At 42.8% G+C, this 72,089-nt stretch overlaps 1 protein-coding gene and 1 non-coding gene across 16 annotated transcripts; one reads left to right on the top strand and one right to left on the bottom strand.

The window, feature by feature from the left end:
- Positions 1–18,173: 18,173 nt before the first annotated feature.
- On the bottom strand, positions 18,174–18,272 carry LOC129012015 (small nucleolar RNA U13). The gene has a single exon (XR_008493523.1). It is a non-coding gene; the product is annotated as a small nucleolar RNA U13 (small nucleolar RNA).
- Positions 18,273–28,624: 10,352 nt separating this feature from the next.
- On the top strand, positions 28,625–69,823 carry ZMYM5 (zinc finger MYM-type containing 5). Of its 15 annotated transcripts, none has more exons than XM_054447217.2 (8): positions 28,625–29,814; positions 30,876–30,943; positions 40,863–41,361; positions 41,602–41,695; positions 54,114–54,399; positions 55,273–55,438; positions 57,390–57,602; positions 67,862–69,823. In XM_054447217.2, the coding sequence occupies exons 1-8, from the start codon at positions 29,599–29,601 to the stop codon at positions 68,618–68,620; spliced, it is 2,301 nt and encodes a 766-aa protein (XP_054303192.2). In that variant the 5' UTR covers positions 28,625–29,598; the 3' UTR covers positions 68,621–69,823. The 15 variants fall into 15 exon arrangements, 12 of the variants coding, with proteins under 12 accessions (XP_054303192.2, XP_063506625.1, XP_063506624.1 ...); XM_054447214.2 differs by having other exon boundaries at positions 29,671–29,783; XM_054447213.2 differs by having other exon boundaries at positions 29,716–29,910.
- The last annotated feature ends 2,266 nt before the right edge of the window (positions 69,824–72,089 follow it).

Genomic DNA, 72,089 nt, shown 5'->3' with positions numbered 1-72,089 from the left:
GATTACAGGCGTGAGCCACCGTGCCTGGACTATATTTGTGTGTTAAATGTTACGAAAGAATTTAAAGTCATAAACCCAAATTACAGTAATACAAGTTTTTGTTTGTCCATATATTTAACTCTACCAGAGAACTTTGTATTTTCATATGTCTTCAAATTACTCTTTCTTTTCTTTTTTTTTTATTAGTTTATGTTTCTTATTAGTCTACTGATATGAGCTATCAAGAACAGGCAAATTCAGAGTCAGAAGTTACCAAGAGCTCCTGACCTCATGATCAGCCCACCTCGGCCTCCCAAAGTGCTGGGATTACAGGCGTGAGCCACCATGCGGGGCCCTATTTTAACCATTTTTAAGTGTACAGTTCAGTGGCATTAATTACATCTACATTATTATGTAGAAACAAACACTATACAACTATAAATATTTTTATTATCCCAAACAGAAACTTCATTCTCATTTAAAAATAACTCCTGGCCAGGCACGGTGGCTCACACCTGTAATCCCAGCACTTTGTGGCGTGTTCCGAAGTGACCGGAACACGAGGTCATGAGTTCGAGACCAGCCTGGCCAACATGGTGAAACCCTGTCTCTACTAAAAATACAAAAATTAGCTGGGTGCAGTGGCGTGTGCCTGTAGTCCCAGCTACTTGGGAGGCTGAGGCAGGAGAATTGCTTGAACCCGGGACGCAGAGGCTGCAGTGAGCTGACATTGCACCACTGCAGCCCAGCCTGGGTGACACAGCGAAATTCTGACAAAAAAAAAAAAGGTTAAAGTAAAAAATTTTTATGTTAAATATATTTTACTATGATTCCTTAAAGGACAAAAAAAATCCCTCTATTTCTCCAATTGGTAAAAATGTAATTCCCACACAAACAGTCCAGAACACAGTCCAGAACAACAGAAATGATTTTATTTAAATCATTAGTGGTACAGGTGCGGTGGCTCATGCCTGTAATCCCAGCATTTTGGGAGGCCAAGGCAGGTGGATCATGAGGTCAGGAGATGGAGACCATCCTGTCTAACATGGTGAAACCTCATCTCTACTAAAAATTCAAAAAAAAAAATTAGCTGGGCGTGGCGGTGGGCACCTGTAGTCCCAGCTACTCTGGAGGCTGAGGCAGGAGAATAGCGTGAACCCAGGAGGTGGAGCTTGCAGTGAGCCAAGATTGCACCACTGCACTCCAGCCTGGGCGACAGAGCGAGACTCCGTCTCAATAAATAAATAAATAAATAAATAAATAAATAAATAAATATCATTAATGAAGTCTGAGAGTGGTGGCTCACACTTGTAATCCCAGCACTTTGGGAAACCAAGGTGGGAGGATCACTTGAGCCCAGGAGTTTGAGACCTGCCTGGAAAACACAGGGAGACTTCATTTCTACAAAAAAATTTAAAAATTAGCTGGGTGTGGTAGCTCACGCTTGTGGTCCCAGCAATTCAGGAGGCTAAGGTGGGAGGACTGCTTGAGCCTGGGAGGTCAAGGCTGCAGTGAGTCATGATCATGCCACTGCACTCCAGCCTGAGTGATACAGCGAGACCCTGCCTTAATGAGGAAACCAGCAGAATGACAACAGTGATTCAATAGCATATGAGGAACCTGGATTTATACAAAGTGATAAAATAAATATGGTAATAAACCTGTTATTTTAAATATAAAATCAGTCAGTGTCCTACAGGGAAATAAAATCATAACCTTAGGGTTATATTATTATTTTTTTTTTTTTTAGAGAGAGGATCTTGAGCTGTTGCCCAGGCTAGAGTACAGTGGTGCAATCACAGCTCATTGCAGCCTCAAACTCCTGGGCTCAAGTGATCCTCCACCTCAGCCTCTCCAGTAAGTAGGAGTACAGGTACATGCCACCATGCCTAGCTAATTTTTTTTTTTTTTTTTGTAAAGGTGATCTTCCTTTGTTGCCCGGGCTGGTCTCAAACTCCTGGGCTCAAGTGATCCTCCTCCCTTGGCCTCTCAAACTGCTGGGATTACAGGCATGCGCCACTATACCTGGCTGGGGTTATATCCTTTTCTAAACAGAAAAAAAAAAACAAAAAACCTATCACACGGTATTAGCTCTGGGTGCCATATTAGAATACCACAGACTGGGTGGCTTTAACAATAGAAATTTGTTTTCTCATAGCTCTGGAAGCTGGAAAGTTTAAGATCAAGGTGCCATCAAGGTTGGTATCTGGTGAGGCCGTTCTTCGTGGTTTACAGATGGTCACACTCTCACTGTGTCCTCACGCGGCCTCTTCTCCATGTGCATGCAAAGAAAGGGAAAGCTCTCTTATATGTCTTCCTGTTCTTAGTAGGACACCAGTCCTAGTCTAGTCCTATTAGAGTGAAGACCACCCTTATGACTTCACTTAACCTTAATTACCTCTTTATGTAGGCCCCATCCCCATATAAAGTTACATTGGGTGTTAGGGCTTCAACATAAGTATTTTGGGGGGAGATACAATCCATAAATGCACATCTTACATCATGTTTCCTACAATTCAATCTCCAGTTTTACAAAGTAGTAAAATGCCTAGGCTCTAACCACTTATAAACAGTAAATCAAGTTATAGTCCCAAGAGAACCAGAAGACCTTCAGCCTAATTTACTAAAAAATGCTGTAGCAGAATTTTTTGTTTTGTTTTGTTTTTTTGAAATGGAGTCTTGCTCTGTCGCCCAGGCTGGAGTAAAATGGCATAATCTCGGTCTACCGCAAGCTCCGCCTCTCGGGTCCACATTATCCTGCCTCAGCCTCCCAAGTAGCTGGGACTACAGGCACCTGCCACCATGCCTGGCTAATTTTTTTTGTATTTTTAGTAGAGACGGGGTTTTACCATATTAGCCAGGATGGTCTCGATCTCCTGACCTCGTGATCCACCCGCCTCAGCCTCCCAAAGTGTCTAATGCATTTTAGTAACTACGTAATCAACCCAGAGATACGTGTTCTACAAATAATCTAATCGTTCCCCAATTATGAACAGACAGGGTTTTTTACCAACTTTTTTTTTTTTTTTTTTTTTTTTTTACAAAAGCACTACAAACAATGTTGCTTTAATATCTTTGGGCTGTGAACCATGGTTCATGCCCTTAATCCTAACACTTTAGGAGGCCGAGGCAGGAGGATTGCTTGAGCCCAGGAGTTCAAGACCAGCCTGGGCAAAAAAGTGAGACCCTGTCTCTACAAAAAAATTTTTAAAAAGTTAGCCAGGCGTGGTGGTCTCAAGTAGTCCCAGCTACTCAAGAGCTTGAGGTGGGAGGATCACTTGAGCCTGGGAGGTGGAGACTGCATGAGCTGAGCTCACACCACTGCATTCCAGCCTGGGTAACAGAGCAAGACTCTGTCTCAAAAACAAACGAACAAAACAAAACAACTCTTTGGATATATGTTTCTCGATACAAATGCTTCTATTCCTATAAGATGGAGTCTCAAAAACAGGGATATCTAAATCAAAGGAATAGATATCCTAATCTACCATGCCCTTTTATGAGTTTTGGTAGTTTGAGGTGTAGTCCTGTGTGTATTTCCAATCTAGTTAGGTCAAAACAATCCTACCAAGATTGAAAATACTAATACCCTTGAGCTATCAGCATCCCATAAGAAGATGAGAAGTGTATTTTATGCCAGAAACTTAATGACAATGACTGCTCAATAGCTGAATACAAAAAAAAAATCTTTATTGGTTCAAAAATATTATTTTTCAGTTAAAAAACAAAACTGACACACAACAGCTAGGATGGAAAAAACAAAAATCCTTGAATGATATTTACAACCAAACTAGATGGTACAGCAATCCCTGGAACTCCAAAACACCAGCAGGTACCACCAAAGCACTAAAAGGCACAAGAGATAAATGGTATCAGCATCTGTGCAGGAGGAAACAGAAGGAAGAAACAGGGCACCAGACATGTAAAAATTCCAAAACAAGCCAGGCACAGTGGCTCACTTTGGGAGGCTGAGGCAGGCGGATCTCCTGAGGTCGGGAGTTTGAGACCAGCCTGGCCAACATGGTGAAACCCTGTCTCTACTAAAAATACAAAAATTAGCCAGGTGTGGTGGCGGGAACCTGTAACCCCAGCTACTTGGGAGGCTGAGGCAGGAGAATTCGCTTGAACCCAGGAGGCAGAGGTTGCAGTGAGCCAAGATTGCACCATTGGGCTCCAGCCTGGGTGACAAGAACGAAACTCTGTCTAAAAGCAAAATAAAATAAAATAAAATAAAATAAATTCCAAAACAACCAACAGGCACTCACTGGGACACTCAGATGGCCAATTTGAAAATAATATCGGAAACCTCAAGGGTTTCAGCGCAAGGTATCTCCAGTAAGATATGAATAGGCTGGGAGAGATCTCCCTATAAGCTCTCAAAACTAACCAGCTAAATCTCTTCCCAGGAGTGTTGAGGATTTAAGCAGTTTTTGAACAAAGGGCACAAAGGAAAGATAAGGGTTCCAGTAAAACAGAGGGGCCAACAGAGATGCAGTCAGATCTCAGAAAGTAGGATGCCCTATATTTAAACTCCTCATAAAAACAACAGAAGGTGGCACTACAGATCTGCAAAATTAGAAGGACAATATTAAATTACACCTTCCTTCTTAAAGTTTGAGAAGCTAATTTAAAGTCAAAATAAATAATACACCAGGCACAGTGGCTCACGCCTGTAATCCCAGCACTTTGGGAGGCCGTGGCAGGTGGATCACTCCAGGTCAGGAGTTTGAGACCAGCCTGTCCAAAATGCTGAAACCCCATCTCTACTAAAAATACAAAATTAGCTGAGTGTGGTGGCATGCGCCTGTAATCCCAGCGACTCAAGAGGCCAAGGCAGGAGAATCTCTTGAAATCAGGAGACAGAGGTTGCAACGAGCTGAAATCACACCATTACACTGCAGCCTGGGGAACAAGAGGCAAACTCTGTCCCAAAAATAAATAAATAAATAAATAAATAAATAGATAAAATAAACAAACAAATAAATAAATGAAGAGGATCCACATTAAATCTCATACAAAGTTAATATTTTTTAAAAGGAAACATAAAATAAAAAAACAGATCAGTTTCCTATAGAAAATAAAAGGACAGCTGAGCAAGGTGGCTCATGCCTGTAATGCCAGCACTTTGGGATGCCAAGGCGGGAGGATCATTTGAGCCTAGGAGTTTGAGACCAGCCTGGGCAACAGGGCAAGAACCAGTCTCTATCAGAAGTTTTAAAAATTAGCCCGACATGGTGGTGCATACCTGTAGTCCTAGCTACTCGGGGGCTGACATGGGAAAACTGCGTGAGCCCAGGAGGTCGAGACTGCGGTGAGTTGTGATCACATCACTGCACTCCAGCTTGGGCAACAGAGTGAGACACTGTCTCAAAAAAAGCAAAAACAAAACTATAATTTAGCCAGGCGCGATGGAGCATGCCTGTAATCCCAGCACTTTGGGAGGTCAAGGTAGGAGCATCACTTGAGCCCAGGAGTTTGGGACCAAGCTGGGAAACATGGAGAAATTCCATCTCTACATAAAAGACAACAATTAGCCAAGCACAGTGGCACACCTGTAGTCCTAGCTACTCGGGAGGCTGAGGCAGGAGAATCGCTTGAACCCGGGAGGCAGAGGTTGCAGTGAGCTAGAGATCACACCACTGCACTCCAGCCTGGGTGACAAAGTGAGACTCCATCTCAAAAAAAAAAAAAAAAAAAAAATTACTTGAAGGCCAATTGAAGAGTTTCCCACTAAATAAAGATGAGGCGGTTCGAGCAAGAAATAAAGAAAATAATTGCATTAGACTAAAACACATCAGATATGTTTAAAACCATGAGCTAATAAATGATGTTGCTTGCAAAAAGAATTGGTCGCCTTTGGTGAAAACAAGAAAATAATCTCTTCATTTCAATAACTTAAAGAGAAAAATGTGTGTATTTATCTTGCCTTTCCTAACAACTCTACCACTGAGTAACCAGATCAAAAATCACGAGGTTTCTTATTAAATAAGTATTCCAACAAATAAATGAAGAAAATAATGATTATATATTATATTGTTTTATTTATTTATTTTTTTATACCGAGTCTCATTCTATCTCCCAGGCTGGAGTACAGTGGCACCATCTCGGCTCACTGCAACCTCCGCCTCCTGGGTTTGAATGATTCTCCTGTCTCAGCCTCCCATGTAGCTGGGATTACAGGCACCCGCCACCACGCCCAGCTAATTTTTATATTTTTAATAGAGACGAGGTTTCACCATGTTGGCCAGGCTGGTCTGGAACTCCTGACCTTGGGTGATCCACCCGCTTCGGCCTCCCAAAGTGCTGGGATTACATACGTGAGCCACCACTCCCAGCTATGATATAATTTGAATATTACCATTTTGCAACCTCTAATGAATAAATAATCTAAGCATTGAGTATCGATGGCTACTAATAATGAGAAAAGAAAGACAATCTGATGTTATATGCCACATAATGAAAAAACAAGCCACCACTCTTTAAGTAGTCTTCCCCCTAAATTACATCGTAATATGATTAAACCTCTAGATGCAATTACCAATTTGCAGGAAATTCAGAGGACAGAGGAAAATGTTAATTTACACCAGGGGAATGCAGTCAGCAAAATTAAAACTGAGTGAAATTTTGGCCGGGCATGATGGCTCACATCTGTAATCCCATCACTTTGGGAGGCGAAGGCGGGCAGATCACATGAGGCCAGGAGTTGGAGACCAGCCATGGTCAACACAGTGAAACCCTGTCTCTGCTAAAAATACAAAAAAAAAAAAAAAAAAAAAAATTAGCTGGGCATGGTGGTGAATGTCTGTAATCCCAGCTACTCAAGAGGCTGAGGCAGGAGAATCACTTGAACCTGGCAGGGAGAGGTTGCAGTGAGCTGAGATCTCACCTGGGCAACTCCAGCCTGGGTGACAGAATGAGACCCTGTCTCAAAAACAAACAAAACAAAACAACAACAAAAATACCTGAGTGAAATTCTATAGACAAATTGTCCAGCTTCTTCAATAAATCGTGAAAAACAAGGCTGGCTTCATGAGTGTATGACAGGGCAGTGGTACAGGGCTCCACGCTTAGAAGACCTGTACTATGTTTAATGCTCTGCTGTCACTATCTTGAAAATATTAATCGTTTTGGCAACCCAGCACTTTGGGAGGCTGAGGCAGGCAGATCACCTGAGGTAGGGAGTTTGAGACCAGCCTGACCAACATGGAGAAACCCCACCTCTACTAAAAATACAAACTTAGCCGGGTGTGGTGGTGCATGTTTGTAATCCCAGCTACTTCGGAGGCTGAGGCAGGAGAATCGCTTGAACCCAGGAGGCGGAAGTTGCGATGAGCCGAGATCGCACCATTGCACTCCAGCCTGGGCAACAAGAGTGAAACTCTGTCTCAAAAAAAAAAAAAAAAAAAAGAAAGAAAGAAAGAAAAGAAAAAAGAAGATATTAGCAGTTTTTGAACAGGGTCATAAATTATGCAGCTTCTTTTGCTGCAGGTAGATAAAAGATGGATATAGAACCTAGAGATTCCTATAGATTAAAAATACCGGGCCGGTATTTTTAATCTAAAACATATATATATATATATATAAATTTTTTTTTTTTTTGAGACAGAGTTTCACTCTTGTTGCCCAGGCTGGAGTGCAGTATTGCTATCTCTTCTCACTACAACTTCTGCCTCCCGGGTTCAAGCGATTCTCCTGCCTCAGCCTCCTGAGTAGCTGGGATTAAAGCAAGCGAAAATATGCCCAGCTAAATTTTGTAAATTTTGTATTTTTAGTAGAGAGCGGTTTCACCATGTTGACCAGGACTCTTTCGAACTCCTGAACTCAATTGATCCACCCGCCTCGGCCTCCCAAAGTGCTGGGATTATAGGCGTGAGCCACTGCACCTAGCCTAAAATACATATTTTTAAGACAAATAAATAAAACAGTACTCAAAGCCCACTTTCTGTAAACATTGTTGTAATACTGAATGGCAAATAGGCAGCTATTATAAGTTCCTTATCTCAGTAATGGAGAGAAAAATAATGCACACTAGAACCAATCTTCAGTAAAGAAAGATGGGACAGTGCACAATCCTCTGGCATGGATCCTCTTATCCTAGTTTAAGAAACCCAAACAAGCAACACTGCTTAAGCACCTTTCAGGCATCAAATAAAGACTTGTTTCTTTAAACTTTTTTTTAAGACAGGCTCTCACTCCGTGGCCCAGGATGGAATGCAGTGGCACAATCATGGCTCACTACAGCCTCGACCTCCTGGGCTGCAGCGATTCTCCCACGTCAGCCTTCTGAGTTTCTGGGACTACAGGTACACACTGACAGGTGAAGCCAGCTGGGCCCTCTGGGTCGGGTGGGGACTTGGAGAACTTTTCTGTCTAGCTAGAGGATTGTAAATGCACCAATCAGCACTCTGTGTCTACCTAGAGGATTGTAAATGTACCAATCAGCATTCTGTAAAAATAGACCAATCAGCACTCTGTAAAATGTATCAATCAGCACTCCGCAAAATGGGCCAATCAGCACTCTGTAAAATGGACCAATCGGCAGGACATGGGCCGGGACAAATAAGGGAATAAAAGCCGGCCACCCGCGCCCGGTGCAGTGACGTGCTCAGGTTTCGTTTCACCGGTGGGAAGTTTGTTGTTTAGCTTGTTGCAGATCTTTTTTTTTTTTTTGGGGGGGGGGGGGGGGTCGGCACCATATTGAAGAGCTGTAACACTTATCGCGAGGGTCTATGCTTTCTTTACTGGACCAGGAACCCGCCGCAAGGAACAAACTCCGGATATGCTACTTTTAAGAACTGTGACACGCCAGAAAGAACAAACTAACTCAGGACGTGTCATCTTTAAGAGCTGTAACACTCACCGTGAGGGCCACCGCTTTTTTTTTTTTTTTTTGAGATACAGGGTTTGGCTTTGTTGCCCAGGCTGGAGTGCAGTGGCGCGATCTGGCTCACTGCAAGCCTTTCGGGTTCACGCTATTCTCCTGCCTCAGTCTCCCGAGTAGCTGGGACCAGGGCCGCCCGCCGCCACGCCTGACTAATTTTTTGTATTGTTAGTATAGATGGGGGTTATACTGTGTTATCCCGGGTGGTCTCGATCTACTGACGTCGTGCTCTGTCTGCCAGGGCCTTTCAAAGTGCTGCGATTACAGGCGGGAGCCACAGCACCCCGCCACTGGCGTCAGCGAGACCAAGAACCCACCAGAAGGAATAAATACTGGACACAACCCTACTGTGCTTGGCTAATTTTTAAGTTTTTTTCAGAGCTGGGGATCTCGATGTGGTTCCCTGGCTGGTGTCAAACTCATAAGCTCAAGCAATCCTGCCTCAGCCGCCCAAGGTGCTAGGATTACAGGCTTGTGCCAGCTTACCCTGCAGAAACTTAACTTTTAAAGAATTTTATATATAGGCCACGCCCGGGGGCTGATGCCTGTGATCCCAGCGCTTTTGGAGGTCGAGTCGGGCGGATCACTTGGAGGTGAAGAGTTTGAGACCATTGTGCGCAACATGATGAAACCAAAATACAAAAATTAGACAGATGTGGGGGTGGTCCCTTGTAATCCCAGCTACTCGGGAGGCGGAGGTAGGAGAGTCACTTAAACCCGGGAGGTGGGGGTTGCCGTGAGCCGAGATGGTGCCCCTGTGCTCCAGCCTGGGCAACAGAATTAAGATTCCAGCTCAAAAAAAAAAAAAAAAATATATATATATATACCATGAGAATATTACAAACATCTTGAAGTAAGAAGAGTCTGTCTTATACATGTTTAATTCATAGGGCCTAATATACTGCTTCAGCACATAGTAAAGCACTCAGAAATTGAAAAGACAAGAAGGAAAGATTTTTAAAGCTGGCTTTAACCCAAACAACTAAATAAACATAGCCTGGGCTTAGAATTTGTTAGGAATGCCCAAAATTCACTATCGGGGCAATTAAATAATCATCTCACAACTATGACTGTGCTAAGCTCAGCCTTTTATTTTACACGTTGTCTAATTCTCTGTCAGATATCCCAAAGTTTTTGCGTCAAAGATGTGCTTCATTCTTTTTTAAAAAAATTAAGGTGAAATTCACATAAAATTAGACATTTCAAAGTGTACAATTCAGTGACATTTAGTATATTCACAATTTTGTGCAACCACCACCTTTATCAAGTTCTAAAACATTTTCATCATCCCAAAAGAAAATCCAGTACCCATTAAATAGTCAATACCCATTCTTCACTTTTCCAGCCCCTGGAAACCACCTATCTGGTTCCTGTCTCTATAGGTTTACTTATTTGAGATACTTTATATAAATGAAGCCATACAGTATAAGATCTATTGTGTCTGGCTTCTTTCACTCACCATATTTTTGAGGTTCATTCATGTTGTAGCATACATAAATACTTCATTACTTTTTAACAATAATATTCCATTGTATTTATAGACCACATTTTGTTTTATCCTTTTGTCCATTAATGGATATTCAGGTTGTTTCCGTCTTTTGTCTACTGTGAATAGTACCGTATAAAAACTGATGTATAAGTATTTATTTGAACATCTGTTTTCAATTATTTTGAGCATAAACCCAGGAATGAATTGCTGGGTCAAATGATAATTAATCTTTATCTTTTGAAGAACCACTCGTTTTCCACAGTAGCTGCTCCATTTTATATTCCCACTGGCAATTTGGATGTGAAGTGGCACGTCATTGTGGTTTTCGTGTTCTTTTGTTTTTGTTTTTGAGACAGGGTCTTAACCCTGTCGCTTAGGCTGGAATACAGTGGTACAATCACAGCTCACCACAGTTTTGACCTCCTGGGCTCAGGTGATCCTCCCACCTCAGGCTCCTGAGTAGTTGGGATGACAGGCGCATGACACCATGCCCTGCTAATTTTTGTATTTTTGGTAGAGACTGGGTCTCACCTTGTTGCCCAGGCTGGTCTCAAACTCCTGGGCTCAAGTGATCCACCCACCTTAGTCTCCCAAAGTGCTAGGATTACAGGTGTGAGCTACCACGCCCAGCCAATTGTGGTTTTAACACTCATTTTTCTAATGACTAATGACGTTGAACATCTTTTTATGTGCTAGTTGGCCATGTTTTGGAGACATGTCTATTCAAGTCCTTAATCCATTTTTAATTGAGTTGTTTGCCTTTTTGTCACTGAGTTGTAAGAGTTCTCTATACATTCTGGATACTAAACTTTATCAGATACACTATTTGCAAATATATTCTCCCATTATGAAGGTTGTCTTTTCACTTTCTTAGTAATTCCCTGGGATGCACAAAAGTTTTTAACATTGATGAAGTCTAATTTATTATTTCACTGCTCGGCTTTTGTATCTAAGAAAACATAGGCACATCCAAGGTCATGAAGATTTGCCTCTATGTTTTCATCTAAGAATTGATTTTAGCCTTTATATCTAAGTCCTTAATCGACTTTGAGTTCATTTTTGTATATATAATTTTTGTAAAAATATACAAATTTTTTTTTTTTTTTTTGGATACAGAGTCTCACTCTTGCCCAGGCTGGGGTGCAGTGGTGCAATCTTGGCTCACTGCAGCCGCTGCCTCCCAGGTTCAAGCAATTCTCTTGCCTCAGCCTACCAAGTAGCTGGGATTACAGGCGTGCAACCACACCCAGCTGATTTTTTATTTAGAATAGAGATGGGGTTTCACTGTGATGGCCAGTGTGGTCTTGAACTCCTGAACTCAAAGTGATCCACCTCCCTTGGCCATCAAAGTGCTGGGGTTACAGGCATGAGCCACCACGCCTGACCAAATTTCATTTTTTTTCTACTTGGATATTCATTGTTCTACTCTCATTTATTTTATTTTATTTTTTATTTTTTATTGAGACTGAGTTTCACTCTGTCGCCCAGGCTGGAGTGCAGTGGCAACATCTCAGCTCACTGCAACCTCCGCCTCCTGGATTCAAGGAATTCTGCCACCTCAGTCTCCTGAATAGCTGGGATTACAGGCGCATGCCACCACACCCAGCTAATTTTTTAATTTTTGGTAGAGATGGGGTTTTGCCATGTTGGCTAGGCTGTTCTCAAACTCCTGACCTCAAGCGATTTGCCCACCTCAGCCTCCCAGAGTGCTGGGATTACAGATGTGAGCCACCGCACCTGGCCCCCACCTCATTTGTTGAAGATACTTTTTTCCCCCAATTTGCCAGAGCAATTAAACAAGAAAAAGTAATAAAGGGCATTCAAGTTGTAAAGGTACAAATAAATTATCATTTTCCATAGATGACAATTTATATGTACAAAACTTTAAGATTCCTGGCCAGGCACAGTGGCTCACGCCTTTAATCCCAGCACTTTGGGAGGCCAAGGAGGGCAGATCACGAGGTCAGGAGTTCGAGACCAGCCTGACCAACATGGTGAAACGCCCCCTCTACTAAAAATACAAAAATTAGCTGGGCATGGTGGCGCGTGCCTGTAATCCCAGCTACTAGGGAGGCTGAGGCAGGAGAATCACTTGAAACTGGGAGGCGGACGTTGCAGTGAGCGGAGATCATGCCATTGCACTCCAGCCTGGGCGACAAAGCGAGACTCTGTCTCAAAAAAAACAAAAAACAAAAAACAAACAAACAAAAAAAACTTTAAGATTCCTTGAAAAACTGTTACAACTAATAAGTAAATTCAGCAAAGAAGCAGGACGAAAAGTCAACATGCAAAAGTTAGTTGCATTTCTACACACTAACAGTGAACAATCCAAAAAGAAAATTAAGAAAACAATTCCAACAGCTGGGTGCGGTGGCTCATGCCTGTAATCCCAGGACTTTGGGAGTCCAAGGTGGGTGGATCGCCTGAGCTCAGGAGTTCAAGACCAGCCTGGGCAACATGGTGAAACCCCATCTCTATTAAAATACAAAAAATTAGCCAGGCGTGGCAGCATGTACCTGTAATCCCAGCTACTTGGGAGGCTGAGGCAGAAGAATTGCTTGAACCCAGGAGGCGGAGGTTGTGGTGAGCCGAGATCGCAGCACTGCACTTCTGCCTGGGTGACAGAGTGAGACTCCATCTCAAAAAAAAAAAAAAAAAAAAATCCAGTTACAAGAGCATCAAAAAGAATAAGTATATAGGAATTAAATTAACCAAGAAGGTGGAAGATTTGCACAATCAAAACTACAAAAACCTTGCTGAAAGAAATAAAAGAAAACACAAATGAATGGAAAGACATTCCGTGTTCATGAACTGAAAGACTTAATATTGCAAGATGTCCATATTAGCCAGAGAAATAGAGCCAATAGGATATACATAGATATATGAGTGTCTTTATTATAGGAATTAGTTCACCTGCTTATGGGGGCCAAGAAGTCCCACAATATGCTGTCTGAAAGCTGGGGAACTAGGAAAGCTGATGGTGTAATTCAGTCGTGGTAGGAAGTCCTGTGAACTGGAGGTGGTGGAGAGGGTACCCTGCTGGTCCTAGAGTCTAAAGGCCCAAGAACCAAGAGCTCCAATTTCTATGGGCAGGAGATTATGGTTGTCCTAGACCCAGGAGGGAAAAGAAAGAGAGGAAATATGCCTTTCCTTAATCATTTTGTTCTATTCAGGCCCCCAACAGATTGCAGGATGCTTATGCACATTAGTGAGGGCCGATAATCTTTACTCAATCTCCTGACTCAAATGCTAATCTCTTCTGGAAAGACCCTCACAGACCCATCTGGAAATAATGTTTTACCAGCTATCTGGGCATCCTTTAGCCCAAAGTGGCACAAAAAGTTGGCCGTCACAATATCGATACTACCCAAAGGAATCTGCAGATTTTATGCAATGTCTCTCAAAATCCCAATTACGTCTTTTGCAGAAATAGAAAAGCCCACCCTAAAATTTATATGAAATCTCAAGGGATCCTGAATAGCCAAAACAATCTTTAAAAGGAACAAAATTGAAAGACTTGCTTCCTGCTTTCAAACTTACTATAGAGCTACAATAATCAAAGAAGTATGGTTGACATAACAGACACATAGATCAATGGAACAGAATAGAGAGCCCACAAGTAAACGTTTGTGGCTATGGTCAAATTATTTTCTTTTTTCTTAAATTTTGTATTTTTTGTAGAAAAATACAAAATGGTTTTGCCATGTTGCCCACGCTGGTCTCAAATTCCTGAGTTCAAGCAATTTGCCCACCGAAGCCTCCAAAAGTGTTGGGATTACAAGCATGAGCCACCATGCCCACCCTCAAATGATTTTCAACAAGAGTACTATACCATTCAAAGAGGAAAGGACAGTCTTTTCAACGAATGATACTGGGAAAACTGGATATTCACATGCAAAAGAATGAAGTTGGGACTCTTACCTTATAATATACACAAAAATTAACTCAAAATGAATCAAAGACTTAAATATAAGTGCTAAGCTATAAAACTCTTAGAAGAAAACAAAAGAAAATATTCATTACATTGGATTTGGTAATGATCTCTTAGATCTGACAGTAAAGGTACAGTCAACAGGAGAAAAAATTGACAAACTGGACTTTGCAAAAATTAAAAATTTTTTTGCATAGAAAGATGCTGTCAGCAGAGTAAAAAGGCAACCCACAGAATAGGAGAAAATATTTGTAAAACACATATCTGATAAGAGATTGATTTCCAGTCTATATATAAACTCCTAAAATTCAACAACAAAGAAACGAATAACCTGATTCAAAAATGGGCGAAGGGCTGGGATCAGTGCCTCATGCCTGCACTTTGGGAGTCCGAGGTAGGTGGATCACCCGAGGTCAGGAGTTCAAGACCAGCCTGACCAATATGGTGAAACCCCATCTCTACTAAAAATACAAAAATTAGCCGGGCATGGTGGTGAGTGCCTGTAATCCCAGCTACTTGGGAGGCTGAGGCAGGAGAATCACTTGAACCCGGGAGGCAGAGGTTGCAGTGAGCCGAGATGGTGCCACTGTACTCCAGCCTGAGTGACAAGAGCGAAACTCCATCTCAAAAAAAAAAAAAAAAAAATGGGCAAAGGAATTGAATAGACATTTCTCCAAACAAGATATATGAATGCCAATAAGCACATGAAAAGATGCTCGACATCTCTAATAAATAATCAGAGAAATGCAAATCAAAACCACAATTGGATACCACCTTACATCAATTAGAATAACTACTATCAAAAAGCTACTACTGGCCAGGTGCAGGTGGCTTGCACCTGTAATCCCAGTACCTTGGGAGGCTGAGGCAGGCAGATCACTTGAGGTCAGGAGTTCGAGACCAGCCTGGCCAACATGGTGAAACCCTGTATCTACTAAGAAATACAAAAATTAGCTGGTTGTGGTGGTGCATGCCTGTAGTCCCAGCTACTTGGGCAGCTGACGCAGGAGAATCGATTGAACCCAGGAGGCTGAGGTTGCACTGAGCTGAGATCATGCCATTGCGCTCCAGCCTGGGCAACAGAGCAAGACTCCATCTCAAAAGAAAAAAAAGTAATCAAAAAGTAATCAGTGTTGGCAAGAATGTGAAGAAATTGGAACCCCTGTGCACTGTTGGTGGGAATGTAAAACGGTACAGATGCTGTGGAAAATATCCAAAAATTTAAAATGTAATTACTATATAACCCAGTGATTTCACTTCGGTGTATATAGTCAAAAAAATGAAAACAGGGTCTTCAAGATATCTTTGTATACCCACATTTATAGCAGCATCATTCACAATAGCTAAAATGTGGAAGCAACCTTAGTGTCCTTCGGCAGGAGTGGATAAGCAAGATGTGGTACATACATACAATGGAATATTGTTTAGTCTTAAAAAGGAAGGAAATTTGGACATATGCTGCCACATGGATGAACCTTAAGGATATTACACTAAGTGAAATAAGGCAGTCACAAAATGAAAAATAGATAATATTCCACTTACATAATGCTATGGTTTGGATATTGTTTGTCTCCAACCAAAACTCATGTTGAAATCTGTTCCCCAATGTAGTAGTGATGAAAGACAGAGCCTAGTGGGAAGTGTTTGGGTCATGGGGATGGATCCCTCGTGAATAGCTGAATGCCTTCCGAAGGAGGCAGATTCTTACTCTCACAGGAATGGGTTGGTTCCCATGAGAGTAGGTAGTTAAAAGGAGTCTGGCTTCATTGGGTTTTTCTCTCTTGCTTTCTCTTTCTTTGTGATCTCTTTACACATGCCTACTCCCTTTCCACTTTCTGCCATGAGTGCAGCATGAGGTTCTCACCAGAAGTGAAGCAGATGCCGGCACCATGCCCCTTCAACTTCCCAGCTTGCAGAACCGTAAGCTAAATAAACTTCTTTTTTTTTTTTTTTTGAGACGGAGTCTCACTCTGTCGTCCAGGCTGGAGTGCAGTGGCACAATCTCGGCTTACTGCAAGCTCTGCCTCCCGGGTTCACGCCATTCTCCTGACTCAGCCTCCTGAGTAGCTGGGATTACAGGCGCCCGCCACTGCGCCCAGCTAATTTTTTGTATTTTCAGTAGAGACGGGGTTTCACTGTGGTCTCGATCTCCTGACCTCGTGATCCACCCGCTTCGGCCTCCCAAAGTGCTGGGATTACGGGCGTGAGCCACCGCCCGGCCAATAAACTTCTTTTTAAAAGAAATTATCCAGTCCCAGGTATTCTGTTTAGCAACATGAAATAGACTAAGACACATAAGGTACCTTGAGCAGTCAAATTCATACATACAGAAAGTAGAATGCTGGTTGTCAGGGGAAATGGGGAGTTATTGTCTAATAGGTATAGAGCTTCACTTTTTGCAAGATAAGAAAAGTTCTGAAAATGGGTGATGGTGATGGTTACACAACAATATGAATGAAGTTAGTACCATTGAACTGTACACTTAAAAAGTTAATAAATTTTATATGTATTTTATCACACTTTTTGAAAAATTTTAGGCCAAGCGATGTGGCTCACACCTGTAATCCTAGCACTTTGGGAGGTCGGGGCAGGCAGATCACTTGACGTCAGGAGTTTGGGACCAGCCTGACCAAAATGGTGAAACCCCGTCTCTACCAAAAATATAAAAACTTAGCCAGTGTAGTGGCATGTGCCTGTAGTCGCAGCTACTCAGGAGGTTGAGGCAGGAGAATCACTTGAACCTGGGAGGCGGAGGTTGCAGTGAGCCGAGATCGTGCCACTGCACTCCAGCCTGGGTGACAGAGGGAGACTCCATCTCAAAAAAAAAGAAAAAAAAAGAGTCAGGCATAGTGGCTCACACATGTAATCCCAGCACTTTGGGAGGCCAAAGGCGGGCAGATCACCGGAGGTCAGGAGTTCGAGACCAGCCTGGCCAACATGGTGAAACCTCGTCTCCACTAAAAATACAAAAATTAGTGGGGCATGGTGGTGGGTGCCTGTGATCCCAGCTACTCGGGAGGCTGAGGCAGGAGAATGGCGTGAACCCGGGAGGCAGAGATTGCAGTGAGCCGAGATCGCACCATTGCACTCCAGCCTGGGCGACAAGAGCAAGACTCCGTCTCAAAAAAATAAAAAAAAAAAAAATAATAAGAAAAAAGGACACTGGAGCCAACTTTATTTATTTATTTTTAATTTCAGATTCAGTGGGTACATGTTTAGGTTTGTTTCGTGGATATTTTGTGTGATGCTGAAGTTTTGAGCTTCTATTGAACCTTCATGTCACCCAAATAGTGAACATAGTGAGCAATAGGTAGTTTTTCAACCCTTTTCCCCTCTTTTCCTCCCGGCTTTTTAGAGTCCCCAGAGTCTATTGTTCCCATCTTTATATCCATGTGTACTCAGTGTTTAGCTCTCATTTGTAAGTGAGAACACCCAGTATTTGGTTTTCTGTGTTGGTGTTAATTCATCTAGGATAATGGCCTCCAGCTGCTTCCATGTTGCTGCGAAGGAAACAATAACATAATTTTTTTTTTTTTTTTTTTTTTTTTTGCGATGGAGTCTTGCTCTGTCGCCAGGCTGGTGTGCAGTGGCGTGATCTCGGCTCACTGCAAGCTCCACCTCCCGGGTTCAAGCGATTCTCCTGCCTCAGCCTCCCGAATAGCTGGCACTACAGGAGCGCACCTCCACACCCAGCTAATTTTTGTATTTTTAGTAGAGACAGGGTTTCACCATGTTGGCCAGGATGGTCTCCATCTCTTGACCTTGTGATCTGCCCACCTTGGCCTCCCAAAGTGCTGGGATTACAGGTGTGAGCCGCTGCGCCCGGCAATAGTGTCATTATTTTTTATGGCTGCATAATATTCCATGGTGCATATGTACCAGATTTTCTTTTTTTTCGGTAATGTGCCAATGTCATAACAAGGTTTGCGGGTGGCACATCTCACACATGCGGGTGAACACCCAGTTCTCACACTCATGAACTTCAAAAGGATCCCAGATTTTCTCTATCCAATCTGCTGGTAGAGCGCACCTAGGCTAATAACTTTGCTTTGATGAACATACTAGTGCAGATGTCTTTTTGGTAGAACAATTTATTTTCCTTTGGGTATATACCCAGTAATGGGACTGCTGGCTCAGGTGGCAATTCTATTTTTAGTTCTTTGAGAAATGTCCAAACTACTTTCCACAAGGGCTGAACTAATTTACATTCCCACCAACAGTGTATGAGTGTTCTCTTTTTTCCATAGCCTCACCCACATCTGTTATATTTTGACTTTTTAATAATAGCCATTCTGACTGGTATCTCATTATGATGTTAATTTGTGTTTCTCTGATTATTAGTGATGATGAGTATTTTTCCATATGTTTATTTGGAGCCAACTTTAATAGCTCTCACTAGCTGTAGTAGGCTTAATAATGGACCCCAAAGCTATCAGGTCCTAATCCCTAAAATGTTTTCTTACATGGCAAACATTTGCAAATATGATTAAATTAAGGAGTATGAGTTAGGGAAAGTGTGGAATAATCAGGATGGGCTCTAAAAGCAATCACATATATTCCTACAAGAGGGATGCCAAGGGAAAGTTGACATCCAGAAGAGGAGAAAGCAATGTGACCATGGAAGTGAAGATTGGAATGAGCCAGGCAATGTGGATCACATCTCTAATCCCAGCTACTTGAAAAGCTGAAGTGGGAGGATCTCCTGAGCCCAGGAGTTAGAGACCAGCCTGGGCAACATAGTGAGACCCTCCATCTCTAAAGATAAATAAATACATAAATAAATATTAGCTGGGTGTGGTGGTGCACACCTGAAGTCCCAGCCACTTAGAAGACTGAGGTGGGAGGATCCCTTGAGTTCAGGAGTTTGAGGTTGCAGTGAACTGTGATCACGCTACTGCACTCCACCCTTGGCGACAGAGCAAGACTCCGTCTCAAAAAGAAAAAGAAAAAGAAATAAAGAAAATCAAGTCCCAGGTTCCACCTCATAGGTGATTCATAAGTATTTGATGAATGAGTCACTGACTTGGGAGACCTAAGACACTTACTCCAGCTCCTGGAGTGGGAGGAAAGAGGTCCTTTTGAGAGGCAACAACCAAAGTTGCAAGAGCCTTTAAAGATCACCTAGTCCCACCCACTCTCCACCCCCAAACCAAGATTTACAGATGGGAGAAGTGATCCTGGAGAGGTGAAGTCCTTGCCCAACGCACTCTGTGGCACAGATGGGCTGGAACCCTGGTCTACATAACAACCAAGTCAAGTTTTTATTGAGTACCTACTGGGTGCCAGGCATGGGGTTGGGTGTGGGAGGCCCAGATGAGTATGGGGTGAGCCCAGCTGTACCTTTCTGCCTTCCTGAGAGCAACAGGAAAGAATGGTTCAGACAGGAAGATGCCTCTGACGTGGTGGTTCTCAAACTGGAGAGGACAACAGCATCACCAGAGGAACATGTTTAAAATAGACTCTGGGCTGGGTATGGTGGCTCACGCCTGTAATCCCAACACTTTGGGAGGCCAAGATGGGTGGACCACAAGGTCAGGAGTTCGAGACTAGCCTGACCAACATGGCAAAACCCCGTCTCTACTAAAAATACAAAAATTAGCTGGGCGTGCTGACACGTGCCTGTAATCACAGCTATTCAGGAGGCTGAGGCAGCAGAATCGCTTGAACCTGGGAGGTGGAGGTTGCAGTGAGCCAAGATCACACCACTGCACTCCAGCCTGGGCGACAGAGCAAGACTCTGCCTCAATAAATAAATAAATAAATAAAACTGACTCTGTCTGGAAACCACTGGCCTGGGCTCTTCAAAACTGTCAGTGTCATGAGAGAGGGAAAGGCCGAGGGGCCATTCCAGATTGAAGGAGACCTAAGAGACACGGCAAGTAAATGCAACACCTGTTCCTGGACCAGATCCTGGTCAGGGGAGGAGGATCGTCCACAGTGGAAAATATTGGGACCATAGATACAATCTGAATACTAGATAATATTATTCTATCAGTATGAGTGATACTTGCTCTGTCATTATGGCTGCAATGCTCTTGTTCTTCAATACATGCTGAAGATTTAAAGATAAAGAGATATTATGCCTGAAACTATCTCCAAAATTAAGTATGGGCCTATAAAAGGGATTTTATTTATTTATTTTTTGAGGTAGAGTCTTACTCTGTCACCCAGGCTGGAGTGCAGTGGTGTGATCTTGGCTCACTGCAACCTCTGGCCTTCTGGGTTCAAGTGATTCTTGTGCCTCAGCCTCCCAAATAGCTGGGATTGCAGGCACGCACCACCATGCCCAGCTACTTTTTGTATTTTAGGTAGAGAGGGGGTTTCGTCATATTGACCAGGCTGGTCTAAAACTCCTGGCTTCAACTGATCTACCCGACTCAGCCTCCCAAAGTGCTGGGATTACAGTCATGAGCAACCGCGCCTGGTCTATAAAAGGGATTTTAAAGCAGATGTAACAAAACATTAACAATCAGAGAATCTGAATGAAAGGGTAGACATAATTATTCGTATTGTCTTAAATACAACTCCGTAAGTTTGAAATTTCTCCTTTGACCTTGAATTGTTTTGAAGTCCACTTTTTTATTTTTTATTTTTAGATGGGGTCTCACTCTGTTGCCCAGGCTGGAGTGCAGTGGCCCGATCTCGGCTCACTGCAAACTCCACCTCCTGGGTTCAAGCAATTCTCTTCCCTCAGCCTCCCAAGTACCTAGGATTACAGGCATCCGCCACCATGCCTGGCTAAGTTTTGTATTTTTGGTAGAGACAGAGTTTCACATGTTGGTCAGGCTGGTCTTGAACTCCTGGCCTCAACTGATCCGCCCGCCTCAGCTTCCCAAGTGCTGGGATTACAGGCATGAGTCACCGTGCCTAGCCATGGAGTCCACTTTTAAAATTAATAAACAAATCAGAGGATGGGCACTGTGGATCACTTGAGTTCAGGAGTTCACAGCCAGCCTGGGCAACATGGCAAAACCTCATTTTTATTAAAAAAAAAAAATTAGCCAGACATGGTGGCTTACACCTGTAATCCCAGCTACTCTAGAGGCTGAGGTGGGAGGATCACCTGAACCCAGGAGGTCAAGGATGCAATGAGCTGTGATTATACCATTGCACCCCAGCCAGGGTAACAGCGTGAGACCATCTCAAAAAATAAAAATAAAATAATAATAATAATAAATCTATGAGTCTGCTTAAAATTTTCTACACATGTGCATTTTAAAATTTCTCTAAATATTACTCTCTTATTTTTTATTATTAACTTTCCTTTGTGCATTGCAGTCAGGGAATGCCATGTGTACATGATCCATTCTTTAATATTTGTTGAGAAATCCCTTATGATCCAGTTAGTATTCAGTTTGTGTAAATGTTTCACATATTGAAAAATTAGTCATTTCCTCATTATTGGGTGCAGATCAATTTTTTACATTTAGTATAAATTAAAGCCATATATGTACTAAACAGATTTTTTTCTGTGTGACTTTATGAAAGTGTAGCATAATTATGGATTTTTCAATTTCACCATATAGTTATGAATGATTCCATATGTAAGGTGCATACAGTTTCTAAACTGAGCTGGGCATGGTGGCACATGCTTGTAGTCCCAGCTACTCAGGAGGCTGAGGTGGGAAGATTGCTTGAGCCCAGGAGTTGGCTACTGCACTCCAGCCTGGGCGATAGAGCATGACCCCATGCTCTATCAATGAAAATAAAAATAAAAATAAAAATAAAATAAAAACAAAACCCTTAGAATTTTCTAGTTAATTGTTCTTTTTTATCAATAAGTAATCTTTCTTTTGCCTAGTAATGCATTTTGCAAAAATGTCTACTTTATATATTATTGTTGTTTCACTTTCTTTTGCTTAATATTTCTCCAGTATACATTTTTTATCTCTTTACTGTTATTATAATTTGCAGCATATCATAAACCGTACATTGCTATCATTTTAAAAAATCCAGTCTTCAAGTATTTCTCTTTCAATAGGCAAGCATAATGTCTATTCATATTCGTTTTTAGCATTTTATTTTGTTTTCTATTTTTGTTTTGCTTATTTTTTTTCTCCTTTCTGCCTGTGACAGTTTAAACATGTGTCCACATATTCTCTGGTACTTTTCCATTTAATTTTTACTGCCCAATTCCCCTCTGCTTGTCTTTGGGAAGCACTTAGTAACTTGCTTCTAAGGAGTTCAATAGAAATGACAGTGTAAGGCCGGGCACAGTGGTTCAAGCCTGTAATCCCAGCACTTTGGGAGGCCGAAGCGGGTGGATCACCTGAGGTCGGGAGTCGGAGACCAGCCTGGCCAACCTGGTGAAACCCCGTCTCTACTAAAAATACAAAAATTAGCCAGGTGTGGTGGCTCATGCCTGTAATCCCAGCTACTAGGGAGGCTGAGGCACAAGAGTCGCTTGAACCTGGGAGGCAGAGGCTGCAGTGAGCCGAGATCGCACTACTGTGATCTGTGCACTGTGCCACTGCACACCAGCCTGGGCAACAGAGCGAGACTCTGTCTCGAAAAAGAAAAGAAAAGAAAAAGAAAGAAAAGAAAGAAAAAAAGAAAGAAAGAAAGAAAAAGAGGGAGGGAGGGAAGGAAGGAAGGAAGGAAAGAAGGAAGGAAAGGAAGGAAGGAAGGAAAGAAAGAAAGAGAAAGAAAGAAAGAGAAAGAAAGAAAAAGAGAGAAGTAACAGTGTATGGTCAGGCGCAGTGGTGCACACCTGTAATCCCAGCACTTTGGGAAGCTAAGGCAGGTGGATTGCTTGAGCTCAGGAGTTTGAGACCAGCCTGGGCAACTACAAAAAATACAAAAATTAGCTGGGTATGGTGGTACATACCTGTAGTCTCAGCTACTTGGGAGGCTGAGGCAAGAGGATTGCTGGAGCCCAGGAGGCGGAAGCTGCAGTGAGCTGTGACTGCACCACTGCACTCCAGCCTGGGAGACAGAGAAAGACCCTGTCTCGAAAATAAATAAATAAAAAAGGCAGTGTACCACTTTGGAGACAACCAGAGAAGAACTGAAGCCTCGTGCTAATAGCCACATGAGTGGGCTTATAAGCAGATCCATCAGCCCCTGTCAGGCCTTCATATGACTGCAGCCCTGGCCTACATGTGGACTGCAACCTCATGAGAGACCCTGAGTCAGGGCCACCCAGGTGAGCTTCTTCCCAGTTCTTGACCTACAATAACAGACATAATAAATATTTGTTATTTTAAGCCACTAAGTTTTTAGGTAATTTGTTAGGCAGTAATAGACTATTATCCTGCCTCCTGTGTGATTGTTCAAGTATTCTTTTTCCCATCACTACTAATTTTATTTTATTTTTTTTTTGAGACAGCATCTCCCTTTGTTGCCCAGGCTGGAATGCAGTGGCACAATCACGGCTCACTGCAGCCTCAACCTTCCGGGATCAAGTGATCCTCAGCCCCTCACTCCTGAATAGCTGGGAATACAGACATGCACCACCAAGCCCAGGTAATTTTGTTGTTTTTTTGTAGAGACAGGATTTTGCCATGTTGCCCAGGCTGGTCTGAAACTTCTGGGCTCAAGTGATCCACCTGCCTCGGCCTCCCAAAGTGCTAGGATTATAGGCATGAGCCACCACGCCCGGCCAGTACTAATTTTTTATTCTTTTAGTAGCTATGGTTACATAGCTAATATATATTTGATTTTAAAATACCTACTTACATACATGCTCTTCTCTTACAAAATATAAGAACTTCAGAATATCTTAACACTGATTTCTTTTTCCTATACTCCATGTTAATATTTTATATACTTATAGAACATAACTTAAGTTAAAAAAAGAAATCAATAAAAATAGAAAGTAAAATGAAACAAGTAAAACTTGTGTATCCAGTTGGCAGCATAACCATCTAGCAAGAAACGCCATCTGACTTTACACACTTCAATTTACTGTGCATAGTTAAGTTGGAATTTCTCTAAGGAAAAAAGTAACTGTAAACTAAGTTTAAATTATTTTTATTAATTGTATTGTGGGTGGTATTTGTGTGTATTTTTATTCTGTGATAGTGGCATCTATGTGTAGGATAAAGCAAATAAGATTTATGGTCCGGGTGCGGTGGCTCACGCCTGTAATCCCAGCACTTAGGGAGGCTGAGGAGGGTGGATCATTTGAGGTCAGGAGTTCCAGACCAGCCTGGGCAACGTGGTGAAACCCCATCTCTACTAAAAATACAAAAATCAGCCACGCATGGTGGCAGGCGCCTGTAATCCCAGCTACTCCAGAGGCTGAGGCCCGAGAATCGCTGAAACCCAGGAGGTGGAGGTTGCAGTGAGCCGATATTGCACCACTGCACTCCAGCCTGGGCAACAGAATAAGATTCTGTCTCAAAAATAATAATAATAATAATAATTTGGTTCTATTTTTGAGAACTGGACTATTTGGCATGAGACAAAAGAAATGCAAATGTAAGATCAGTGAGTTTCAGAAAAAACCCTGTGGTTCAGTATGAATTCATGTTATAATGCTAATATAACATATTCGTTCCTAGTTCTGTTCCCTGAAAAGCCTATAAACAATGACCATGTAGAGCAATAAATACTCCTAGCTTCTAGATTTTGCTCCTTAACTACTATGTCCCACTAAAAGAAAACAATGGTTTGAAAAAATGACAGATTCAGGTGTGGGTCAAGAAATGTAGGCAACGATGGAACATCTCATTATAACAGAAAGCAAGGAAATACGAAAGATGACTCAGATCATATCAAAAGGGCTCAGAAGCAAAGTTGAAATGACCAAAGTTGAAACATTATGACTACCAATAGAATACCTAGGATAGATTAAAAGCAAAAGCTATTATATAAGCTTTAATCTCTGACTGTGCTCATCATAGTAAAATAATTGATCCCTTTGAAGGGTATTTGTAAAACAACTGTTGATATAAAAATAAAAATGTAGAGATGAATCTCTAACATTTTATTTGGGGAGAAAGAATTGCAGCTGGGGGCATATACACAGATCAGGTGGTTTTCTTCATGTCTGAGGAACAAAGAGAAGGTTGGGGGTTTTATGAAAAAGAGAAATGTTACCTATTGCTTGTTGGGAAAGCTCTCTGGCACTAGTAAGGTTCTGGGGAGCTGGCAAGCTCCAAATGGTGAGCGACGGCGGTGGCCAAAATTAATCCTAAAGTTGCAGCAAGTCATCTCAGCAGTCTTAGATAAAACTGGTTTCAGGCTGGGTGCACTCTGGGAGGCTGAAGTCGGCAGATCACTTGAGGTCAGGAGTTCGAGACCAGCCTGGCCAACATGGTGAAACCGCATCTCTACTAAAAATACAAAAATTAGCTGGATGTGGTGGCGCATGCCTGTAATGCCAGCTACTCCAGAGTCTGAGGTAGGAGAATCATTCGAACCCGGGAGGCGGAGGTTGCAGTGATCCAAGATTGCGCCACTGCACTCCAGCCTGGGCAACAGAGCAAGACTCCATCTCAAAGAAAAAAAAAAAGCATCCTACTGATTCTAGAGATGTTTTTTTAAAATATAGCAACCAGTCATCTCATGCTTTTTCAATCTTAGATTCTGTTCCTTCTCTTCTAATAAACTTTCATTATTTATTGCTTAAAATAGCTTTTCACTGGTTTGTCCAAGATAAGCATTAATTCCCTCAGTCTCTTTTCTCTTTTCCCCACCTCAGTTGTTTTTGATCTATGTTTCTAATATCCCTATGAATTACTTGGGATGACAATTTAAGAATATTGTACTACAACACTTTTTTTTTTTTTTTTTGAGATGGAGTTTCACTCCTGTCGCCCAGGCTGGAGTGCGATGGCACGATCTCGGCTCACGGCAACCTCCGCCTCCCAAGTTCAAGCAATTCTCCTGCCTCAGCCTCCCAAGTAGCTGGGATTACAGGCATGTGCCACCACGCCCAGCTAATTTTTGTATTTTTAGTAGAGACGGGGTTTCTCCATGTTGGTCAGGCTGGTCTCGAACTCCCGACCTCAGGTGACACACCAGCCTCAGCTTCCCAAAGCGCTGGGGTTACAGGCGTGAGCCACCGCGCCTGGCTGTACTAAGCCACTTTCAAAGAATAAATAAATTTTGGCTCCAATTACATTTCCTCTACGGTTTATTTTACATATTAACTCCAAGAATTAAATATTTTCTTTTCATATTACAATAGTAAGAAAGTGCTGATATTACTTTAATAAGTCATTAAATTATTATAAACAAATTTTTTTTTTGTTTTTGAGACAGGGTCTCACTCAGCACCCAGATGCTGCAGTGCAGTGGCACAATCATGGCTCACTGCAGCTTTGACCTCCTGGGCTCAAGTGATCCTCCCACCTCGGCCTCCTGAGTAGCTGGGACTACAGGCATGCACCACTTCTGGCTAATTTTTAAAATTTTTTGTAGAGACTGGGTCCTACTATGTTACCCAGGCTGGAAGAATTTTTTTCCTATTTATTTATTTATTTAGTTTTTGAGAGGGAGTTTTGCCCTTGTTGCCTAGTCTGGGGTGCAACGGCACAATCTCGGCTCACCGCAACCCCCACCTCCCAGGTTCAAGCGATTCTCCTGCTTCAGCCTCCCGAGTATCTGGAATTACAGGCATGCGCTACCACGCCCGGCTACTTTTGTACTTTTAGTAGAGACGGGGTTTCGCCATGTTGGTCAAGCTGGTCTCAAACTCCCGACCTCAGGTGATCCGCCCGTCTCGGCCTTCCAAAGTGCTGGGATTACATGCGTGAGCCACCGCGCCGGGCCAGAATTTTTTTTCTTAGTATACCACTGTGCTGATTGGGAATTAACAATGACAGGCAAAATTTACAAACTTTTATTAATTAATGTGCCAGGTGAAATTCTAAGTGTCATACGTGTGATAATTTATTTAATTCTTTTTTTGCTTGTTTTTTGTTTTTCTTTTTTTGAGATACAGTCTTGCTCTGTTGCCCGGACTGGAGTGCAGTGGTGCAGTCTCGGCTCACTGCAACCTCCACCTCCTGGGTTCAAGCGAATGATTCTCCTGCCTCAGCCTCCCAAATAGCTGGGATTACAGGCGTGGGCCATTGTGCCCGGCCAATTCATTTAATTCTCAAAAAAAGAAAAAAAATCTTCTTAGGTATTTGTTACATTTTTAAAATGATAAAAGTGAGGCTGAGAGAGTTTAAGTAACTTATCTGTTAAGATGATCACACAACTACTAGTAATAAAGTTACAATTCAAAGGCAGGCTATCCGGCCCCTTTGCATAGACTTGGTCATAATGCTGTGACTTTATATTAGGCGGGAGTCCTGAATTATCAAAAGATTTACAATAAATGACACTATCTTGTTGAACAATGAAGACTTTTTTTTCCTAAATTTTCGACAACCCTCGAAATCATGGCAGCATACTGAGGTGAGCGTTTTCATTGGGACATGAACCTGTTATTCCTGCCATTATCAGGAAAAAGAAATGTTACCCAATTTTAATCTTTGAACAGTATCAATGCCAAAAAATTGTGAAAAAGATAATCAGAAAATAGATGAGAAGTGGCTACTGAGCTTACCATTTAAAGTTTCTGTCAGACCTTTAAATTTTCTCTATGGAGCCCTTCTCCACGAACTCAGTGTAGTCAGTGCTTGTAATTTACAGCAGTCATTAAAATGATGATACTACATGTAATTCATTTATTTCCAAAGAGTAATTGAGGACCTAAAAAATGTAGGTGATATTAGGCATATCCATGACATACAGCACTGTGCAGTATGCAAAGACTTACACAGAACTCTCATCAATCCGTGAACATGCTTTTGTCTTAGATCAAGCTTGTCCAACCTGCAGCCCTTGGGGGTTGCATGCAGCCCAACACATATTTCTAAATTTTCTTAAAACGTTGAGTTTTTTTGGCGTTTTGGTTTTTTTGTTTGTTTCAGCTCATCAGCTATTGTTACTGTTAGCGTATTTTATGTGTGGCCCAAGCCAATTCTTCCAATGTGGCCCCGGGAAGCCAAAAGATTGGCCACCCCTGCATTAGACGGTTAATGTCTGATTTTCATTGAATAAACCTGTGCCTTTACCATACCACAGAAGTAAAACGGGGCTCAATGTGTTTTTTAAAAATCACATTATCTGTATTTCCAGACATAAGGTAAGTATTTCACCAACTTTCATCAAAACTAACATCCTCAACTGTAATCCCACTAAGAACCGCCAGGGCGAGACGAAAGCGGAATCGCTTCCATCTTTACGCGCAGTCTGGGAAATGGTTCAGCACCATGACATCCGCCGGAGACGTAGGTGTAGACGAGGAACAAAAGAGAAGACCCCTCGTGGAGGTGGCCTGTGGGGCCCGCCCTCACCGGGCGCCATCTGCCCCTGACTCTGCTCCCCCCAGGGGCAGCAGCGGGTGCGCCCCGCGATGGAGCGGGCTGTGGTGGGAGCCTCCATGGAGTCTCCCTCAACCATTCCGGACCAGGAGACGGTGGCAGGCGGTAGAAAGGCCTGGGCAGTGCCAGCGCCCCGGGCTGCTAGCACAGGACGGCGGCGCCCAGGGACGCCCCAGGGCAGGCCTCCGCCCCTCCAACCGGCGGGAGCCCAGCTCCCTCCATCTTGGTTGATGGAGGCGGGGAGCTGTGTCTGGGTGTCTCCACCGTCGCGCCCGACCAGTACTGCCCCGCGGACGCAGACGCCGGCAGCTGGGGCTGTTCCCTTGGCCGAATGGCAGAGCCCAGTCAGGGCTTCCGGGGACAAGTCCTAGCCCCACGGCGTTCGGTTTTGAGGGGTCCCAAGTTCCCACAGTCGTCCCGACAAAATGGAGGACGTCGTCTCCTCCTGCTGCAGCCACGGCGGGAGGTGGGGGACTATTCCCCAGGGGCGCGGCGAGGGTGGAAGGGCCTCCACTGACCGCAGCGCACTCAAGATTCCAGTTCAACCGCGGCCCCGAAAGCTCACTTGGCCCCACTCCAGCACCTCCCCGGCCTCGGCCCTCTTGGGGTCCTTCAAGGAACTGGACACGGAGGGCGCTGGGGCATCCAGGCCGCCGCTCTCCTCGAGCAGGGCGCTGCAGCAGCCTGGGCGCCGGGGCTCGGGCGAGGGCAGGCGACCCCGCCGGAGTCTCCCGGGCTCTGTAGGTCCCGGAGAGCCCCGGCCCCCAAGGGGCCGAAGCGGGCCGCTGCGACGGGCGGCGAATCTCGGGCTCCTGACTCTGGCGGACCCGGTGGGTGGGGGCGGGAGACCAGCGGAGAGAGAACTCGGCCGGAAGCTGAGGGCTGGCAGAGGCGGGAGTGGAACTGCAGGGCCGCGGGTGTGGCCCGCACCTGACGGACGGCCCTTCGGACTACCCCACCGAGGGGGGGCCCTGAAGGACGGCCGTCGGAGCCAATGGGCGTGCCCGAGGCACCCAGGCCCGCCTCCCCCGCCAGCCAACGAGCGCACGGAAGGTGGGGCCTCCTCGGGCTCTGCAGCGCCGCTGCCTGCTTCTCCGCCTCCTCACCAGCGCGAAAGCCGGGACTGGACCGAGCGGAGTTGTGCTTGTCGCCGAAGCGGGGTGGGCCGAAGGAGGGGAGGTTCGTTCCGCGGAGCCGCAGCCAGAACCGGGTGACGCTTATCCCCGCTGTCTTTCCAGTCTAGGGTCGCCGAGAGTGGGGGTGGCTGGGAGCAGCGCAGCCTCCTGAGGAGGAGGCGGAGGCCGAGGTGACTGGGGAGGCGGAGATGGGTGAGGGCAGCCTCCGGAGCTTACCACCGACCCGGGATTAATACTCCGCGGCGCGGCCGCTGTCGCCGTTGCCGCTTCGGGGCCTCGGGGGTAGCTCGGGGCTGCGCTCCTGTCACCGGCGCTTTTGCGTACGGCCCGAGGGGCTGGGAGAGTGCGGGCGAGGCCGGGAGGGTTGGGTGAGGCGGTCGCCAGCGGCGGGGGTCGCGGGGCCGGCGGGGCGGGGTGCCGGCCGCCCGGGGAGGTCGCGGGGCATTTTCCTTTCTCTCCTGCCGGTGGTGGGGGGGGGGGGGTTGGGCGAGGGAGGGGCGCCCTGGCCGGGTCTTCGCTCTCAGGACCGCGCTGCCACCCTGCCGCCGGAGCCGAGGTCCCTAGGTTTTTTGGGCGAGGGCTGCTGCCTCTGCCCCGCGGGGTCTTCTCCTTCGCTCATCTTTTCCCTGGCGCTGCGCGGCATTTACTCTTTGCTGCTTATCTGGGCGAGTTTAATGGCGGATCTGGGGCCCTGTCGTCGACTGCTGGGGCCCCAGGGCAACTTCTTGAGTCAGCTGTGGGCCCAGAGGTGACGCACGCCGCCCGTTACCTCTGAAATGGTGCTTAGAGTGACAGAGATGACGCTGGGTGGGCAAATTTAGGAGGGAATACAAATCCTTTGCTGGCGTCGAGGCGACGTTTATCCTTCCGTCTCCCGTCCTGGGAGCGGGCCTCGGATCCCGGAGCCCACTGCATCCCCAGTACTGCAGTTGGACGAAGCACTTTTAGCTTTGTCTCGTCGTTGCGGTTCCTATAGTTCTTTTTTTCAACTTAGTTTCTCGGTAACGTTAGGGTGGGGGAGGGTAGCAGAGCCCAGGAACTCCTTGGCCTCTTACCCCATTGCCCCCTCACGGTGTTGAGTTGGTTGTGCATCCAGGTTGGTTGTACCGAAATTGGTTTTCAATTCTCATTCTAGGACCAGGAATCATCTTCAAGCGTATGTCGTGAGGCTTTGGCAGAAATTAAGAAGGAAATATCTCCATTGTGAGTTTTTGGGTTTTTTTACCCCGCTTTGCTGTCTAATATAATTAGTGCAGTAGTAGGGTGTTCTTCCTGAGGGATTTGCCTTTGTGTTATCTTGAAGGCCTTGGCCTTCAGGCTAATTGCTTGGGTGCCCTCGTCCCCAGAGCCAAGCCATGGTAGTCCCTGGGAAGGCACGAGGAGTGCTGACATTTATACCACTGGAACTCTCTCAAGTTCCAGAACAAGATTTAAAGTTAGCTCTCTTTTAAGTGCCTTGCATTTAACAATTTTTTTTCCAGTAGATTGGAAAAACTTTTTTACTGTTGGATTAAAAAGAAACACTACTGAATAATCTGTTGTTTTGACGTTGATATTTGCCTTGTATTTGAGGAAGACTGTTATTTATGTACCCTGACAGTCCTCCAGCTAGCATCACACGAGGAGATAACGTAAACTAGTTGTCAAACTATTCCTAATTCTAAGATTGACCACCGAATCTGAGTGGCCTGATCTCTCTCTGTTAGGAAGTTAGTTTGTTTTTGTTTTTTCGGGTTTTTTTTTTTTGCTACTAGACAGTGATATATGTGTTCATTTTGGTACAGTACAAATGCCCTTTCTCTGTCAGCTATTCACTTAATGCTTTTAACACCAATCCTTGTGTGAATAATTTCATTAGGAGTGACAAAATTATTATTTTTTTCTTTAACAAGCTTTACTTCTATTTTTATTATCTGGGATTCAGTTCTTGCCAATTTTGTCCTTTCAACCCTGATCAAACAGTTTTCCATTGCTCATCAAAAACAAACTTGTGATTAGTTTATCTCCCATAGTAGGATTCCTGCCTTCTTTTTACCCTGGTTGCTTTCTACTAACTTATTTGCTCTTATTTTCTTACATTTCACAGCACATCTCTTTAATTAGTTAAACTTAGGACTGTGGCAGGATGTGGTAGGTAGGTAAAGTGGCTGGGCACAGTGGCTCATGCCTGTCATCCAACCACTTTGGGAGGATGAGGTGGGTGGATAGCTGAGAGCTTGAGCCCAGGAGTTCGAGTGTGGACAACATGGCAAAACTCTGTCTCTACAAAAAATACAAAAATTAGCTGAGCGTGGTGGCACACGCCTGTAGTCCCAGCTACTGAGAAAGCTGAGGTGGGAGGATCGCTTGAGTTCCGGTGGTTGAAGCTGCAGTGAGCAGTGATCACACCGCTGTACTCCAGCCTAGGCAACAAAGAGAGAGTCTGTCTCAAAAAAAATGGGTAAAGTGGCCCTGGGCACTGTGACTCCTGTAATCCCAGCACTCTGAGAGGCCAAGGTGGGAGGATTGTTTGAGCCCAGGGGGTCGAGTCTGCAGTGAACTGTGTTTGTGCCATAGCATTCCAGGCTGGGCGACAGAGCCAGACCCTGTCTTAAGAAAAAAAAAAAGCCTGGTCCATAAGGTTTGAGACACATACACACACACGCGCGCGCGTGCATATACATGCATATAGTTAGTGGGAGATACAATTCTCCACACCCCCACCTTAGATATAATCCTTATCCTCTTAATTTTTTCCTTTATTTCTTGAGATTTTCTCAGCTTTATCTTTCAATTCTTATTGCTGAATTTTTCCTTTTTGCCACTAAGCTTTTAATTTCCAGCAGTTCTTTTTATATTAGAAGTGTTGGCTGGGCATGGTGGCTCATGCCTGTAATCCCAGCACTTTGGGAGGCCGAGGTGGGTGGATCACCTGAGGTCAGAAGTTCGAGACTAGCCTGGTCAACATGGTGAAACCCCGTCTCTACTAAGAATACAAAAATGGGCTGGGCATGGTGGCTCACACCTGGAATCTCAGTACTTTGGGAGGCCAAGGCAGGCAGATCACCTGAGGTCGAGAGTTCAAGACCAGTGTGACCAACATGGAGAAACCCCGTCGCTACAAAAAAATATATATATATATATACGTGTGTGTGTGTGTGTGTATATATATATACACACACACACACACACACATAAAATTAGCTGGGCCCGGTGGCACATGCCTGTAATCCCAGCTACTTGGGAGGCAGAGGTTATGGTGAGCCGAGATCGTGACACTACACTCCAGTCTGGGCAACAAGAGCAAAACTCCTCTCAAAAAAAAAAAAAAATTAGACGGGTGTGGTGGTGGGTGCCTGTCATTCCAACTACTCAGGTGGCTGAGCCAGGAGAATCACTTGAACCCAGGAGGCGGAGGTTGCAGTGAGCTGAGATCACACCACTGCACTCCAGCCTGGGCGACAGAGTGAGACTCCATCTATAATTCTTTTTTTTCCTCTTTTTTTTTTTTTAAGACAGTCTTGCCCTGTCACCCAGGCTGGAGTGCAGTGGCGTGATCTAGGCTCACTGCAACCTCTGCCTCCTGGGCTCAAGCAATTCTTGTGCCTCAGCCTCCTGAGTAGCTGGGACTACAGGCACATGCCACCATGTTGGTTAATTGTTGTATTTTTAGTAGAGACAAGGGACTGACCATGTTGGCCAGGCTGGTCTCGAACTCTTGACCTAAGTGATCCGCCCACCTTGGCCTCCCAAAGTGCTGGGATGACAGGCACCCACTGCCACATCCGGCCTGTGTAATTAGTTTTTTAAAAATTTTTATTTTAAATTTTTCTGGGTACATAGTAGGTGTTATATATATTGCATAATTCTTGACTGTTTCATTTATGATTAAGAATTGGGAGCTAAAGGCCGGGCACAGTAGCTCACACCTGTAATCCCAGCACTTTGGGAGGCCGAGGTGGGCAGATCATGAGGTCAGGAGATTGAGACCATCCTGGCTAACATGGTGAAACCCCGTCTTTACAAAAAATACAAAAAAAAAAAAAAAAAATTAGCTGGGCATGGTGGCAGGTGCCTGTAGTCCCAGCTACTCAGGAGGCTGAGGCAGAAGAATGGCGTGAACCTGGGAGGCGGAGCTTGCAGTGAGCCAAGATCACACCACTGTACTCCAGCCTGGGTGACAGAGCGAGACTCCGTCTCAAAAAAAAAAAACAGAAACGGGAACTAAAAAGCAAATTGGAAGAGTGAGAGTGAGGTTTCCAACTTGAAGCTTGTGAGTGATCTTCTGGCCAATTGATGGGGAACCCCACGGGTTAATATTTTTAAGACTTTCCTTTTTTTGCTGATTCTTAGTTCCGCAGGGAAGAGTCTTGCTCAGAAAGTAAGCCTCCAGAAAAGAGTTTGCTGCCTGGAAAACAGAAGTCTGGATGCCAGCTCTCTGGGAATCAAGTAGGAGAGGGGACATTTCTTTTTTTTTTTTTGAGATGGAGTTTCGCTCTTGTTGCCCAGGCTGGAATGCAATGGCGTGATCTCGGCTCACTGCAACGTCTGCCTCGTGGGTTCAAGCAATGGAGAGGGAATATTTCATGGTATTGAAACATTCCCCAGTGCTTGGTGAACCCAAGACTTAGATCATGTTCTATCTTGTCAAAGAAAAAATTTTTAGAATCTGTGCTAGGATGGGGAAAGGCCTGTCACCATCAGCTTGATGGGAGGGAAGATCTCTCTCAACCTCTTTTTTTAGCATCTGCCCATTCTGTTCCAGGGATATGTGGTGCTACAGATTTCTGAGCCCACAGTGGAAATCAGAATGTTTCTTGGCTTTTTATTCACTGTTTTAGACTCTGGCTATCTCAGGTTGGCAGTTAGTTAACCATTCATCCATCTGTTCTTTGGCTTAAAAGTCATATTGCTTTTGTTTCTTATTCTTCCTTTCCTTGTGGTGGTCCTGTTTAGGGGAGTTTTGGAAGGGAACGAAGTTAGTTGTATGTGATCAATCGGCCATCTTTTTTTTTTTTTTTTTTTTTTGAAACAGTATCTCTCAGTCTGTCACCCAGGCTGGAGTGCAGTGGCCCATCTCGGCTCACTGCAACCTCCATCTCCCAGGCTCAAACAATCTGCCTGCCTCAGTTTCCCAAGTAGCTGGGACCACAACCATGTGCCACTATGCCTGGCTAATTTTTGTATTTTTTGTAGAGACAAGGTTTTGCCATGTTGCCCAGGCTGGTCTTGAACTCCTGGACTCAAGCGATCCACCTGCCTAGGCCTCCCAAAGCGCTGGGATTACAGGGGCATTATACTGCGCCTGGCCCAGTTTACTGTCTTAATCCCTGCTGGGCTACTGATTTCTAGGCAGAGTTGTTTTTTCTGTTTGTTTTTTGTCTTTGTTTTTTTTTTGTTGTTTTTTTTGTTTGTTTTTTTTTAATTTTTAGAGACGGGTCTAAGTCTGTTGCCCAGACTTCAGTGCTGTGGTGTGGTCATAGCTCACTGCAGCCCTGAACTCCTGGGCTCAAGTGATTCTCCTGCCTCAGTCTCCCAAGTAGCTGGGGACTACAGGCTTGCACCACCATGCCCAGCTAATTATTTTATTTTATTTATTTTTTATTTTTGAGACAGGGTCTTGCTCTGTTGCCCAAGCTGGAGTGCAGTGGTGTGATCATGGCTCACTGCAACTTTGACCCCCTGGCCTCAAGCCATCCTTCCATCTCAGCCTCCCAAGTAGCGGGGACTACAGGCTTATGCCACCATGTTGGGCTTTTTAAATTTTTGTAGAGAGGGGTCTCTCTACATTGCCCAGGCTGGTCTTGAACTCCTGGGCTCAAGCTATCCTCCCATCTTATTCAGCCTCCCAAAGTGCTGAGATTATAGGCGTGAGGCACTGTACCTGGCCTTTATTTTTTTGTAGAGGTGAGTTCTCAGTTTGTTGCCCAAGTTGGTCTTGAACTCCTGGCCTCAAGTGATCCTCCTGCCTTGGCTTCCCTAAGTGTTAGGATTGATTATAGGTGTGAGGCACCAGGCCCAATTTAGATAGTAATTTTGTACCTAGTTCCTGCAGTAATTCTCTTGCTATTTGTGGTGGTAGTTCAGTTGACTCTTCTTTTTTCTGATCTCATTACTTTTGTGAGTACCTTCAGAATCATGGTACACCTTTATATCTGATTTTAAATAGGTGTGCTTATATACTCAACTGTGAAGTGTCTCTGAAAGTAGTCTACAAGAAGAGCTAAATAGGTCAAAGAACATTTATTCATTGCTTTGTTTTATGTTAACCCTTATCTTTACGCCTAAATATCCTGTTAAATTTACGTTGTTTCCCATTCTCTAGAGATAGTTTACATTTAAGCATTTTGCTAGTGTTATAATTTGTGTATGAATAAGATACCACAAGAAGACTAGTTAAATGTTTAAAATTAGACAGTTGCTGAAATCTCAGGATGTAGCGATGTAGCATAGTATTTGCCTAAATACCTTGTTATTGGAAGGGATTTTTTTGTTTGTTTTTGAGACAGAGTCTTATTTTGTTACCCAGGTTGGAATGCAGTGGCATGATCTCAACTCACTGCAACTTCTACCTCCAGGTTCAAGCGATTCTCTTGCCTCAGTCTCCTGAGTGGCTGGGACTCCAGGCACATGCCACCACGCCTGACTAAATTTTTTTTTTTCTTCTGAGACAGAGTTTCGCCCTTGTTGCCCAGGCTGGAGTTTAATGGCGTGATCTCAGGTCACCTCAACCTCTGCCTCCTGGGTTCAGGCGATTCTCATGCCTCAGCCTCCTGAGTAGCTGGGATTACGGGCATGCATCACCTCGCTTGGCTAATTTTGTATTTTTAGTAGAGGTGGGGTTTCTCTATGTTGGTCAGGCTGGTCTCGAACTCCCGACCTCAGGTGATCCACCTGCCTCGGCCTCCCGAAGTGCTGGGATTACAGACATGAGCCACCGGGCCCAGTCATAATTTGATATTTTTTGCACTCTCTGATATGGACCAGGCCATATGCCAGGGATTTGCGTGTCCACTCACCTCATTAAAAAGCTTAAAGCTATATGTTATCCTCATTCACAGTTTAGAAAACTAAAACTCAGTGAGGTGACATAATTTGCCTACTGCCACATAGCTAATTGGCTATACAGCATCTTTTTCTCTGTTTTTAGACAATATTGTAGAAATATTCAAAATTTTCTTATGGTCTTGTGTTTATAGAATTAAAGTTTTTCATGGTTAAGTTATAAACACAATGGCTTTTAGTAGTTTTTTGTTGTTTGTTTGTTTGTTTTTTGGTTTTTTTTTTGTTTTTGAGACGGAATCTCGCTGTGTCTCCCAGGCTGGAGTGTGCAGTGGCGCTATCTCCGCTCATTGCAAGCTCCGCCTCCCGGGTTCACACCATTCTCCTGCCTCAGCCTCCGGAGTAGCTGGGACTACAGGTGCCCGCCACCATGCCCGGCTAATTTTTTTTTTTCTGTATTTTTTTAGTAGATATGGGTTTTCACCGTGTTAGCCAGGATGGTCTCGATCTCCTGACCTCATGATCCACCCACCTTGGCCTCCCAAAGTGCTGGGATTACAGGCATGAGCCACTGCACCTGGCCTTTAGTAGTGTTTTAACTTATTTATAATCTGGGATTTAAGCATAGGTGAATACTTAATCTTTTTTTAAAGATAGATGACTGCAGTGAGCTGAGTATAAAGAGTATGCTGTGTATTATTTTCTGTGAGAAAAGTAAAATAGAACCTAGCAGACACAAGAAGATACTGTGGGCTGGGCGCAGTGCTCATGCCTGTAATCCCAGCACTTTGAGAGGCCCAGGCGGGCGGATCACAAAGTCAGGAGATTGAGACCATCCTGGCTAACACGGTGAAACCCCGTCTTACTAAAAATACAAAAAATTAGCTAGGCGTGGTGACAGGCACCTGTAGTCCCAGCTACTTGGGAGGCTGAGGCAGGAGAATGGCGTGAACCTGGGAGGCGGAGCTTGCAGTGAGCCTAGATGGTGCCACTGCACTCCAGCCTGGGCGACAGAGCGAGACTCCATCCTAAAAAAAAAAAGAAGGTACTGTGGAGTCAGTTATAACTCTTTTCCAGAAATTATTTTCCTTTTTTATCATTATTTAAAAAAATTTTTAGTAGAGATGGAATCTCACCATGTTGCCCAGGCTGGTCTCAAACTCCTGGGCTCAAGCAATTCTCCCACTTGGCCCCCTAAAGTGCTGGGATTAGCAGGCATGAGCCAACATTCCTGGCCCCCAATCTTTTTCATTTCTTTTACAAACCTTATTTTAAACTGGTTCCTTAAATTTGTTATTTCTTTATCTTTGAAACAGCCTTATGTAAATGTTAATTTTGTTATTGTAATGAATTGGCTCATCTTAATAAAAGATAAGTAATTTTTAACAATTGTTTTACACATTCATTGCATATAATATAGTGGCTAAGAAATAGGTTTTAGAGTCAGATTTCTTGGATTCGAATCCTGACTACGTTTTTCAGCAATGGTGAGTTAGGCAGGTTATTTATCTCCTGGCTCTTAATTTCCTAATTGGCAAAATGGGAAAAATAATAGTTCCTTCCTCACTTAAGTAATCATTAACTGAGTTAATACATATAATAGCATAATACATATTAAGAATAAATGTTACCTATTTCATGACTATATGGATTATAGATTACATCGGGAATTTTTTTTTTTTTTTTGAGACGAAGTCTTGTACTGTTGCCCAGGCTAGAGTGCAGTGGCACAATCTCGGCTCACTGTAACCTCCTCTGCCTCCCGGGTTCAAGAGATTCTCTTGCCTCAGACTCATGAGTAGCTGGGATTATAGGCGCCTGCCACCACGACTGACTAATTTTTGTATTTTTAGTAGAGATGGGGTTTCACCACGTTGACCAGGCTGATCTCAAACTCCTGACGTCAAGTGATCTGCCCACCTCAGCCTCCCAAAGTACTGGGATTACAGGTGTGAGCCACCACGCCCGGCTGGGAAATTTTTAGAGTAAAAATGTTAGCATATTTTGGCCGGGTGCAGTGGCTTACGCCACTTATCCCAGCACTTTGGGAGGCCGAGGTGGGCAGATCATGAGGTCAAGAGATCAAGACCATCCTGGCCAACATGGTGAAACCCCATATCTACTAAAAATACAAAAATTAGCTGGGCGTGGTGGCTCGTGCCTGTAGTCCCACCTACTTGGGAGGCTGAGGCAGAAGAATCGCTGGAACCCGGGAGGCGGAGGTTGCTGGAACCCGGGAGGCGGAGGTTGCAGTGAGCCGAGGTCGCACCACTGCACTCCAGCCTGGCGACAGAGTGAGACTCTGTCTCCAATAAAAAAGCATGTTTCAATATGAGATGTTTAAAATAAAATGGAGTGATGACTGCCTTATGAAGTGTGTTTTCTTAATCATTCAACACCTGTAAAAATTCTCACCCCTTTCACTCTCAAGTTTCACTGAGAAAATTGAGGCCAGAGGCCAGGCCTGGTAGCTCACACCTATAATCCCAGCACTTTGGGAGGCTGACGCAGGCGGATCATCTGAGCTCAGAAGTTCGAGACCAGCCTGGGCAACATGGCGAAACCCTGTTGCTAGCAAAAATACAAAAAATTAGCCAGGCATGCTACTCAGGAAGCTTAAGGCAGGGGGATCACTTGAGCCTGGGAGGTGGGGGTTGCAGTGAGCTGAAATGGTGCCACTGTACCTGGGTGACAGAGTGAGACCCTGTCTCACAAAATAAATAAATAAATAAAAAACTGAAGCCAGGCCTGTTGTGGTGGCTCATTCCTGTAACCCCAGCACTTTGAAAGGCCTGGGTGGGAGAATCACTTGAGCTCAGGGGTTCGAGACCAGCCTGGGCAACATAGTTAGACCTCACATCTACTAAAAGAAAAAAAAATTGAAAATTGAGGCCAGCATGTATAGTCCCATATATTGTTTCTGCATACTTACATAGCATTCCAATTATACCTACTTTTGCCTTCTTTCAGTTGAAATAGAGGTGATTCTTATACATGATCAATTTTATTACCACCTATGCACATGTCCTTATCTCTCATCTGCTTAAGAGCCACCCATGTTTCATCAGTTATTCACTTCCAGATTTTTCAACTATTGTCTCTCTGCTAGATTATTTCCTTCATCATAGCTTAGTGCATAGTAAGTATACAAAATGTTGAGTGTTAACAAGTTAAGAATTTGGGGCTAGGCCAAGTACCATGGCTCAAGCCTGTAATCCCAGCACTTTGGGGAGCCAATGCAGGAGGATTGCTTGAGGCCAGGAGTTTGAGATGAGCCCGGGCAATGTAGTGAGACCTCCTCTCTCCAAGAAATTTATGGAACATTAGCTGGTCTGTGATGGCAAGAGCCTGTAGTCCTACCTACTTGGGAGGCTCAGGTGGGAGGATTGCTTGAACCCAGGTGTTTAAGGCTGCAGTGAGCCAGGATGGCACAACTGCACTCCAGCCTGGACAACAGAGCGAGACCCTCTCTCAAAAGAAAAAGAATTTTTAGAGCCCTGAGTTTAAGTCTTACTCTCAGTGTTATCTGGAACAGTTTAGTTAGCTTCCCTAGGCCTCAATTTCTTGAACTATAAGAGTAAATTATAGCTACTATCATGGAGTTTTGATAATTTTACTTTCTGTAAAAAGCCCATTGCATAATATCTGGCATAAATGGACTTAATGCTTTCTGTACAAGGACAAAAAAGATGCAAAAGATAATTACGTAATTATTTTGGAAGAAGTGATTTTGGAAAGAAAACAATGGCAGGAGACACTTGGGAAATAGGGCCATATCATAAATGCTATAGTAGGTAAAAGCATATGGAATATAAGTGATTATATTAGGACCCTAAGTTATTGGTATTTGATTTAATTATTTTGTTACTATTTTCTAATTCAAAGGAAGACAGGCATTTTTTCACTATAAAGAGTGATTAAAGTGAGTACTATAAATTGATTAGAATTTCTTAAAGGACTACCAAAATTATATAATTAATTTCCATCAAACTCTGAAGTGAGCATTAGTTAACAGAGAACACAGAATGGATATCAGGTATCACAAAAAATAATTTGAAAAATTTACTTGTGCTATTTTATTGTAGTAAAATGCAAAAACCATAACATACTAGAACTTTTTTTTTCTTTTCTGTCTCTACAGGTTCATTGGCATGGATAAATGTTCAGTGGGAGGATTAGAATTGACTGAACAGAGTCCTGCGTTATTAGGGAATATGGCCATGGCAACTAGTCTCATGGACATAGGGGATTCATTTGGTCATCCAGCTTGTCCTTTAGTCAGTAGATCTAGGAACTCACCAGTGGAAGATGATGACGATGATGATGTTGTGTTTATTGAATCTATACAACCTCCTTCAATTTCTGCTCCAGCAATAGCTGATCAAAGCAACTTTGTATTTGCATCATCAAAAAATGAAAAGCCTCAAGGAAATTATTCTGTAATTCCTCCTTCTTCAAGAGATTTGGCATCTCAGAAAGGAAATATAAGTGAGACAATTGTTATTGATGATGAAGAGGACATAGAAACAAATGGAGGAGCAGAGAAAAATTCTTCCCGTTTTATTGAATGGGGACTTCCTGGAACTAAAAACAAAACCAAAGATTTGGATTTCTCCACTTCCAGTCTTTCAAGAAGTAAGGTAAATGCAGAAATGGGTAATAGTGGTATCACTACAGAATTGACTCTGAAATATGTTATTACTAATGTTACAACCTTAGAAACAGGTATAAGCTCTGTGAATGCTGGGCAAGATGTGAACATAATGATTACATATAAAACATCACTATAGAATACCAACTTGGGAGATGTCGCTAAAGGACTTCAGTCAAGTAATTTTGGTGTTAATATACAAACGTACACCCCATCTTTAACTCCACAGACCAAGACTGGAGTAAGACCTTTTAACCCTGGTAGGATGAATGTGGCAGGAGACTTATTTCAGAATGGAGAATTTGCAACTCATCATAGTCCTGGTAAGCAGTAAGTGATATTATTTCTACCTCAAGTAAATAAGCCTTTGGCTGTTCTTTTTAGTGCTCATATCTATTTTATTCACATTCTGTGACTTTGTTTTTTGTTTGTTTGTTTGTTTGTTTTTGGAGACGGAGTTTAGCTCTTGTCATCCAGGCTGGCTGGAGTACAATGGCTCAATCTCAGCTCATTGCAACCTCCTCCTCCCAGGTTCAAGTGATTTTTTTTTTCCTGCCTAAGCCTCCTGAGTAGCTGGGATTACAGGCGCCTGCCACCACACTCGGCTAGTTTTTGTGTTTTTAGTAGAGACAGAATTTCACCATGTTGGCCAAGGTGGTCTCGAACTCCTAACCTCAAGTGATCCACCTGTCTTGGCTTCCCAAAGTGCTGGAATTACAGGCGTGAGCCACCATTCCCGGCCTTTGACTTCCATATTAAGATAGAATATTTTACTTAATAAAACTGTACGGTCTACTTCGTCTCTGAAATTTTGAGATTTTAATCTATTTTATCCAGTCAGATTTACATTTAAAATATTTAAATTGAAATACTTTACCTTCTTTAGCCTTCTTTACTTTCTTCATATAAAAATCAAAGGATAAAAATACAGTGAAATGGAAGAACAAAGTAATATATAATGATTGGATTTTATTGTATTTATAATTATTTAAAATTTCAATTTTTGCTTAAGCTTTTAATTTTAGGCTGTTTTTATCCCTGATTTTAGTTTTTATTTATTTATTTATTTATTTGAGACAGAGTTTCGCTCTTTTTGCCCAGGCTGGAGTGCAATGGCGTCATCTCGGCTCATTGCAGCCCCTGCCTCCCAGGTTCGACTGATTCTCCTGCCTCAGCCTCTTAGGTAGCTGGTATTACAGGCGTGCTCGTCTCCATGCCTGGCTAATTTTGTCTTTTTAGTAGAGACAGGGTTTCTCCATGTTGGCCAGGCTGGTCTCAAACTCCTAACCTCAGGTGATCTGCCCACCTCAGCCTCCCCAAGTGCTGGGATTACAGGTGTGAGCCACTGCACCTGGCCTGATTTTAGTTTTTAAATTGGCGTTTTATTAGTGGCTTAATTCTGAAAGTTGGAAAACTTTCTTGCCTTTAAATCAAGGAACTGTATTTTTAGAACTTATATGGATAGTCCTATTCTGATATAATTAAAATATAACAAGTTATTTTTTTAATAGCAATGCCTTTTTGTTGCTTTTATGTGACTTGTGAGGGGTTTGGAGGAGAGTTGGTATTTTTTTTTTTGACCATTTTAGTGTTTATAGCCTGTTGAATTTTAGGAAAGGACTGAAAAGTAACGAGAACCTGAGAACCTAATCATGTTGTTGCTTTCAGGAAAATAGTGCTTTTTCCCTTTTTGTTTTGAGACAGAGTCTCTGTCACCCAGGCTGGAATGCAGTGGCATGATCTCGGCTCACTGCAACCTCTGCCTCCTGGGTTCAAGTGATCGTCGGGCCTCAGCCTTCTGACTAGCTGGGATTGCAGGCGTGTGCCATCACGCCTAGCTAATTTTTTGTATTCTTAGTAGAGATGGGGTTTCACTATGTTGGCCAGGCTGGTCTCAAACTCCTGACCTCAAGTGATTCACCCGCCTCAGCCTCCCAAAGTGCTGGGATTACAGGCCTGAGCCACCGCACCCGGCCAACTTTTTTCCTTATTTTTAAAATTAATCTTATCTTCTGGTTATGAAATACTATGTGATTATTATAGAATATTTAGAAAAAAATCATAGAAATCAGAAAATATGTCTCCTTACCCCAGTAACTAGAAATAATGTGACCACTGTGAAGATTTTGGTTTGTTTGCTTTCAGTCTTTGGTTTTTAAAAATATAATTTAGAGCACTTTTTATATTGTTTTGTATCCTGCTGATTTACTTAATCTAAATGCTAATATTTTATGTCATCATAAAAATATAGGCTGGGTGCAGTGGCACACCCCTATAATGCCATCGCTTTGTGAGGCCAAGGAAGAAGGATCACTTGAGGCCAGGAGTTTGAACCCAGCCTCAGTAACGTAGCGAAGACCTCATCTCTATAAAAAGTAAAAAAAATTAGCCAGGCGCCATGATGTGCACCTGTAAACTCAGCGCTTAAGGAAGCTGCGATGGGTCACTTGAGACCTGGAGTTGGGGTCACACTGCGCTTTAATCCTACCGCTGCACTCCAGCCTAGGTGACAGAGTGGGACTCTGTCTCTAAAAATATGTATATATAAGTTTTAATAACCACAAAATATTTGTCTGAAGTACTCATTTCCCTACGTATTTTTTTCATCATTTACATGCTTTTTCATTGTTTTGAAGCTATAATAAATACGTATGTTTACATTTTTTATTTTTTCCATAGGGTATTTATTCTCAATTTTTTTGGTCTCAGATTCACTCTTAAAATGAAGACCCCAAAGGTTTCTTTTATTTCCATTATTAGATATATTAAAAATTAAAGCTTTAGCCAGGTATAATGGCGTACACCTGTAGTCCCAGCTATTCAAGAGGCTGAGGTGGGTCTGGGCATGGTGGCTCCCACCTGTAATCCTAGCACTTTGGGAGGCCAAGGCAGGTGGATCACTTGAAGTCAGGATTTTGAGACCAGCCTGGCCAACATGGTGAAACCCCATCTCTACTAAAAAAATTAAAAAGTAGCCAGGCATGGTGGCATGTACCTGTAGTCCCAGTTACTCAGGAGGCTGAGGCAGGAAAATCACTAGAACCTGGGAGGCAGAGGTTGCAGTGAGCCCAGATCACTCCACTGCACTCCAGCCTGGGCAACAAAGTGAGACTTGTCTCAAAAAAAAAAAAAGAGGCTGAGGTGGGAGGGTCACCTGAGCCCAGGAGTTTGGCGAGTCCAGTCTGGGCAACATAGCAAGACCTAATGTCTTTAAAAAATAATAATAATGGATGGACATAGTAGCTCACATCTGTAATTGCAGCACTTTTCGTAGGCTGAGGCAGGAGGATCCCTTGAGCCGAGGAGTTTGAGGCTACAGTGAGCTATGATCACAACACTGCACTCCAACCTGGGTAACAGAGTGAGACGCGGTCTTAAAAAATAATAATTACCTGGGTGTGGTGGCTTTCACCTGTAATCCCAGCACTTTCAGAGGCCAAGGCTGTCGCATTACCTGAGGTCAAGAGTTCAAGACCAGCCTGGCCAACATGGTGAAACCCCGTCTCTTCCAAAAATACCAAAAACAAAAAAATTAGCTGGGTATGGTGGCATACTCCTGCAGTCATAGCTACTTGGGAGGCTGAGGCATGAGAATTGCTTGATCTCAGGATGCTGAGGTTGCAGTGAGCTGAGATCATGCCACTGCACTCCAGCCTGGGCGACAGAAATTTTTTTGTCTCAAAAAATAAAATAAGATAAAATCTTAAGAAAAATTAAAACTAGGCCGGGCGCAGTGGCTCACACCTGTAATCCCAGCACTTTGGGAGGCCGAGGTGGGCGGATCACGAGGTCAGGAGATCGAGACCATTCTGGCTAACACAGTGAAACCCCGTCTCTACTAAAAATACAAAAAAAAAAAAAAAAAAAATTAGCCAGGAGTGGTGGCAGGTGCCTGTAGTCCCAGCTACTCGGGAGGCTGAGGCAGGAGAATGACCTGAACCCGGGAGGTTGCAGTGAGCCAAGATCACGCCACTGCACTCCAGCATGGGCGACAGAGCGAGACTCCGTCTCACAGAAAAAAAAAAAAAAAGAAAAAAAAAATTAAAACTATTCATTTCACAATAATTACCCGTTATATAACATAAATAACATTTGTAATGAAAAAATAACTATTTTCAAAGAAATTTAGTGAAAAGTAACATTGTCTTACATTTTTGCAAATCTCTTTAAAATCTGGCTTAATAGAAGACAGGTATATCTAGCTTTCCATATGTATTTCTGTATTGAGTCTGTTGTAGTATTTTGTTTTGCTTGAAGTATAAGAAGAAAATCTGGCCTCACATAGATAGGTGGTTGGAGAAGGGAGGACTATTTTCAACATCTTTTTATATGTGGATAGTTTTCTTTTGATGCAGCACCAAAACTTGACAATTAGTAGTTTTCGAGGTTGTTACAATGTGGGATTTGCAACCGTATAATTAAGTTTTCATCACTAGGCGCAGTGGCTCATGCCTGTAATCCCAGCACTTTTCGAGGCCAAGGCAGGCGGATCACTTGAGGCTGGGAGTTCGAGACCAGCCTGGCCAACATGACAAAACCCCATCTCTACTAAAAATGCAAAAAATTAGCTGGGTGTGGTTGTGCATGCCTGTAGTCCTAGCTACTGGGGAGGCTGAGGCACAAGAATCACTTGAACCTGGGAGGGCTAGGTTGCAGTGAGTTGAGATCATGCCATTGCACTCCAGCCTGGGCAGCAGAGCGAGACTGTCTCAAAAAAATTTTTTTCATACTGTTTATTTTTAATTTTTTTATGTGTCAGCATCCCACTCTGTTTCCCAGACTAGAGTGCAGTGACATGATCATAGCTCACTGCAGCCTCAAACTTCTGGGCTCAAGTTATCCTCCCACCTCAGCCTCCTGAGTAGCTGAGACTACAAGTGCATGCCATAACACCCTGCTAGTTTTTTTTTTTCTTTTAAAAAAAACAGGGGGGACTGTATTTGGTACAGACTGGTCTATTAGTTTGAAATCTATTGATTTTGAATGGATTTTTAACCTTTGTATTAATAACATTGTGCATTGGTTATTTGGAAAACATTGGTTCACTCAGATCCTAAATGTTGACACTTTAGGAAGCTGTCAAGTTCATGATGGTGGATACAGGCTTCCAAAAATTCACTTTTTTTTTTTTTTTTTTTTTTTTTTGTGGCCAGTGACACAGCCCTCAGGAGGTCCTGAGAACATGTGCCCCAAGTTTTCAAAAATTCTGATTTTTCACTTGAAAGCTCATATTTTCTCATCAGCAACAAATACTCTCGGTTTTCTTGAAGTGATGGACTTTTTTGAGTTATTTTTAAGAAAATGTCTCCAATAGTCATAGTTTGTCATTTTTTCAAGTAAAAATGGTATTCCATGAAAAATGGCTAGCTCAGCTTATAGTCCAGCAACTGTGCAAGCACTTTTCTGCTTTTCAATAAGATAACCTTTATACTTTGGTATGAAACAAATGCTTTATGCATACTACCCAGTTTGTCATACAGAAAATTAAGATGTCAAAGGCTAAACTTTAATGAAATTATTAATAACTTTTACTGTTTCACCAAAGACATCTGTAGTAAAAATTATTTTTGTCCCTGGTTCCTGGAAGAGAGACTCTAAATCCTTAAAATTTCCAAGTATCTTTGCTATATTCATAAGCTGCTTGGATCATACCTGAATTTATGCTAAGAGATGAGATGACTTACAGTGGGTTCTAGACACCAGAAAGATGAACTATAGGATTGAAACTTGGGTCTTTGAGCCAGCCCAAAGTCTGGGAGAGGAGGGGATCTGGAGCTGAGTTCAGTCATATGGCCAATGAGTCATGCCTACGTAATGAAACCCAAATAAAACTACTCTAGATTTTGAAGCTCAATGCAGCCTTTTGGTTGGTGAACACATCAGTGTGCCAGGCAGGTGATGCTACTGCTTCCACTGAAAGCTGGCCCAGAAATTCTGCATTTGGGACCCTCCCAGACCTTGCCTTATGAGCTTCTTCATTTGGCTGTTTCTGATTTGTATCTTTTGTTTAAAAAAAAACAAACAACTGTAAATGTAAATATAGAGCTTTTCCAGAGTTCTGTGGGTCTTTCTAACAAATTATCCCACCTTGGGAGCCCCTCCCAGATTTGTGGCCAGTTGATTAGAAGTGCAGCTGGTATCTGAAGTGAGGGCAGTCTTGTTGAGAACCAGGCCTTTAAACCTGTGGGGTCTGATGCTAACTCTGAGTACATTAGCATCAGAATTGTTTTCCATATATACCAGTTGGTGTTAGGATAACATTCGTAAGTGAAGGTGACCAAATGCATACTAGTGAAAACTGCTAATACGGTTTAGTTCCATTGCCAGAGGTTTTGCATTTCCATCATTAATGCAAATGCCACATAGTACAAAAAGCAATAAATCTTGGTATTACTATGGAAATAGTTTGACTTCACACATTCCCTTTTGTTTCTTTTTCTAATACAAGGCTGAATACGAGTAGACTATAAAACCTTGTTTTGTTCTTGACCTCAGGGAAGCATTGGACATATCGTTATATTATTAGATCACATTAAATATAATTATCTGTTAATGTTTATATGTCATTTAGTAGTTTATTTGGGGTAGTTTCTACTGTTTGCAATTACAAACTGTTTCTCATAAACATCTCTAAGTTTGGCACCCTTATTTTCTTGAAGAGTTTTTAGAAGTAGATTTGCATTCAAGATGTCAACATATTTTTAAAGCATGTGATGGTTAATACAAAATTCCCCCTACCACCAAATTGTGTTACTTTTCTTGCAGCATAAGAGTTTCAGCGGGGTGCGATGGCTGACGCCTATAATCTCAGCACTTTGGGAGGCCGAAGCGGGTGGATCACTTGAGGTCAGGAGTTTCAGACCCGCCTGGCCAACGTGATGAAACCCCGTCTCTGCTAAAAATACAAAAAATTTGCTTGGCGTGGTGACAGCCACCTGTAATCCCAGCTGCTCAGGAGGCTGAAGCAGGAGAGTGGCTTGAACCCCGGAGGCAGAGATTGCAGTGAGCCGATATTGCGCCACTGCACTCCAGCCTGGCAACAAGAGCGAAACTCCATCTCAAAAAAAAAGAGTTCTTTTTCTATACTGTAAACACTCCTTAACAGTAGGTGTTATTATTTAAAGCTTGCTAAACTGAAAGGTGGTATCATCATAATTTGCATGTCATTGACCATTGACAAATATATTTGAAATTTTTAATGAATTTTCTCAAATTCACATCCGTCACCCATTTATTACTATGTACATGTCTTATTAATAATTAAACCTGAGACAACATGGAACACTTGCAATCTCTAGGTTGTGTTAAAAGCAATGAAGGTGTCAAAGACTTTGAAATAATGTCCATTGAAAATCATCCTTTTGAGTCTACTTATACTTATTTATTTTTTGAAACAAGGTCTGGCTCTTTCGCTCAGGCTGGAGTGCAGTGGCACATTCTCGGCTCACTGTAACTTCCACCTCCCAGGCTCAAGCCATCCACCCACCTCAGCCTCCCAAGTAGCTAGGATTACAGGTATGCATACACCACCACACCTAGCTAATTTTTTAATTTTTTTTTGAGACGGAGTCTCACTCCGTCACCCAGGACAGAGTGCAATAGCGCAATCTCAGCTTACTGCAACCTCCGCCTCCCAGGTTCAAGCCATTCTCCCACCTCAGCCTCCCTAGTAGCTGGGATTACAGGCGTGTGCCACTGTGCCCAGCTAATTTTTGTATTTTTTGTAGAGACAGGGTTTCTCCATGTTGCCCGGACTGGTCTCGAACTTGTGAGCTCAAGCCATCCACCTGCTTTGGCGTCCCAAGTGCTGGGATTATAGGCATGAGCCACCACACCATGCCTGTTTATTTCTTTCACTCTTTGTTTTATAATAATTTCTTACATTTTAGATATTTATTGCTTGTTTTAGATGTCATTCATGTTTATATAAGCATGAATTCCATCTTATATAAATAAAAGCTCTTTCATGGAAACTAAAAGCCTTGCTATATATATATATATATTTTTTTTTTTTTTTTGCTGGAGTGCAGTGGCGCAATCTCGGCTCACTGCAACCTCTACCTCTTGGGTTCAAGTGATTCTTCTGCCTCAGCCTCCCGAGTAGCTGGGACTACAGGCGCGTGCCACCACACCTGGCTAATTTTTTGTATTTTTAATAGAGATGGGGTTTCACCATGTTAGCCAGGATGGTCTCGATCTCCTGACCTCGTGATCTGCCTGCCTCATCCTCCCGAAGTGCTGGCATTACAGGCGTGAGCCACCGTACCCGGCCACTAAAGCTTTCTTAAAGGTTAAGTTGGGCCAGGTACGGTGGCTCATCCCTGTAATCCCAGCACTTTAGGAGAACAAGATGGGTGGATCACTTCAGGCCAGGAGTTCAAGACCAGCCTGGCCAACATGGCAAAACCCTGTCTCTGCTAAAAATACAAAAATTAGCTGGGCATGGTGGCGCATGCCTGTAATCCCAGCTACTTGGGAGGCTGAGACACGAGAATCACTTCAACCTGGGAGGCGGAGGTTGCAGTGAGCCGAGATCGCACTCCAGCCTGGGTGACGGAGTGAGACTCTTTATCTCAAAAAAGAAAAAAAAAACTGTTAAATCTGCTGGATGCAGTGGCTCATGCCTGTAATTGCAGCACTTTGGGAGGCCGATGCAGGAGGATTGCTTGATCCCAGAAATTTGAGACCAGATTGGGCAACGTAACGAAACTCCATGTCCATGTAAAAAAACTTTTCTTTTTTTTTTTTTTGAGATGGAGTTTGGCTCTTATCTCCCAGGCCGGAGTGCAGTGGCACGATCTTGGCTCACTGCAACCTCTGCATCCCGGATTCAAGCAATTCTGCTGCCTCAGCCTCCCGAGTAGCTGCCACCATGCCCAGCTAATTTTTGTACTTTTAGTAGAGATGGGATTTCGCCATGTTGGCCAGGCTGGCCCGAACTCCTGACCTCAGGTGATCGCCTGCCTTGGCCTCCCAAAGTGTTGGGATTACAGGTGTGAGCCACCGCGCTCGGCCAAAAAACCTTTTTTTTTTTAATTAAAAAAAAAAAAAAAAAAGGTTAAGTCATTTGTCAAAAGGATAGTCTTTTTGTAGTTGTTGCTATTTTTACTCTTTAACTTGAAATAGCATAGATAAAAGAAGTCTGTTTTTAGTATTAACCTTAAATTTTCTTTTTACTTGCTGTCAGCATTAGTACAACAAATTAGGTTTCACCAGGAAGCTTTAAGAATAAGATGACATTGATTATATTATGTTGTTTGAAGTCAAAGTTCCTCCAGAATGTGTTACTTTAGTTGCTGTGTATTTTCCACGTAGATAAATTGAAGGTTTTCTAGTACAAGAGAAAAAAAACGGGCAAAGATTTCTGGAGTTGAATTCTATTTAAATTTAGGGCTTATGGGTTTAAATTTCATCATATAAAACTGGCTCTTGACAGCCCCGTGCGGGAAAGGGTCTGGCCAGCCCATGGGGTAGGTGGGTTGGCGGAAGCTGGCAGCACCAAAAGGAAAACCAAAACAACTGGCTCTTCATAAAGTACACGTAAAACTGCATTCTGTTTTATGAAAACAGGATTGGCCAGGCGCGGTGGCTCACGCCTGTAATCCCAGCACTTTGGAAGGCCAAGGCGGGCAGATCACGAGGTCAGGAGATCGAGACCATCCTGGCTAACACGGTGAAACCCCATCTCTACTAAAAATACAAAAATTAGCCGGGCGTGGTGGTGGATGCGTGTAGTCCCAGCTACTCGGGAGGCTGAGGCAGGAGAATGGCGCGAACCCAGGAGGCAGAGCTTGCAGTGAGCTGAGATCACGCCACTGTACTCCAGCCTGGGCAGCAGAGGAAGACTCTGTCTCAAAAAAGAAAAAAAAATTAGGATCATATTTGTTAGAAAGGACCATTTAATTCTTTCTTTAACTTTTAGGGTACACTATGTTTCAGTGAAAGTTCTCCAGTTCCCACATACTTTTGTATAAACAGTAGAAAAAAAAAAAAAAGCTCATGAGAGAAAATACCTAAACTTAGAATTTGCTCTTACATCTTTTGTATTTTTGTTGCATTATAAACATTTCTGACCATGATACTGACTCTAGGGAGTTTCATTTCTGATACCTAGGTAAGTCCTGTCCCTCTTGCTGAGAGTAATTACGGAAAAAATGACAAAATGTATAAAGTATCTGTTTAAAGACATCAAGAGCTACAAATAACAAATGGAAAAACTAAGGTTTCAAGATCTGAGAGAAGAATTGGGGCTGTTTTTCCCTATTGGAATATGTGTTCAATTCCAGAAAAGGCTGCAGAGAAGCTAAATGGAGTTTTCAGTAGACACTGAGGACCCACAAACAGGAGTACTGATAAAAACTGCCTTCCAACCTATGGATTAAAATACTAACATCATCCAGAGCCTCACAGATTGTTGTAATTTTTCATATAAAAATAGGCCAGGCCCGGTGGCTCAAGCCTGTAATCCCAGCACTTTGGGAGGCTGAGGCGGGCAGATCACGAGGTCAGGAGTTCAAGACCAGCCTGACCAACATGGTGAAACCCCGTCTCTACTAAAAATACAAAAATTAGCTAGGCATGATGGCATGCTCCTGTAATCCCAGCTACTTGGGAGGCTGAGGCAAGGAGAATCCCTTGAACCTGGGAGGCGGAGGTTGCAGTGAGCGTGCCACTGCACTCCAGCCCGGGCGACAGTGCAAGACTCTCTCTCAAAAAAAAAAAAAAGTAAAAAGTGGCCAGGTGGGCTGGGCACGGTGGCTTAGGCCTGTAATCCCAGCACTTTGGGGGGCCAAGGTGGGTGGATCATGAGGTCAGGAGTTCAAGACCATCCTGACTAATATGGTGAAACCCTGTCTCTACTAAAAATACAAAAAATTAGCCGGGCGTGGTGGCGGGCACTTGTAGTCCCAGCTGCTCGGGAGGCTTGAGGCAGGAGAATGGCGTGAACCTGGGAGGTGGAGCTTGCAGTGAGCCAAGACTGCACCACTGCACTCCAGCCTGGGTGACAGAGCGAGACTCCGTCTCAAAAAATTTTAAAAAAAAAGTGGCCAGATGTGGTGGTTCATGCCTGTAATTTTAGCACTTTGGGAGAGCCAGGCAGGAAGATCGCTTGAGTCCAGGAGTTTAAGACCAGCCTGGGCAACATAGTGAGACCTTGCCTCTACAAAAAATAAAAAAATTAGCCAGGTGTAATGGCATGTGCCTGTTGTCCCAGCTACTCAAGAAGCTGAGATGGGAGGATCGCTTGAGCCCAGGAGTTCAAGGCTGTAGTAAGCTGTGATCATGCCACTGCACTTCAGACTGGGCAACAGAGTAAGAAGCTGGGACTGCAAGCGAGCTCCACCACACCCAGCTAATTTTATTTTTGTAGAGATGGGGTTTTGCCTTGTTACCTAGGCTGGTTTCAAACTCACTGGCTTCCAGCATCCCAAAGTGCTGGAATTACAGGCATGAGCCATTGCACCCTGCCTAGGCTGAGTCTTAAACCTCTGGCCTCAAGTGATCCTCCCACCTTAGCCTCCCAAAGTGCTGGGATTATAGGCATGAGTCACCTCACCTGTCCAAAGCTGTTTTTGAAGATAGATTACAAAATAATTCTTTATTATAGGACCTTGTTTCTCAAAGCTTCACCGTCATCTGAGAGTTAGTTAGAAATGCAGAGTATCAGATTTCTTCTCAGACCTACTAACTTAGAATCTCCATTTAAACAAGATTCCCAAGTGATTTAATATGCACAATAAAGTTTGAGAAGCATCTCACCTATAAGTAATACTGTACCTTTTGAAGCTAACAGTAATTTATGATACTGCAGCTGCTATGTAAGGTTAGGAAAGCTGAGTCTTTCCTGAGTAATCCACAATCTATATTAATGCCTGATAAGTAATATTTTAGAAGGCTGGGAAATAATAATAGATTTATATTAAACTACTACGTCTAAAGTATTTTGAAAGTAAGTGTACTAATGTCTACAATTTACTTGAAATACATGGAGATGGATTGATTGTTTAGTGGTATGATTAGACAGATGTGATTAGGCTGGGAGTGGTGGCTCACGCCTGTAATGCCAGCACTTTGGGAGGCTGAGGCAGGTGGATTACTTGAGGCCAGGAGTCCGTGACCAGCCTGGCCAACATAGTGAAACACCCTCTCTACTAAAAATAGAAAAAAAAAATTTAGCTGGGCGTGGTGGCGTGCACCTGTAATCCCAGCTACTCGGGAGGCTGAGGCAGGAAAATCGCTTGAACCTGGGGGGCAGAGGTTGCAGTGAACTGAAATTGTGCCATTGCACTCCGGTCTGGGAGAAAGAGCGAGATTCTGTCTCAAAAAAAAAAAAGTGGCTAATTTTTTTTAGTGTGCCTGTGTGCCAGGCATTACTTTTATCTCATGTGTTCTTCATAGCACTCTGATGAGTTAGGTATCATCAATTAGTATATTTGTATAATATGACACTCAGGAGATCTTTGAACCTGGAGTCTGACTTAAGAGCCGATGGCTACCACATTACACAATTCCAGACGCCAACATGTACGTTATTATTATTGTTGTCACAGTGGAGTATCATTCACTTGAGATACAAAGTGGATAGTTCCCCTGGGATTGTGCATCAAGAGTGTTTGGCCTTAACCACATGTTTATACGCCTGCCTCACTTGTCTCTTAAACTCTTAAATGAAAATGCAAGTTATTTTTCTGATGTACATTTTGATTTGTTCCATGATTTTTTTCTTGTTTCATTTTTAAGATTCTTGGATCTCCCAGTCAGCTTCATTTCCCCGTAATCAGAAACAGCCAGGGGTGGATTCTTTATCACCAGTGGCCTTACTTCGTAAGCAGAATTTCCAGCCTACAGCCCAACAACAACTTACTAAACGAGCTAAAATCACTTGTGCAAATTGCAAAAAGCCTTTACAGAAGGGACAGACAGCTTATCAACGAAAAGGATCAGCTCACCTCTTTTGCTCTACCACCTGCCTTTCTTCCTTCTCTCATAAACGTACTCAAAACACACGAAGTATAATATGTAAAAAGTAAGCAGTACCTTTCAACATTTCTCCACGTAGTTGAATACTAATGGTATAAATAAGTACTCAATATAATTGCAGAGCTGGATAGATTTATGGGTAGAATTGTTGTAGGAGTGTCTTCAAGTTTATTGAGCTTGAGCTCCTAGAAAATATCCAAGCTGTGGACTCGTATGTGCTGTATTTACTCTTGGCAGAAAAATGGAACATAGGTTTGGAAATCAATTGCCCCCTCCCTGCTACTACATTTGCCTGCCCTCCTCCCCCATTTTACACCTTAGTTCTATGAATTTATTACCAGCATTTTTGTTTGTTGGTTTGTTTTTGAGACGGAGTCTCACTCTGTTGCCCAGGCTGGAGTGCAGTGGCATGATTTCCACTCACCGCAACTTCCACCTCCCAGGTTCAAGCGATTCTCCTGCCTCAGCCTCCCGAGTAGCTGGGATTACAGGTGCCCGCCACCACGCCCAGCTAATTTTTTGTATTTTTAGTAGAGACAGGGTTTCATCATGTTGGCCAGGCTGGTCTCAAACTCCTGACCTCAAGTGATCTGCCCACTTCAGCCTCCCAAAGTGCTGGAATTACAGGTGTGAGCTACTGTGCCCAGCCTATTACCAGCATTTTTGAATGCATCTAAAAATCTTAAGAACTTGTGGCAAGGTTCTTGTGCTACAAAAGATTTTTATCTCTGACTCTTCTCTTTCTATATCATTTAAGAACTCTTGGCAATAAAGCCAAAAGTGGATGTGCTGCATCTAAAAGTTATATTTGATTTCTAGTATTAAATCATGAGAAAATGAAAAATGGCAATTATTAATATATTTGACTTGTATTAAAATTCAGTGTTCTTAAATTATGTGTCTATCCCTTCTGTTTCAGAGATGCATCTACAAAGAAGGCTAATGTTGTTCTTCCAGTAGAATCAAGCAAATCCTTCCAAGAATTTTGTAGTACATCTTGTTTGTCTCCCTGTGAAAACAACCGGAATCTTAAAAAAGGAATTTTTAATAAGTCAAGATGTACAATTTGTAGTAAATTAGCAGAGGTCTGGATTTTTATACCTAAGTTGTTGTTTAGGCTAACAGTGATAATTTTAACTTTTAAGTGCTATTATGTACTCTTTCATCTACATAATGCACATGTTCTGGATGTATAACAAGCTAAAAGGAAGAATAAGGATATGTTAGAACTATCTTATGGGATATTTTATAAATAAAATTCCATTTGCATAGCATGGAAAGTACACATCTGTTTCTATGGAATTGCTGTGCTCATAAACAAGGCAATTGTTTTATGGTGGATTTTGCTCTTTTACTGATGACATTAAATAAAAACGTAGTCTCGAGTTGAGGGTCAAGGGCTGGAAAACTACCCCTTGGGGCCGGACGTGGTGGCTCACATCTGTAATCCCAGCACTTTGGGAGGCCGAGGCAGGTGGATATCTTGAAGTCAGGAGTTCGAGACCAACCTGGCCAACAGGGCGAAACCCCATCTCTACTAAAAATACAAAAATTAGCCGGGTGTGGTGGCACAAGCTACTTGGGAGGCCAAGGCAGGAGAATCGCTTGAACCAGGGAGGCAGAGGCTGCAGTGAGCCGTGATCGCGCCACTGTACTCCAGCCTGGGCGATAGAGCAAGACTCTGTCTCAAAAAAAGAAAGAAAGAAAAAAAACAAAAACAACATACCCATCTGATAAACCTGCACATGTATTCCCTGAATCTAAAAGTTAAAATTAGAAAGCAACAGATCCCGGTACAAGAACACATGGAACAAGTGGAGTGAATGTATGCTGTTTGCTTAACATTCAGTGATATTGCAGTCTTCCCATTTCCTAGAAGAGAAGAAACATGCATGCAGGCAGTCCTCACTTTATAAAAGTCTTTGGTAACTAAATTTGGTGTTGGTTACCCCTGAGTCATGCATATCAAGGACATGATTTTATCTCAGTTACCATAGTGAGAACTACCCTGCTTCTGGTTATACAGACACCATCCTGAATACAGATAATATTGATTCCCTTAGCTCCCTCCACAAATGTTCTAGGGTAGTGAACTTTACTTACAATACTATCTAAAAATTGTTGATCCTTGTTGATGAGTGACTCACACATATAATCCCAACTGCTTAGGAGGCTGAGACAGGACAATCACTGGAGTCCAGGAGTTTGAGGTGGAGTGAGCTACGATTGTACCACCGCTTTCCAGCCAGGGTGATAGAGCAGGAGACACTATCAAAAAAAAAAAAGATTTTTGACCCATTTCTTTTAAGCAGGTCATGTCAAAATCTTCTAAACCAAAGCCAGGTGTGGTGCTGCAAGCCTGTAATCTGGGCTACTCAGGAGGCATGAGTAGAGGGCTTGGCTTGAGACCAGGAATTTGAGCCCAGGACAACATAGCAAGAACTTGTCTCAAAAAAAAAAAAAAAAAAATTCATTATCTGTTGTTATTAAATGTCTTTAGGGAAGTTATTATTGATTTTATTGCTTTCCTATGAATCTTGTCCTCTTTTGTGAAATCAAAGTGATCTTACAAATAAAGGAAAAAAAATATGCTTTTTAAAAATCTTTTCCCAGCTAGGCATGGTGGCTCATGCCTGTAATCCCAGTATGTTGGGAGGCCAAGACGGGCAGATCACTTGAGGTCAGGAGTTCGATACCAGCCTGGCCAACATGGTGAAACCCTGTCTGTACTAAAAATACAAAAATTAGCTGGGCGTGGTGGCGGGCGCCCAGCTACTTGGGAGGCTGAGGCAGGAGAATCGCTTGAACATGGGAGGCAGAGGTTGCAGTGAGCCGAGATTGTGCCACTGCACTCCAGCCTGAGTGACAGAGTGAGACTCTATCTCAGAAAAAAAAAAAATCTTTTCCCTGGGTATATCTTCCTCTGAGATATGATTAGGGACTCTTTGCTTCTGTTGCAGAAACTAGTTATCTCATTGCTTGCTATGCTAATCTGGTTCCTATATCTTAGTTAATGAATTCTGGTTTTTCTTTTAGATTCGCCATGAAGTCAGCGTAAATAATGTAACACATAAACTGTGCAGTAACCATTGCTTTAATAAGTACAGATTGGCCAATGGTCTAATAATGAACTGCTGTGAACACTGTGGAGAGTACATGCCTAGTAAGAGTACTGGAAACAACATCCTGGTGTTTGGAGGTCAGCAGAAGAGATTTTGCTGCCAAAGTTGTATTAACGAATATAAACAGGTAATTCTTTTTCATGAGCTTTAAATGATCAAATATATAGTAGCTTCACCCTTACAGCTTACATGAACCAGATTTATCTTAGAATCTCATTTAATTCCATTTTGTCATTCTGTTATTGGTTTGTCCCATCTCAAATATTCAAGTCTATAGATTGTTGTAAGCTTGTTTTAAAAGTTTACTTTGGGCTGGGTGCAGTGCCTCACTCGTGTAATTCCATCATTTTGGGAGGCTGAGGCGGGAGGATTGCTTGGGCTCAGGAGCTTGAGACCATCCTGGGCAGCATAGTGAGACCTAATCTCTACTAAAAATTTTTTAGAATTAGCCGCAGGCATGATGGCATGTGCCTGTAGTCTCAGCTACTTTGGAAGCTGAGGCATAAGTATTGCTTGAACCTGGGAGATTGAGGCTACACTGAACTATGATTGTACCACTGCACTCCAACTAGGCAACAGAGCGAAAGCCTGTCTCAAAAAAAATAGAAAGAAAGAAAATGATCAGGCACAGTGGCTCACACTTGTAATCCCAGCACTTTGGCCAAGGCAGGCAGATCACCTGGGGCCAGGATTTTGAAACCAGCCTGGACAACATGACAAAACCCCCTCTCTACTAAAAATACAAAAACTAGCCAGGCGAGGTGTTGTCTGTCTGTAATCCCAGCTACTTGGGAAGCTGAGGCATAGGAATCACTTGAACCTGGTAGGCAGAGGTTGCAAAGCCGAGATCATGCCACTGCATTCCAGCCTGGGTGACAGAGCAAGACTCTGTCTCAAAAAAAAGAAAAAGGTTACTCCTGGATGAATTTAAAAGACTAATTTTTCTTCTGTACCATTTAGCACTCCCACTAAGCACTTGATAATTCTAGTTGCTCTACATTCTGACCAAAATTTGGAGCCAGGTGAGGTGCTTCACGCCTGTAATCCCAGCACTTTGGGAGGCCCAGGTGGGAGAATCAGCTGAGGCCAGGAGTTCAAGACCAGCCTGGTCAACATAGCCAGACCCGTCTCTACTAAAAAAAAAAAAATTAAAATGTGGTAGTGTCTGTTTTATCTATCAGGTCTTCAGCCCATTTTTTACTGAATTCTTTTTGTTACTGAAATATAGGAGTTCTTTGTATTATTCTGGATACATGTATTTTATAAAATAAATGCATTTGGAAAAATTTTTTTTTCTTCTTTTTTTTTAAAAAAGAAAAAATAGGCTGGATGTGGTGGCTCATGCCTGTAATCCCAGCACTTTGGGAGGCCAAGGTGGATGGATCACCTAAGGTCAGGAGTTGGAGACCAGCCTGACCAATGTGGCAAAACCCCGTCTCTACTAAATACAAAAAAATAAGCCAGGCATGGTGGCTGGCGCCTGTAATCCCAGCTACCTGGGAGGCTGAGGCAGGAGAATCACTTGAACCTGGGAGGTGGAGGTTGCCCTGAGTGGAGATTGCGCCATTGCACTCCAGCCTGGGCAACAAAGAGCAACGCTCTGTCTCAAAAAAAAGAAAAAGAAAATACAGATGGGTCTCACTATGTTGCCCAGGCTGGTCTCGAACTCCTGGGTACAAGCAGTACTCCCACCTCAGCTTCTCAAAGTACTGGGATTATAGGCATGAGCCATTGTGCCTGGCCAGAAGATTTTCTTTCAGACTGATTTGTCTTTTCATTTTCTAATGTTTTGTTTTGTTTTCCTAATGTTGCTTTTGAAAAGTACAAGATTTTAGTTTTTATAAAGTCCTATTTATTATTTGCTTCTCTTATGATTAATAGTTTTTGTGTATTTAAGGAATCTTTGCCCACCAAAATTACAAAGATATTTTCCTACATTTTCTTCTAGAATCTTTTCAGTTTTAGCTTTTATTTTTAGGCCTGTGATTCATTTTGAATTAATGTTGTATATGGTGTTAGATGTGGGTTAAAGAATTATCAACTTCCTGATTTTAAGACATTAAAATGCTACAATAATCAAGGCAGTATGGTTTGGTATATAAACAAATGGGCTAACAGAGATCAGTGAAATAGAAGATAGTCCAGAAATAGAACCACATATTTGAATTTTGAAGAAGGTACCAAATTATTCTGATGGGAAAAACAAGATTTTTTAACAAACTAGGCTGAAATAATTTTTTATTTGTGTGGAAAAAATGAGCCTTGACCCCTTTTCATTGCATACACAAAAATTAAGATAGATCATAATGTAAAACTGGAAATATTCTTAACCCCTATTTCACTGGATGAGAATTTAATTGGTTAGCTTCAAGGGAAGGTAACCCTGAATTGCTAGGCTTTTATTGAACAGGAGAAACAGTGGATACCCATAGTTGACTTTTCTGTTTATTTTTGCAAGAAAACCTTATTTATGTTAAATTATTTTTTCTTTGCATATATTGCATCTAATATTTAAGAAAGCTTTTGGTTTATAGAAGAACACAATGAACATTAACAAATAGAAAGGTCCAGGCACGGTGGCTCATGCCTATAATCCTAGCACTTTAGGAGGCCAAGATGGGAGGATAGCACTAGTCCAGGAGTTGGAGACCAGCATGGGCAACATAGGGAGACCCCATCTCTACAAAACAATTTTTTCAATTAGCCAGATATGGTAGTTGTACACTTGTAGTTCTAGCTCCTCAGGAGACTGAGGTGAGTGAGCTATGATTGCACCATTACACTCCACCCTGGGCAACAGTATGAGACTATCTCTAACAAAACAAAATTTAAAAAGACTTAATATTGTAAGTTGTCTTTTCAAAGACAGTTACATGACAAAAGTAACCTAGTGACCTTCTAATTTGGAAATAAAAACTATATTAAGTCTTAATATTTTCCAAGCCTTTTTTATTTCTTAAATGGATGATTTAGGCCGGGTGTGGTGGCTCACGTCTGTAATCCATGCACATTGGGAGGCCCAGGCGGGTGGATCACTTGAGTTCAGGAGTTCGAGACCAGCCTGGCCGACGTAGTGAAACCCTGTCTCTACTAAAAAGGCAAAAATTAACCGGGCGTGGTGTTGTGTGCCTGTAATCCCAACTACTCAGAAGGCTGAGGAAAGAGAATCACTTGAACCCGGGAGGTGGAGGTTGCAGTGGGCCGAGATCATGCCACTGCACTCCAGCCTGGGCAACAGAGCAAGACTCTGTCTCAACAACAACAACAACAACAAAAAGGATGATTTACCTGTGTCTGAGTTCTTGCTAAGTGAAAAGTTGTGAGCTCATAAGCTTCAGAGAAATACAATGATGCTTATCCTCCAAAAAGCATAAGAATTACACATAGATTATACATTTTTTACTACTAAATAGGCACCAAAAGAGGAGGTAAAAATGAAGAAATAAGCCAGGCAGGGTGCCTCATGCCTGTAATTCCAGCACTTTAGGAGGCCAAGGGAGGCAGATCACCTGAGGTCAGAAGTTCGAGACCAGCCTGGCCAACATGGTGAAACTCCGTTTCTACAAAAAATACAAAAAGTTAGCCAGGCTGTGGTGGTGAACTCCTGTAATCCCAGCTACTCAGGAGGCTGAGGCAGGAGAATTGCTTGAACCTGGGAGGCGGAGGTTGCAGTGAGCCGAGATCACACCACTGTACTCTAGCCTGGGTGACAGAGAAAGACTCCATCTTAAAAACAAAAGAAGAAATATGCATAGTCAAACTAGGCAGACATACACCTATACATATGGTTTTTGGTTTTTTTTTTTTTTTTTTTTTTGAGACAGAGTCTTGCTCTGTCACCCAGGCTGGACGATCTCAGCTCACTACAACCTCCGCCTCCCAGCTTCAAGCGATTCTCCTGCCTCAGCCTCCCAAGTGCTGGGATTACAGGTGCACATCACCATGCCCTGCTAATTTTTGTATTTTTGGTAGAGACGAACGGGGTTTCATCATGTTGGCCAGACTGGTCTTGAACTCCCGACTTCAGGTAATATGCCTGCCTCGGCTCCCAAAGTGTTGAGAATACAGGCGTGAGCTACCACGCCTGGCCTAGATTTTCTTAAATAACTTGCTTGCTACTCTGATCCCTAGAATAAAGTGCTCATTCTACCATGTGTATTTCAGTAATACAGAGTACCTCAGTGGGTCACAGTGGCTCACACCTGTAACCCCAGTACTTTGGGAGGCAGAGGCAAGAGGATTGCTTGAGCCCAGGAATTGGAGAGCAGCCTGGGCAACATAGTGAGACCCCATCTCTACAACAAATAAAAAATTAGCAGGCATGGTGACACATGGCTGTAGTCCCAGCTGTTTGCGAGCCTGAGGTGAAAGGATGGCCTGAGCTTGGGAAGTCAAGACTGCAGTGAACTGTGATCATGACATTGCACTCCAGCCTGGGTGACAGAGCAAGACCCTGTCTCAAAAAAAAAAAAAAAAAAATAGGCTGGGCGTGGTGGCTCACGCCTGTAATCCCAGCACTTTGGAAGGCCAAGGCGGGTCAGGAGATCAAGACCATCCTGGCTAACACGGTGAAACCCCGTCTCTGCTAAAAATACAAAAAATTAGCCGGGCGTGGTGGCAGGCACCTGTAGTCCCAACTACCCTGGAGGCTGAGACAGGAGAATGGCGAGAACTCGGGAGGTGGAGCTTGCAGTGAGCTGAGATCACGCCACTGCACTCCAGCCTGGGGGACAGTGCGAGACTCTGTCTCAAAAAAAAAAAAGAAAAAGTAACTCATAAACAGTTGGCAAAGGCCGGGCGAGGTGTCTCATGCCTGTGGAGGCTGAGGTGAGTGGATCGCTTGAGCTCAGGAATTTGAGACCAGCCTGGGCAACATGGTGAGCCCCTGTCTCTACAAAAAATTAGCCAGATGTGGTGACACATACCTGTAGTCCCAGCTGCTTGGGTGGCTGAGGCAGGAGAATCGCTTGAACCTGGGAGGCGGAGGTTGCAGTGAGCCGAGATGGCGCCACTGCAGTCCAGCCTGGGTGACAGTGTGAGACTGTCTCAAAAATTATATATTAGCCAGGCATGGTGGTTCATACCAGTAGTCCCAGGTACTTGGAAAGCTGAGGTGGGAGGATCACTTGAGCCCAGGAGGCAGAGGTTGCAGTGAGCCGAGATCACGTCACTGCACTTCAGCCTGAGCAACAGAGTAAGACCCTGTCTCAAAAAAAATAAATTAATTAATAGTTGCCAAATATAGGCATAATATTTCTGTATAATCAGAATGTTTTATATCTTATAAATGTGCTTCCCCACTCCACCCCAAACACATGAGTATTTTCAAGTGATAAGTGACAGCCTTCTGAAAAGGCCAACACAGAAAGCCTTAGTAATATATGAACACCATAAGAAAAAAACCGAAATCTTGCACTTAGTAGCTTATTGCTGAATAACATACACGTAATAAAATGTAAAGATAGAATCTTGATCTAAGCCAGTGCTTCTCAGTCAGGGATGATTTTTGTCCCCATGGGGACATTTGGCAATGTCTAGAAACATTTGTGACTCACACCTGAGGGGTGCTGCTGGACTCTAGTGGATAGAGTCCAGAGGTGCTGCTAAACATCTGCAGTGCACAGCACAGTTCCTCACAACAAATAATCATCTTGTCCAAGAAATCCTGCAACTAAAGATAAGTGGATGGGTGTTGAGTGTGTATGGTGAGCATGGTAAGAGGAAGGAAAGCAAAATTTTCATCTTCCTCATTGAGAAGTCAATTGATGATACCTAAAGCTGGGAGGAAAAAAAAGTCAGTAAATAGTGATACAAACAAGTAACTTTGAGATTTGGAAATAAATAACCGAAGAATCAGCTAGAAAAGTTATGTAAGTGCTGGGCATGGTGGTGTGCACCTACAATACTAGCTACTAGAAAGACTGAGGTGAGAGGGTCACTTGAGCCCAGGCGTTTGAGGCTACAGTGCACTAGGATCATACCTGTGAATAGCCACCGTACTCCTCCTGGGCAATAAAGCAAGGCCTTATCTCAAAAAAATTTTTTGCCAGGCATAATGGCTTATGTCTGTAATCCCAGCACTTTGGGAAGTTGAGGCAAGAGGATTGCTTGAGCCCAGGAGTTCAAGACCAACCTCAGCAACATGGTGAGACCCCCGTCTCTACAAAAAAAACTTTAAAATTAGCTGGTGTGGCATGTCCCTGTGGTCCCAGCTACTTGGGAGGCTGAGCTCGGAGGATCGCTTGAGCCTGGGAGGTCACGGCTGCAAGTGAGTGAACCTTGATTTCATCACTGCACTCCAGCCTGAATGACAGAGCAAGACTATCTCAAAAAATATATATTTTTTTAATGGTATATATTTAAAAAATTGTTTTATTTTTATTTTAAAAGGTTGTAAGTGGTTAGCTTCTGGTAAAGGGGAAATGGGTAGAGGTGGTAGGGGACTCCTATTTGTTTTAATTAACCTGGCATGACTAGTTGGTGTTTTATACTAAATGTATCTGGTTTTTTTGTTTTGTTTTGTTTGTTTGAGACAGGGTTTCTCCCTCTGTCACCCAGGCTGGAGTGCAGTGGCTTGAGCTCTGCTCACTGCAACTTCCAGCTCAAGTGATCCTCCCACCTTAGCCTCCTGAGTAGCTGGGACTGCAGGCATGTGCCACCACACTTGGCTAGGTGATAGGAATTTTTCAGCTCCATTATACTCTTAGGGGACCACCGCCTTATATGCCATCCATCATTGAAACTCAAACTCATTGTGTTGAAAACTGAACCTCTAAACCTGGTTTCCTTTGTTTCCCATATCAGTAAATGAAGCCACCATCTACCCAAATGCCCATTCAGAAACTTAGGGTCATTGTTTACTCTTCTTTCTTCCTTAGCCCCTAGAACCCATCAATTACCAACTAATCCAAATTCTACTTCCTGAGCACTTCTCAACTCCTATCTCTACTGCTATAATCCTAGACATAGCTAACATCGTCTTTTGCCAGAATTACTACTATAGTTTCTTGACTGATCTCTGTGCCTCTTCCTTCCTTACATAAGGTTGGGAATTCATAATACAATTAGAGCAATCTTTCCAAAGTACAAATTTGATCATGTCACATCTCTGCATTTATTTATTGGATCATATCACATCTCTGCATTGATTGATTGATTGGAGACAGAGTCTCACTCTGTCTCCCGGGCTGGAGTGCAATGGCCACAATCTCAGCTCACTGCAATCTCCACCTCCCAGGTTCAAGTGATTCTCCTGCCTCAGCCTCCTGAGTAGCTGGGATTACAGGTGCGCGCCACCACGCCTGGCTAATTTTTGTATTCTTAGTAGAAACAGGGTTTCACCATGTTGGCCAGGCTGGTCTTGAACTCCTGACCTCAGGTGATCCGCCTTGGCCTCCCAAAGTCCTGGGATTACAGGTGTGAGCCACTGCACCTGGCCCACACCTCTGCATTTTTTACTTTAAAGCTGCCACATTACTTTCAGAATGAAACAGAACAAGTCCATTTTTATTTTCTTTCACTGCATTGCATATGGTACTCAAGTTGTGTTGTGTATAGCTAATAGGATGCCATTCACATTTTTTATACGTCTTTTTTTTTTTTTTGAGACGGAGTCTGGCTCTATCGCCCAGGCTAGAGTGCAGTGGCGCAATCTCGGCTCACTGCAATCTCCGCCTCCCAGGTTCACGCCATTCTCCTGCCTCAGCCTCCCGAGTAGCTGGGACTACAGGCGCCCACCACTACGCCCGGCTAACTTTTTGTATTTTTAGTAGAGACGGGGTTTCACCGTGGTCTCGATCTCCTGACCTCGTGATCCGCCCGCCTCAGCCTCCCAAAGTGCTGGGATTACAGGCGTGAGCCACTGCGCCCGGCCCACATTTTATACATCTTTATTATGTTAAATCTTTTTAGTTTTTTTATTATAATTTTATTGACACCAAAATAGGTAATGTGTCTTTATTACAACATATTTCAGTAAATGGTAGTAAAATGTTCAAAAACAAAATAAAAATTAAATTTCTGACAGATATGGTGACCTCATCTAACAATGTTAATAAACATACATACTACTTTGAATTTACAGTGTTAATCTAGCAACATCTAAATGGTCTGTTTTTGAGCAAGGAGCTGCTTTTTAAGCACATTGTTTCAATTAAAATCAAATTTTAAAAATGTTCTTTGTATTAGTGGACTAAAATAGTATGCTTAGTTCTCACTTTAAATCCCAAAGTATTTATGACCTATTTAAAAAGTAATCACTTATCATTAATAATTGATGAACAAAGTATTATGTATACCTGAATTAGAGCTCTCCATATTTGTGTGTGTTTGAGCCCATGTATTGAAGGGATTATTTATGGAAATTTCACCATTAAAGTTAATTGCTGTTAAATTTTAGTGACTTTCATATTAATTTTTATAACCACTTTATTGAGATGTAATTAACATACCTTAAAATTCACCAATCTTAGAACATTTTCATCATCCCCAAAATAAACCCCCATCTATTAACTCCTTTCAACATCCTTTCAACTCCAGCTCCTCCAAAGTTCTAGGCAACTGTTAGTCTATCTTCTGCCTATAAATTTGCCTCTTCTGTAACATTTCACATAAATAGAATCACACAAGTACTTCGCAACTAGTTTATTCATGTGTCATACTATTTTCAGTTTTTTCCCATGTTGCAGCATACATCAGTACTTCATTTGTTTTTATCCATTGCATGGGTAATACTGTATTTTTATCTATTCTTTCATCTGTGATGGGACATTTGAGTTGTTTCTACTTTTTGGCTATTATGAGTAATACTACCATGAACATTTGGGTCTAAGTTTTTGTGTGGACACAGTTTTTTTTGTTTGTTTGTTTGTTTTTTAATGAGACGGAGTCTCGCTCCTGTCGCCCAGGCTGGAGTGCAGTGGTGAGATCTTGGCTCACTGCAACCTCTGTCTCCCGTGTTCAAGCAATGTTCTGCCTCAGCCTCCCGAGTAGCTGGGATTACAGGCGCCCGCCACCATGCCCTGCTAATTTTTGTATTTTTAGTAGAATCGGGTTTTCACCATCTTGGTTAGGCCGGTCTTGAACTCCTGACCTCGTGATCCCCCCACCTCGGCCTCCCAAAGTGCTGAGATTACAGACGTGAGCCACCATGCCTGGCCTGTGTGTCCATATATTTTTATTTCTTTTGGGTATATACCTTGGAGTGGAATTGCTGGGTCATAGGGTAACTCTTTAAATTTTGACAAACTTCCAGTTTTTATTTTTTTGTTTTTTGTTTTTTGAGACGGAGTCTCGCACTGTTGCCTGGGCTGGTGTGCAGTAGCATGATCTCAGCTGGCTGCAACCTCTGCCTCCCAGATTCAAGCAATTCTCCTGCCTCAGCCTCCTGAGTAGTTTGGATTACAGGCGCCTGCCACCACACCCATCTAATTTATTTTTTTGTTTTTTGTTTTTTTGAGCCAGACAGTTTTCAAAAGTGGCTACACCACTTTACATTTCCCACCAGGATCTTAGAGAGGTTCCATTTTCTCCACATTTTTGTCAAGATTTTAGTTCTCTATTTTTTTTTTTTTTTTTTAAGCATGGACTCTTGCTCTGTTGTCCAGGCTGGAGTACAGTGGCATGATCTCAGCTCACTGCCACCTCCGACTCCAGGGTTCAAGTGAGGTCTCTTGTGTCTCAGTCTCCAGAGTAGCTGGGATTGCCAGTACCTGCCCCACCACGCCCAGCTAAATTTTGTATTTTTAGCAGAGACGGGGTTTTGCCATATTTGCCAGGCTGGTTTCAAACCCCTGACCTCAACTGATCCACCCGCCTCGGCCTCCCAAAGTGCTGGGATTATAGGCATGAGTCACCACACCCAGCCTCATTCTCTATTATAGCCATCCTCTTGGATATGAAGTGGTATGTTGTCACCTTTTTTTTCTTCTTCTTCTTCTTTTGGGACTTGTCACCTTTTTTTTTCCTTCTTCTTCTTTTGGGACAGGGTCTCACTCTGTCACCCAGACTGGAGTGCAGTGGCGCGATCTCAGCTCAGCTCAACCTCCGCCTCCTGGGTTCAAGCGATTCTCCTGCCTCAGCCTCCAGAGTAGCTGGGATTACAGGTGCATGCCACTATGGCCCGGCTAATTTTTGTATTTTTAGTAGAGACAGGGTTTCACCATGTTGCCCAGACTTGTTCTCGAACTCCTGACCTCAAATGATCCATCCACCTTGGCCTCCCAAAGTGCTGGGATTACAGGCATGAACCACCGCACCCGACCGTCGTCTTTTTGATTGGCATTTCTTTGATGCCTAATGATGGGCATGTGCTTATTGAGCATTTGAATATACATTAATTTTTAAAAGTTTAACCTAAAATAAAATTGTAATCCTCTTTGTCCTCAGATGATGGAAACAAAATCAAAAAAATTAACAGCATCAGAAAATAGAAAAAGGAATGCTTTTAGAGAAGAAAATGAGAAACAATTCTGTGGATCGTCAAATACACTTTTGAAAAAAATAGAGGGAATCCCAGAAAAAAAGGAAAAGACTTCACAGCTACAGCTTTCAGTAGAATGTGGCACGGATACATTACTGATCCAAGAGAATGTGAATTTACCTCCTTCTTCCACATCAACCATAGCTGATATATTTCAAGAGCAACTGGAAGAGAAAAATTTTGAAGACTGCATTGTACCAGTTGTGCTTTCCGCAGATCCAGGTACGTGGCCCCGAATTTTGAATATTAAACAACGGGACACTCTTGTTGAAAATGTTCCGCCTCAAGTAAGAAATTTTAACTTTCCAAAAGATAATACAGGGAGGAAGTTTTCAGAAACTTATTATACACGGATTCTTCCAAATGGCGAAAAAACCACTAGATCCTGGTTACTTTATTCGACCTCAAAAGATTCTGTGTTTTGTCTGTATTGCAAACTCTTTGGGGAAGGAAAAAATCAACTGAAAAATGAAAATGGGTGCAAAGATTGGCAACATTTATCACATATTCTTAGTAAACATGAAGAAAGTGAAATGCACATCAACAATAGTGTTAAGTACTCAAAATTAAAATCTGATCTGAAAAAAAATAAAGCTATTGATGCTGCAGAACGCAGATTATATGAAAATGAGAAAAATGATGGTGTGCTATTGTTGTACACGTAATATACCTGATTTGTTTTTTGGCATGATGATCAGAATCTTACATTACTCAGAAAACATCTGTCCTGCAATAGTCAGTACTATTGTGTTGTAAGTTTCCTCTACAGTGTAACTTGCAGCAGTTCCTTAACAATAAGTATGATAGCAAATAAATAGCAAAGAATGTTTCCATTCTAAATCTAAAACTAATTAAATTCAATCATCATTAGGCAGTGACTTCATTAGGCAATGAAGATTAACAATAGGTAATTGTTAATCTTCAAAATCTATCGATTTACACCTATTTAAAAATTGGCATTTAATGACTGTCATTTGACGGGTTTGGTTAATATTCTGTTCTTGGCCGGGCGCAATGGCTCACGTCTGTAATCCCAGAACTTTGGGAGGCCCAGGCGGGTAGATCAATTGAGGTCAGAAGTTCAAGACCAGCCTGGCCAACATGGCAAAACCTCATCTTTACTAAAAATACAAAAATTAGCCAGGTGTGGTGGCACACACCTGTAGTCCCAGCTACTCAGGAGGCTGAGGCAGGAGAATTGCTTGAACCCAGAAGGCAGAGATTGCAGTGAGCTGAGACTGCACCACTGCACTCCACCCTGAGCAACAGAGCGAGAGTCAGTCTCGAAAGAAAAAAAATATTATGTTCTAATTACCTTGAAAGAGGAAAGAAAGGCTTGAATTGATCAATACCAGTTTGAATAAGATACTTATGTGAACAAGCATTCTCAACATTATTATTAAAATAAAACTACTCAGTTTACACAATGGGATCTGAAACTACAGCTTTTTGCTATTAAACCAAATACTGTGGTCTACTTCGTTTGAGCAAAACAGCATTATTTGTTATGTTAATGATGGTTAATTTCCATTTTATTGGTTTTATGTTTATTTTAATTTGTAAATGTTTTAGCATTTATTATTGTATGTGAACTATATTTACCTATTTTATGTTGATAAAAATATAAAAAATATTAAAATAAGTATATATTAAGTTAACCTTCAAGTGTTATGGGCTTTTTTCTCCGTGTGAAAAGAGATGGCATGCTTGAAATTTGAGATACACCAATGAAAATTAAGGATTTAAGTTATTTTAGATGGTCAGCAGCCCCATCACTGTGTATTTAGTAACTCTCCCTTCTGTTTCTGATTTTTGATGTCAATTTTGTAATATATTAAATTTTTATATACTATTCCTGTGAAACAAAATGGCATATGAGCAGTGACTAGAACAGAAGGTGCGTTCTTGTGGGATGACACTAGGAATACTTGCAGACTCTCAATGATGCCAATGTATACTATTTTTGGAATACCCGTGAAAATAATCCTCATTAACTTCTAACCATTTTGAGTGTTTGTTTGTTTGTTTATTTGTTTTAAATAGAGATGGGGTCTCACTATGTTGTCCAAGCTGATCTTCAACTCCTGGTCTCAAGCGATCCTCCACCTCAGCCTCTCAAAGTGCTGGAATTACAGACTTGAGCTACTATGCCCAGCCACCATTTTGGTTTTTGACAACTAGATCATTTAGTATTTTCAGACTTGGATCTGAATGTGGCTTTGGGACGTTTCCAAAAATCCAGTTTGCTCTAGAAGCCCAGAGAATACTCTAGAGACTGTAGAACAAGTTTTGAAATTTGTTTGCAAATTATCAACGTACTCATTATTTCAGGCTGGGCACAGTGGCTCATGCTTGTAATCCCAGCACTTTGGGAGGCCGAGTGGGGTGGATCACTTGAGGTCAGGGATTCAAGACCAGTCTGGCCAACATAGTCAAATCCCATCTCTATTAAAGTACAAAAATTAGCAGGGCATGGTGGCATATGCCTGTAATCCCAGCTACTTGGGAAGCTGAGGCATGAGAATTGCTTAAACCCAGGAGGCAAAGGTTGCAGTGAGCCGAGAACATGCTACTGCACTCCAGCCTGGGTGACAGAGCAAGACCCTGTCTCTAAAATAAACAAATATACTCATTATTTCATTAAAGCTTGCCAATCAACTGAATCACAGATCCATAGTATAATTAGACTCTTTCGTATTTGAGCAAACTACTGAAATCAATCAGTGGCTGTTTAATTTGGCATAACCATCAGATTTATCAATTTAAAAAATAAAATTAGATCCTCACCTTAAATTCATTTATTTCATCAGCATACTGCACACCTAGAAGGCACCATCAATTCCACACATAGTAATTAAAGGTAAAAAATGCAAAAGATGTAGGTGTTTCATTGACCTGTGTTCATTGTAAATAGCTTTCAAATTTTCATTATGTTTGACATCTTTCATAATACAGTGTTAGATGATCCGGGCTCAGTGACATATACCCGTAGTCCCTACTACTTGGTAGGCTGAGGGAGGATCTCTGGAGCCCAGGAGTTGGAGTCCAGACGAGGCAACGTAATAAAACCCCAACACTTAAAAAAAAAAAAAAATCAACTAAATTAAGAAGAGAAGATAAAAATGCAAGTATCTCTATACGGGAATAATTAAATTTTTTTCCTTTTCTAGTTTTTAATTTTTAATATTTATTTATTTATTTATTTTGAGGCAGAGTTTTGCTCTTGTTGCCCAGGCTGGAATGCAGTGGCACGATCTTGCCTCCCTGGTTCAAGCAGTTCTCCTGCCTCAGCCTCCCGAGTGGCTGGGATTATAGGTGCCCACCATCGTGCCTGGCTAATTTTTTGTATTTTTAGCAGAGATGGGGTTTCACCATATTGGCCAGGCTGGTCTCGAACTCCTGACCTCAGGTGATCCACCCACCTTGGCCTCCCAGAGTGCTGGGATTACAGGCGTAAGCCACCGTGCCCGGCCTAATTTTTATTTTTTTAACACTGTAAAATTAGTGTGGCCGGGCACAGTGACTCATGCCTGTAATGCCAGCACTTTGGGAGGCCGAGGCGGGCAGATCACGAGGTCAGGAGATCAAGACCATCCTGGCCAACATGGTGAAATCCCGTCTCTACTAAAAATACAAAAATTAGCTGGGCGTGGTAGTGCACACCTGTAGTCCCAGCTACTCGGGAGGCTGAGGCAGGAGAATCGCTTGAACCAGGGTGTTGGAGGTTGCATGAGCCGAGATTGTGCTATTGCACTCCAGCCTGGTGACAGAGCAAGACTCCGTCTCCAAAAAAAAAAAAAAAAAAAATTAATGTGTGCTCACTATAAGGAAGGAAGGGAGAAAACATAGATGTGAAAGTCCTATTTACCATCCTTCACCTCCCCAGCTGCAGGAACTGTCATCACTGATCTGGACTGTACCCAGGGTTTCTTTTCACCTTTTTAACTACTTCACTGGGAAAAGTCATTAGAAAAAATTATCTCCTACTACTAATTTTATATCAAAAATTAGTCTCAAAATAATAGTCTTTGAGAAAATGGCAATGCCAATTAATATTGACTTACTGGTTTTCTCATCTCACTGAGGACAAGTGAGATGGTTCTCATAATCTTCTGATTTTCAAAATTGCTATCT

This window comes from Pongo pygmaeus, chromosome 14, assembly GCF_028885625.2.
Source record: "Pongo pygmaeus isolate AG05252 chromosome 14, NHGRI_mPonPyg2-v2.0_pri, whole genome shotgun sequence".
Lineage (NCBI taxonomy): Eukaryota > Metazoa > Chordata > Mammalia > Primates > Hominidae > Pongo > Pongo pygmaeus.
This window is presented reverse-complemented; position numbering and strand designations above follow the sequence as displayed.

What these genes read in the sequence shown, in the direction of transcription:
- ZMYM5 (XM_054447217.2), top strand. Translation starts at nt 29,599, where the DNA reads ATGGGCGTGCCCGAGGCACCCAGGCCCGCCTCCCCCGCCAGCCAACGA. An exon ending in TTTGTAGTAAATTAGCAGAG is followed by an intron (nt 55,439 to 57,389) that starts GTCTGGATTTTT and finishes TTTTTCTTTTAG; the next exon opens with ATTCGCCATGAAGTCAGCGT. An exon ending in GTATTAACGAATATAAACAG is followed by an intron (nt 57,603 to 67,861) that starts GTAATTCTTTTT and finishes CTTTGTCCTCAG; the next exon opens with ATGATGGAAACAAAATCAAA.